This window comes from Rissa tridactyla, chromosome 2 (genome assembly GCF_028500815.1).
Source record: "Rissa tridactyla isolate bRisTri1 chromosome 2, bRisTri1.patW.cur.20221130, whole genome shotgun sequence".
NCBI lineage: Eukaryota > Metazoa > Chordata > Aves > Charadriiformes > Laridae > Rissa > Rissa tridactyla.
The window spans coordinates 1976407-2046122 of record NC_071467.1 but is presented as its reverse complement, the minus strand read 5'-3'; the positions used below and the strand labels follow the sequence as shown (position 1 = coordinate 2046122).

General features: G+C 50.5%; 2 protein-coding genes across 3 annotated transcripts in view; one reads left to right on the top strand and one right to left on the bottom strand.

Annotated features, from left to right (window-relative positions):
- Positions 1-10774, bottom strand: part of TOP1MT (DNA topoisomerase I mitochondrial) — a 16386-nt gene extending 5612 nt beyond the window's left edge. Inside the window, exons 1-10 of the mRNA XM_054193050.1 lie at positions 10528-10774; positions 9263-9378; positions 6597-6718; positions 5699-5821; positions 5003-5190; positions 4103-4247; positions 3091-3234; positions 2385-2570; positions 1698-1766; positions 504-618 (exon numbers count right to left, since the gene is read on the bottom strand). Of these exons, the coding sequence (XP_054049025.1) occupies positions 504-618; positions 1698-1766; positions 2385-2570; positions 3091-3234; positions 4103-4247; positions 5003-5190; positions 5699-5821; positions 6597-6718; positions 9263-9378; positions 10528-10625 (1306 nt within the window). The 5' untranslated portion in view covers positions 10626-10774. The remainder of the gene's footprint in view (positions 1-503; positions 619-1697; positions 1767-2384; positions 2571-3090; positions 3235-4102; positions 4248-5002; positions 5191-5698; positions 5822-6596; positions 6719-9262; positions 9379-10527) is intronic.
- A 10799-nt stretch (positions 10775-21573) lies between these two features.
- RHPN1 (rhophilin Rho GTPase binding protein 1) lies at positions 21574-54248 on the top strand. Of its 2 annotated transcripts, none has more exons than XM_054193274.1 (15): positions 21574-22644; positions 33113-33228; positions 37392-37520; positions 41095-41170; positions 41540-41617; positions 42617-42741; positions 43067-43233; positions 43785-43972; positions 44133-44289; positions 46385-46504; positions 48724-48918; positions 49209-49285; positions 50519-50665; positions 51910-52068; positions 52225-54248. In XM_054193274.1, the coding sequence occupies exons 1-15, from the start codon at positions 22549-22551 to the stop codon at positions 52417-52419; spliced, it is 2025 nt and encodes a 674-aa protein (XP_054049249.1). In that variant the 5' UTR covers positions 21574-22548; the 3' UTR covers positions 52420-54248. The 2 variants fall into 2 exon arrangements, with proteins under 2 accessions (XP_054049249.1, XP_054049248.1); XM_054193273.1 differs by having other exon boundaries at positions 33110-33228.
- The last annotated feature ends 15468 nt before the right edge of the window (positions 54249-69716 follow it).

Genomic DNA, 69716 nt, shown 5'->3' with positions numbered 1-69716 from the left:
CCCAGGTTGCCCGGAGAGATGGTAGATGGCCCATCCCTGGAACCATTCCACGTCAGGTTGGACGAGGCTCTGAGCAACCTGATCTAGTTGAACATCATAGAATGGTTTGGGTTAGAAGGGACCTTAAAGATCCTCTTGTTTCAATCACCCTGCCATGGGCAGGGACATCTCCCACTAGACCAGGTTGTTCAAAACCCCATCCAGCCTGGTCTTGAACACTTCCAGGGATGGGGCATCCACAGCTTCCCTGATGTCCCAGCTCATGGCAGGGGGTTGGACTAGATGACTGTCAAAGGTCCCTTGCAACCCAAATTATTCTATGATTGCATGGTTCCCAACCCACTGCATTCTCCCTTAAGTTACATACCGCCCTACAACATGATGCATGACCTGCCAAGGAGAGGCAAGCAGTTCTAGGGACCCCAAGGCAATGAATGGACACTGCTGAGCCCACTGGCCTCACAATGCAGCCGGTGATACCACAAACACTGTTAGTAACTCACAGTTAGTGAGTGCCTTGAGCTGCTCCTGCAGGGTGATGGAAGCATTGTAGGTCCTGAAGACTTTGGCAGTCAAACCATCCATCAGACTCTGGAGGTGTCTGTTCAAGATGGATGTCTGGAGGAAGGAAGACAGGACAAATATGGTGGGGGGAAAGGGGGAAGGAAAAAAGAACAAGCAAAAGCAGGATGATGAAGCCCTTGCTTCTCAATCATCTTCTGCCTAAGCAATGAAATTAGGCATTAATTCTTTCATAGCTCGCAGATCTCCTCATTTGGTCAGGCTCTTGTCTACCAAAAACTGGCACAAATTCCACCTAAACCCACAAAGAATTTCTCTGGAAGTCAACAATGTCTGCCCATCTACATTCAAGAGGACACACCTTGCATCCCATATCACATCTGATATCTCTGTTCTATGGAGCACATGGGGCTGCAGTTAGACTGGAAACAGATGATGTTAAGAGTCATCTGGGGTTTGGAGGAAGTCTTACTTGCACCAAGAAAGTCTATCATCGATAAATCCTAAATAACCAGAGAGGAGCAGCTTCTCCAGAGTAAAGATGGGCAAGTGGCTTTATAGGGGATGCATGCAGAGGGGGAGCATGGGTGGCAGCACCCCATGTCCTATACTGACGAAGAGGAGCGAGGAGGTTTTTGCAGGGGAGTAGCTCGAGAAGAAAGGCTGCAGCACATTTCTCCAGTGTCCCTCTGCTCTGCCAGCCTCTCACACTTCTGCCGAGCCCCGGTGAGGTGAGAAAGCGTCAAACAGCTGAGGTTTGACACCTCCAGCAATGCCCCGAGCAACACATGCGTGGGCAGGCCTTCCCAGGCTAAAAAAAGCCCAAGCAGATGCGTTAGAGGAGGAAAGGAGCAGAAAGCCACTTCCTTAGCAGGGACATGGGTTAGTCATGGGTGCAGGCAGGCAGGCGAGCCTGCAGTCAGAGAAGCAAGGATGCTACCAGTGCAGAAAAAGGATGGGGAAAAAAAAAAATAATAATCACAGCTTCCCAACAGGGTCTTCAAACAATTACAGTGGTGTCTCTGGAGGGGAGATAGTTAAAACCAGAGTAAAGGATCACACTGATGCAGCACCACAGCCTGGGAGCCTGCAGGTTGGACAGGAGTGTCATGGGTTAGCTTCTACTCCCTCTGGCCTACCAGTGCTGTTTCAAAAGCTTAGAAGTGACAACTCACATTGAGCCTGTCAAAGAGGTCATCTGCTGGGTCCTTGTTCTTCATAAACAGCCGCAGGTTCTTGAACACCTAAAGAAGAGGAAAGGATGGCCCTGGTCAGGGGCCTCCCTCATCTCCATCTGCTTCCTCATCCAAATAGACTCTGATCCAAACTCATGGCAGGATGTGTACTACACACCATCAACCTTCTCAACTTCATGGACTGCCACTAGGACCTGAAAACCACTGGTGCCACAGGTTGGTTTTCCCTCATCTCTCCTATTTCTGGCACTCCAGTTTCCCCACAATCATTAAAGTCATCTATCTCATGGGCAAAGCAAAAAAAAAAAAAAAAAAAATATCAATGAGGACAGTTCAAGTCCTAATGCCCACCAGTCAACCGGGGGTGCTCCAGCAGAAGGCAGGACTTCTCTCTCAAAGCTCATGGGCTAGAACAACCTTGAAAGCCCTATCCCAAAGTTTCTCCCGCTTCTCCAGGACAGGGTCAGCATGTGCATATCCTCATCACCCAGCACTATTGTACCTCATGTGCATGCTGCCATCATGGTGTTATAGCACAGGAGGCATCCTTGCAAGAGGTTTCAGGTGCAGATTTGGGACTGATAAGCACTGAGTGAACTGAGCCATCCAGCTAACCCAGCACAAAATTGCCATGTCGGACGCTACCTGCATCTCTGCCCCACTTACCAGCTTCTCCACTGACACTTTGTTGTAGTAACGGATGGAGTCTTTCCCAAGGAAGTCAAACTCTACCACATGCTCCTGCCCATCCAGCTTGGGGTGCAGTTTGATGTGCTCCACGCGTAGGGAGCAGCAGCCAACTGTGTCCGCAGTCTCCCCTTCCTCCTTCTCATTGCCAGCTCGCAGGGCCAGCTGGAAGGAGACAGCAAGCCATCCGTCCCAGCCCACATCAATTCCCTTTTCCAAGGTTATTAAAATGGACGTGGACACCAGAAGGGGGGGAAAAGAAAGCTTCCTCAGGACAGTACCTCACTGAATGGCTACTGGGACCCTGGCGGAAACCAAGCAGTGACTGCCTCCAGCAGGAGATTATTTCATTGCCTAAGAAACCCTAAAATATCCCCCCAGAATAAAGTTATCCAGCTCTCCAGTGGGGGCTTTGACATCATGCAGAGACACAAATGCAGGTAAAGTCCAGGAAGGACTGTACAGCTCCTGCACTGCCACAAAACTGCATCCTCAAACAAGCATCAGCAATTACTAGCAGTCACCACCCTCCATGGTCATTGCTAGATGCCCCATGAGGAACAGCCCTGGCTACTACAACCAGCAGACACAAAAAAAATGCTATGGGTTGGGGTGAATCAGGTAAGCTAAGCCCAAACCTCACCAGGGATGGGGGACCCGGGGGCTAGGGTAAGGCTACAGATACCTTATCAATGAAATAGAGGGCCACTGCTCTTTGCCGCTTCTTCATCTCCTTGGACTTCCAGTCGGCTCGGTACTGAGCACGGATTTTGTGGACAACATCCTTTAGGCGCCGGGCTACCTCATACTTCTGCCAGTCTTTCTCACCCTGAAAAGACAGGCTAAAACCCAGTGCCCCATCTTCCTTCCATCCCTACCAGTTAGATCCTGTTCTGGGAACACCCCTCCAGCATCTAAATACTGCTCAAACCCCATTGTTTTCTTGACGAAAAAAAAAAAAATCCATGAAGTGGAAAAGTCAGAGCAGAAACAGCTCATCCAGGGTTTCTGTGCCCTCTGCTGGCTGTGCTCGACTTGGCCAGGATCCCAGGTCTGAGCTGCTCACAGTCTGGTGGTGTCTTCCACCAGCTAGCAGCCAGGACACAGCAAGTGAGAAGCCAAGTGCTCAAGCGCTGCATGGCCATGGCCACTGCTACTCAGACACCACCAGCGTGGACTGACACAATGCACTTGCTCAATTGTGCCCAACTTCTATCCAGCGTCCTTATTTGTTTTGAGGACTAGAAATAGCTTTAAATCACCTTTTCCTCTCCAGAGGGTTCACTCCCTCCCTCCCATAGTACTACAGATGGTGATCCTACCTCCCCCTAACCCTATATTTACTGGCATAAATGAATTCAACCCCATAAACTCTGGTCCCTGTGGACCCTCTCAGCCCCTGCCAGGCTTTAAACACCCTTCCCTGGAAAGAACATGAGCAGCACAGCACAGGGATGGCTCTGACAGTAACATTCCATCCCCCTGGAATAGGCTTGATACTTAACAATCACATCTTCTTGTCCCCTCACCACTCAATTGCGCACCAATTAATTTAGTTTACCCCCTTTTTTGGGGGGAGAAAACACAATTACATTTTTGTCGATGTGCCACATGTCTGCTTTCCCCTGATCTTTCCACCTGACAGAAAGCCCATGGCCCAACAGGCAACAGCTCTGCCTGAACAGCATCACTCCAACCTTCAGCTTGGAGCTGGGGTTCAGCATGATGTACTTCAAAGTGTTCTGGATGTTTTCTGTCCACGAGGCCAGCCAGGTAACCGTGTTGTCAAAGCGCACCTCCTTCCACTTGTGCCCTGCTGGAGGCTCAGGGATCTTAGAGTCCCTGTGGGCAGAGCACAGTTACAGCCCTCAGGCCATAGAGAAGAAAGAGGTCGTTGAACTCAACTGCTTCTTCAGAGTGAGACAAGGATGGTCACCACACTGCAGCATTACTTACAGAAAACATACAGCCCACCCAAAATTGCTCCACAACATGGCCAGGTCCTTATCATTTGGATGCTGGGGACAACAGCAGAACTTGCTGGGCTGGTGGGGAGTGCTTTGAATCAAGGCCACAAGGTCTTCACATGGGTGGTTTAAGACCAATGCAACTCATGTAACTTAGAGGGCAAATGCTCTTAACCCAATCGCTACTTTTCCTCCCTCCAGTGAGTATCCTGATGTTTCCAGCCAGCACGAGGGAGCCATAAAATGAGGAGGAATGGCTTGTTTGGAAGAGGAGCACAGGAGAAGGAGTAGAGAGTTGTCCCTTCTTCAAGTAGGCCATAGGAGTACTGCAGTATTTGCAGTGGATGTCAGGTGAACAGTGTGGGCACCAGTGAGAGATGGAAGCTGCTGACCAGCTTCCTGACCACTGTACCTCCACAGAGAAACTAAAAGCCAGATCTAACTGCAAAACAGACATTTGAAGGCAACTAGAAGGTGACAGAAGGGCTCCAGTGAAGTCGAGCCTCAGGGTGTGCAGATCAGTGATTGTAGGAGATAAAAGCCCACAGCAGCTCCAGGTAGAGGAGGTGTGCCATTCACCCCAGTCCCAAAAGCAGCCCCACGAACTCAGCTCTTCTCAAGGCAACTCACTTGCTGCAGTTGATGATAACATCTTCCGGCATGATCCGCTTCTTCAGCATGCCCATCTTGGGGTGGTCACCACGGCCACGGAAAAGCCCCGGTGGCTCGGTTTTGAAGTTGCCTATCTTTTCACGGTGCCCATCAAGGATGCAGTACCCATACTCTTCCTGGATCTTATCCGCCTCCTCCTTCAGTTTCTGAAACAAGCACCATTCCACAGGATAAAACCAAAACCCCATGACTCACACCTGCCTATCACTACCCTCCTTTCCCTGGAGAAAGAAAGGCTGGAAAGGCAGAGCTCAAAGGATTGGAGGAATAGGTGAACATGGGTCCAAGCCCCCTCCCAACAAATGGCGCATCTCCACCCCCTTTGCAAACCCTCACAGTAACGCTGTCCCAGCATGATATGCTAATCGAACAAGCCTGTGTGCCACCAGCCCCTTAGCAAGGTCCACTATCCTGTGGACAGGATGCCAAACCATGGTTCAAGGATGACTGGTACCCTGCAAAGTCATGAAACCTGCAGCATCTGCAGATAAACTTAATGAAGAGAGGTGTGATGGTCATGGAGACAGAGTTGGTCCAAAGAAGTCCTAGGTTAGGGCATAACACCAGGAAAGCAGACAAGTGGTAGCCAAAATACCCCAAGCTGGTTCCAAAACATATCAGCCAGTCCCAGATATCATTGGAAACAGTCTTCACCTGCTTCTCCTCTTTGGAGAGTGCCTTCCGTGCCTCACTTTTGTCCACAAAGTACTTGTGGATCTCCCTGAAGTCACACTTGTCCAGGTCCTTGATTATCTTCTGCTCCTGTGAAGTCATCTCCTGAGCAAGAGATAAGAGGGGCTGGGTAAAGCCAGGAGGCAAAACCAACTCCACACAGAGCTGCTGCCTATCCCCCACTTCCACAGAAAGGAAATGGAGACCCATATGCCAGTTCTTCAAAAAAAAAAAATCAGAAAGAAACTGCCACTCTCAGCTCTCCCAGCCACATCCACCCAAGGGCAGACAAAGTTGCCATGGCAGGAGGCCAGGTTGCCTCTGGACACCTGAGCCTGCACCCACAGAGAAGCAAAACGCAGCAAGTTCTCGGGTGGAGCAACTTCTAACCTCTGCTGTGGAAACAAGCAGTCTGCAAGCACGACTACAAGCAGCCCGCAGAAGCAGCACTGAAGGTACCTGGGAGCACATAAACTTGCCCTAGTAGGGGTCTTGCTTTTATTTGGGGCCTGAGCTGTGGCGCTATGGGACTGTGAGGTTAATCCTTCAGAGGGACACATGCCCCAAAGTGTTTGTGAAGCTGTTTGCAAGACCCAGCACCTGCTTTTTAGTAGCATCACTAAACCTCAGAGGGAGCACAAGTGCCAATGAGAAGCCCTCAAGGATGCTGCAGACAGCAAGCCCCAGCCCAAACCCACAAGAAGCAAGGAAATAAATCATATCATTTAGAATCTCATAATCATAGGATTAAAAATAAAGAACTTAGCCGCAAAGAAACCCCATCCCTTCCATCCCACACCACAGCCTGGGGATGACAGGTTTAATGCTGAGCATTTAATGCAGAGGATGGACAGCAAGGAATCCCTCACAGGGAAGGTACCTTCCTCCAGTCATTGAAGAAGTTGTTCTGGAAGATCTCCTTGGTCGTGTATTCATGATCGAGCATTTTAGCGTAGAAGGTGGCAACTTCTTCTGTGGCCAGGCTCAGCTTCAGGGGTTTGCCTAGGAAGAAAGAGGACCTTTAGCATTGGTTATGGGGGCAGCCCACCCCACAGCCACAGACAGTTGTTCGGCGAGTACCCATGCTCACCACAGTACCAAAATAAGGACAAGGGGTGAGAACAGACACTGGCAAGATTTCAGCACCCCTCTGCACCAGGCACAACCTCATCTGCAGATCAATGCTCAGAGCACTTGACACAGCAGGATGCTACTGTGGCCCATTCGCAATCACACACTTCATTTTCTTTTCCAGGAGAGTGGAAATCCTGATTTACGTTAAGGTCACTGAGACACAGGGCTTTCAGCAGCCACCATGCCGTGACAAATCCCAAATAAATGGTTCCACAGGACAACACAGAAAGGTTTGCTTTCTGACCATGATCACTTCAGGACCACGCTGAATAGCCAGGACCCCACTCAGAGAGGTTTCATCTCAAATGCTTTCCCATGCAGATGGAGCAATCGCGGGAAGCTCAAAGCTGAGATTTGTGCAACAGAGATGCGAGAGCCTCTCATGGTTGTCCAGTGGGTCTTGGATCATTCCTTGGAGGTAGCAAAGCCATCATCCTCTCCTGAGCTTTTTGGCTAGAGCAATGAAGTTCAGTAAAGCCAAGGAACAACTTGACTCTTCCTAGGAAACCGAGACTTTGAAATAGCTTTTCTAGGCACCCTGCAGGAAAAGCTCCCTGCAGAGCTCCAGGGGATGGTTCAATCCTGCCTGCACCAGGCACTCTGTTTTTTGGGATTCCTGACTTCCACCTGAACTCCAGGGCATGGTGGGTCACAGCCTTATAGAATCATAGAATCTTCATGGTTGGAAAGGACCTTTGAGATCGAGTCCAACCATACACACACACAAAAAAAAAACCCCTATGATCTCTGTCACTAGAGCATGGCCTGAAGTGCCACATCTAGATGTTTCTTAAATACCTCTAGGGATGGTGACTCAACCACCTCCCTGGGCAGGCTGTGCCAGTGCCTGACCACTCTTTCAGTAAAGTCATTCTTCCTAATATCTAATCTAAACCTCCCCTGATGCAACTTCAGACCATTTCCTCTGGTCCTGGAAGAAGGACCTGGGAGAATAGGCCAACACCCACCTTTCTCCAACCTCCTTTCAGGTAGTTGTAGAGGGCAATGAGGTCTCCCCTCAGCCTCCTCTGAGGGGGAGCCCCATGACAGCCCCATGACAATCTGCATAGCAGTAGACATGTCTACATGACAATCTACATGCCCCATAGCAGCCCCATGACAATCTACATACACCAGCTCAGCTGTGGGCCCTTCCTACTCAGTCTTGTTGCCTGTCCACAACCACTTTTTTATCCAGGAATGGTGCCACCTTTTAGCAAACAAGCCAACATCACCCAAGATCCCAGGCCAAAGCCATCACCCCAAATGCACAGAACACATAGATGGGTCTCCAACATCTCAGAGGGCAGACAGCAGGTCCAAATCCTCCTCATAGATGCAAAAAGTCTCTGACAACCCATCTATGTCCCAGCAGTGCCCTCTGGTGACAGCGTTGCCAGACACCTAATTTCTCAAATTGGCCTTTTTTTTTTTTTTACCTCCTGTAAAAACCCCACAAGGAATAGCAAGCCCCAGTGAGATGGCTGAGGAAGTCCAAGACCCCATGGGACTGAAGTCCCCTTTGATCTCTAGCATCCCTTGATCAAGTCCCAAGGTCCTTTTTGCCTCCTCCCCTTGTTCTGTCAGAGAACAGTTCAGGGAGCGGGAAGAAAACAGCCCAGCAGACACAGTGGGAAACCAAGGAGGACAACAGAGACCTGGATCTGTCCTGCCGATCTCTCAGCCCCTTCACTGATGCACTGAGTTGCTGTAAGGCAATGCATGGTGGCCCTGGGGACAACATGGGAAGCTGTGACTGAGAGCTTGGAGTAATCCAGCAATGTCTTGGAGGGCAACTGATGTGTCAGTCACAGAGGCCATGGGACAAGCAAACTGCAGCTCTCAAAAGCAAAAATCGCATTTTTTCCAGTTTGCAGGGAAACCATGACCTAAAGCTCAAACCCAAAAAGGTATCTTAATGAGAAAATATTGGGGTTTTTTGTGTCCAGTCCATCTTTACAAGAGGTACACAAGGATTTTAGGCAACAACATCATGATGCATTGCTTCCCCTCAAGAAACTCAGGGTCCAGCCCCACCACTGCATGTCCTGCAGCCAGGACAGGCTGCGAGAAGACGTGCAAGTCTCAGAACCACACATGGCTGCATTACAGCATCCCAAAACCAGCTGCAGGAACCCTCACCCTGTCTCAGGGTGCTCTGAGCGGAGGGGATGCATGAAGCACCCTGCAACTGTCAGGGGCTCATTAGCTCCCCAATAACCCCATAATTCCTACCACTTGCAAAACCCTCCAGCTTTAACCCATGGTTCAGGCTTTTATACAGTGGGATATTTAGGCCCTTTAATAATTTGTGTTCTGCAACACTTCCCCCTGCCCCATACAAGAGAAGATACTGTCTCTTTAGTTAGGCAGAGGACTCACACCCCAGGTCCCACCAAAAGGCAGACGTACCATCATAATAAAACTGCACATCATCAGGCAGCGGTTCGTAGAGGGGGGCAAAGTAGGGTCCTCTGTGCTCCAGTTGCATCCACTTCACCCCATCTTCTTTCTTCTCCTCTTCCCACCTGGGACAGATGCACAGGGACCAGTGAGAGCAACCCCACCCAGGGGTCTGGGAGCTTCTCCCAGAGTCACACCAGGGAGATGCTCTGTGAGCAGCAAGGGTTGCCACAAAACCTGGGTGAAACCCTGTCGCCTCTGCTACTGCCTCAGTTTCCCCATGCTTTCAAAAAAGGAAGGCTGCAATGCAACCCAGGGAAAGGTATCTTGAGGAAGGGGACAGGCTCAGTGCAGTGACATGGGGAAACGCAGGGGGAGAGCCAAAGGATGGAGGGGTCAGCCAAATCCACAGGGACAGAGACCCCACCGCTGAGCCACAAAGGTTGCTCAGTTCACACCAAAGAGGCTGCAAGGGCTAAAACACTCATCCCTTCCCTCCCCAGACCTCACTGCATATTTATTTTTAAAAAAAAAAAAAAAACACACAAAAAAGCTCCAGAGGAGAAGCTCACACCAACATTTGTAGCTAGGAGACCACCACGCCACACTATTTATACCTATGATCTTAATGCAAATAAAATCTTAAAGCACCTCTCCTCCCTGCAGAGGAATTAGGATTTTAAAGTCACCACAAGCCTTAGCTGAGAAATGATGGTTTAAAAAAAAATAATAAAGAGGGGGAAAAGAGAATGAAACCACACACCCTTAAGAGCAGAGGAATAACATTTAAGAAAGATAACCCAAACCAGGGGTTGGAGAAGCGTTTGCTGACGGCAGTGCATGGGACCGGCAAGGGATCTGCACCCTGCGGCTCAGCACCAGCCAGGCAGACACTTGCTCTTTAACCCCAACATCACCGGGAAAGCAAGGATTGCTGGGAAAACACAGCAAGATTTCACGCCAGGGAAGGAAAAAACGCCGTGTTTCTCGCTCAGCGGCGCCCCGGAAGTATTTCGTACCTCTCTCCGCTGCATGGGAAGCGGGGTGGAATAAATCAATTGCATCAAAAGGTGCATTGTGCCAAGAAAACACGGCAGGGGGCGGGGAAAAGATATTAAAGAAAAAAAAATAATCAGAAAGCTACAGAAAACTTGGCTGAAAGCATCTCAGAGACAGGCAGCTGGGAGGGTGATTTGTGGGATGCTGTAAGAGCTCCGATTCTCCTCCCAAACCCACGCGATCCCCCATCCCAGCAGAGCATCACCCACACTCACCTACTGCAGACCCCTGAACCTGGACGGAGGCAAAGTGGGGTGAGACGGGGTGGACGGACCCCACGGCCGAGAAATGAGGAGGCAAGATGCCGGTACATGCCACCGACCACCCAAAGAGACTGCAAGGCTGGTGGTGGATGCCCAGGTCACCCCCAGCATCCTGCCCTGGCACCTCACTACCCACTGAGGCATGGTGGTGGCGGTGCCCAAGGCATCGCCATGACGAGCCACCACTTTTGTCCAAGGAGTCCAGGTTGTGGCACTTCCCCACGTGCCAAGGCAGCACAGCCTTATGGGAAATGTAGTCCTGCACATGTTTCGGGGCAAAATTGATACAAATCGAGCTGATGCTACCTACCAGCCTCTTGCCTCCAAGCCAGGCTCCAGCCCCCCAAACAAGGCATTACTTAGCAAAAAAGCCACAGAGTCCCACTTTTCCTGCCGCCCTGTGCCCCACAAAATCTGTCCTAAAGGCCCAGGCACCCATGGGCATCCCTGTCTGGGATAACACTGTAGCAGCTCCCCACCGCCCAGGTTTGCCATGCACTCCAAAGCATCCAGCCCCCTAAATGCTCCTTCTCTGCCCCATATATTGGGGTGCTCTGGGAGACAGTGACACCAAGTGGCTAAAGCCAGCACTGTCTGCCACCTTAAAATTTAAAAATACAGCATCCATCAGACTCGCTCATACACTCTTTCCCAATGCTCTGCTACCAAAAAGCTTGCCTGGATCATCCAAAAACTGCCACAAAGGGAAAAAAATAAAATAAATTGCAGCTCCTTTATACCCTTTACAAGTCCCCGATATGGCTCCTGCTGTCTTGGAAGCTGTTTTATCACAGGGGGTTGTGGAGATCATCTCCTTCCACCAGCCACAAGCATCTCCCGTCCCTGGGCACCAGCAGAGCCATTTCAGGAGGAATATATATTGTATATTCTGTTATAAGAATTAAAAAAAATATGTACTAATATTATTTTGTATTCAGGACCTCCCCTTATCTCTCACCCACTTTCTCCTGCCAAGAGTGCCGAGTTCAAGGCCTAAGAAAAATACAGCAGAGCAGTTAGAACTAGTAATAAAAAGGGAATTTTCACAGTTTCACCCTAAGAAATAAAACTAAAATCCCAATTGCATCAGTGTTAGACCTGCCCACAGGCCAATGCAACACAGGACACTTACCATTTCCACTTGTTTTCTGCCTCTTTCTTTTCTTCCTCTTTCTCCTCCTTTTTAGCTCTTTTGTTGTTCTTTTCTTCTCCTTCTTCCTTAGATTTCCTTTTACGGGTTTTCCCTGGGGCCTTCTCTTCACTCTTTTCCCCCTGCTCTTTATTTTCCTCCTTTGTTTTTTTCTCCTTGATTTTCTGTTTTTTCGCTTTCCCTGGCACATCTCCCTTCCCTGCCTCATACTCCTCCATCTCCTGTCCAACCTCTGTGCTCTGGCTCTCTGCCCATCCTTCACCCCCTTTCTCATCCACCTCCTCTTCCTCCTCCTTTACTCTTTTTCCATCTTTACTTCCCTTTCTCGGCCCATGTCCCTCCTCCAGTCCCTCTCCCACTCCTTTCTCTCTTTCTTTATCGGTCTTCTCCAGCGCTTGCTCCTCTTCAAACATTTTTTCCTTCTTTGTTTTCTTCCCCACTTTCTCCACCCCCTCTGTTTTCACCTTCTTTTGTGTCTCTGCTTTCCCCTTCTCCTGCTTTTGCTTCCTATCACCCCGTCCCTGGGTGCTGCTGCTCCCTTGCTTGGCTCTGCCCTGTCCCCTTGCCCGACTCCTGCTCCCATTAGCACCCTCCTCCTCCTCGATGCCCTCCATCACATCCCTGGGGCTTCCGTCAAACTCATCCTTCTTGCTCACTCTTTTTCTCAGAGATCCCTTTTCCTGCTGCTTCCCCTGCTCTTGCTTCTTCTCTCTTTCTTTTTTCCCTTTTGAGTTTCGGGCATCCCCTTCCTGCTGCGGGACAGTGGGGTCCAGCTCCTTCTCCTCATCCTCCCTCATAGCAGTGACCCCCACACCCATCTCCAAAGCCCCAGGCTCTTCAGAGAAGGATGGAGCCCCACCAGTAACACCATCATTTGGCTTTGGGACCTGTGGGAAAAAGCCAGAAGGGAAGAAAGGTTGAAGCTGGGAAAGAAGAGTGATTATCCCAAAGCCCAGGTGCATGGAAGAGGTGCTCAGGGATGTTCCCCATACAGGACTGTGTCTGGGGGGGTGATGGTCCCCCTGTCTTTCCTACCCTAACTCCAGCCTTGGTTGCTGAGAGCTGCCATCCTCCTGTGGGTCTCGCTCTCCGAGGTTTGCGCTGTGACCTACAGAAAAAGCACAGCCATTTCTCACCACATTGGTGAGCAGCAGCCTTAATCTCTTACAGCCAAAATTAGGGGATTGCTCTCAAACAAGCCCTCATTTCCCTTTGAGCACAGGAGCACCTTGGGTTCTGCGGCAAATGGAGATATCCCAAAGCAGCAGTGACTGGCCCCCATAGGAACAGGATGGTCCCAGGTTGCAGCTTACAGGATGAGGAAGCTCAAATGAGCAGGACTGCAAGGTCCTCCCAAGGAAATGTCCCCAGAGACACCTCTGATCAGAGAAGGGGACAGGTTTGGAACGTTTGGCAGCACCAACAGAAAGCAGGACAGAGATGGTATCAGGCTGAGCATTGTGGACACACTGGAGGAGAAGACCTTGTGACAGAACACCTCTCCTTGGACTACAGGGACAGTCTCCCCCAGTTCCTTCCCAAGAAGGCAGCCTGAGCATCGGTACAACAGGGAAGGACACAGCCTCAACAATGCAACGAGCTGCAGGACCACGAGCGTCTGTATCCATGACCTCCACCATCAGAAATATGGGTGGGGAATGCAGGAATGTTTCCCTGGTCAGCAAAGCGGTCAGGTGAATTTGGGGGATTTCTGTGGGACTTGCAAACATTACAAAGCACTGACCTGCCCCTATAAAATACTTTCTCCCAAACCTTCTCCAAGCCAAACAGAGAGTTGAGAACCTCCTCTTTGAGTTGCTTATGTTCCAGAAAAGCAAAGCAAGAGATTAACAAGGGATTAGCAAGCACAGCCTAAAACCAAGCCAGATCAAGCCTACATCTACACAGGGTTGAGGTGAAACTTGTGGCTGTCCCTGTTGGGTCATGGCCATCTCTCAACCAAGTGAAATGCCCGCCAGGCTGCAGAGCATCACACCCCCAGCTTGTGATCAGCACCACCACAGAAAAACCCAACTTATCCAGGCCAGCAGGTCAGGGCAACCACAGCCACATTCCTCCAGCCCATGCCAGGCAAGCTTGGAGCTGAGCTCAAGGCCCTTGGCACCAGCCCATGGGTCAGACCCATTGCATGCCTTTCCCCAGCTCCTGGCACCCCTCAGCAGGACCACTTTGGAAGCATGGCCAGCTGCCCGATGCCACCCAGGGAGGTGTTGGTAAGCCAGGTTTCTCCATCCGAGGAGGGTGGTGACAGCTCTCCTGCACATCCAGGTGAGCACAAAGAGAGAAGAGCCACAATTTCTGCTTTTAGCCAAAACATCCTGTAGACATAGTTTCTGCAAGGGAAAGGGAGATTTTTGGCCCTTTTCTAACAGATCATTTAGGGCTGATACTAAATTACCAGGCTGTGGGACATCAGAGTGACACAGGGCTCAAGAAAGCCTTCAAGCCTGCTTGGGATGGGGACAACAAGTTCTCATAAAAAATAGGGGCTGGATGGTTTTTCCGCACAGCCGGAACACACATTACACAATCTCCGCTAAACTCATTAGGGCAAGCAACTCGGCAAAATATGCTCAGCCCTTCCAATCTCATTAACAGCCAAGCAGATTCATGACTCAGAAGGCAAAGTCCTACCACCTCTTTGGGATCGGCTCCTTCCCCAAAAGGTCTTATTAGAGGCCTCTCACCGGACATGAAAGCCCCTGCCTCTAAGAGGATTAGCCTGCTATGGGACAAATTTACAAATTCAGCTTCATATCTCTGCCCAGATCTAGCATGGGGCGAGAGAAAGAAACACCCTTTTCCCAGGCTTTGCGAGGCTGGTTGTCCCCACTAGCATTTCCCCACCGCCTACCTCTGTATTTATGTAGGTATGTGCATCTGAGCAATCGCACCCTGCTGACTCGAGCATCCTTGGGGAGGTTGGATGGGGCCAGGAGCCTCCCTCTCCACCCTCAAATCCCAGGATGGAGCCTCAAATTCCATTTGTGATGTTTTTGGCAAGCTTTAAGATCACTGAAGGTACCAGGACATGGCAAGCTCCCCAGTGAAGGCATCAGCAGCAGGGTGGTCTCAGTGATACAGGAGGGAAAACCAAGGCCGTGCAACTCCATGGCAAGAAGAAAAAGGGCAAATTTCCACTTCTCTGGGCAAAAAGCATTCAAAAAGTAGCCCAACTTACCTTGAAGAGTCTTTCAGCCCCACTGATGGCCCTTGGTGGAGGGTTGATTCAGTCTGAAAGATATTAGCAGTGTTGATCTGGGAGAAGTTAGCTGGCATGGGTACCCCAACAGCAGCATCGTCCCCAAGCAGCCATCCAGCCCCTGTGATTGCAGCCACCCGGGCCACAGTACCCATGTCCTATTGACATTACCTTGCCCATCCTCAGCCACCTTGGCTAGAAACCAGGGGCCCAAAATGGCAGGCTTTTCCAAGCACGAGGAGAGCTTTGAGGTTTTATGGGGTTGGGAAATCCCTGTCTTACTTCCAACAACACCGAATAGGTATTTTATAAAGCAAATACATGAAAACTATCATCCCTCCTCATCCACCTGCTCACTATATGTGTCGCTGCTATCAGGGACAGCAGCCCAGAACAGCAGACGGGACAGGAGGACTCCAAAACAAAGATGCATCAAATGACAGCTTATGTACATCCACGCCAGCTTGGTCCTTAGAAGATTAAATGACCCTTGTAGCAGATGGCAAGGGGGAGAGAGAGGTGGGGGGCAAAGCCACAGGGTGGGAAATACAACAGGGGTGAACAGAGGGCAAGGAGAAAGAAAAGCAGAGCATAGGGAAAACAGGGACAGAACGTAGAAGAAAACGAGCTTAGAGGGCACTCAGAGTCCTAAGAGCTGACCCGTGGTGGCCACCAAAAATATTATCACGCTGCATGCTTGTTTTCAAAGCTGAAGCCAGGTTCTTCTGCTCCTGGCTGAGCAAGGCTATGTCTAACCACACAGGGCACTGAAACCTCATCCCAGCTTCACCTGATGCTTGCCAAGCATTGAGGCTCTCGTTATAAATTCTGACTTCCCCAAGTTTCTCTTTCAAAGGCTTTCAAGGGAGGCCAAAACCACACAGGGCTTTTTCTTGAAAGCTGCTGCTGAGAAGCTGCTGGGTTAACTCATTAAAGGCGGGGGGGAGGCAAAAAACAAAACCTTGAGTTAATTATAGGTTGGTAATGGCAATATACACTTTCGTTCCCTGGGAATACGCCTGCTCTCATATTCACAATCCTTCAGCCACTGTCAGAAATCAGGTTGGTAAATTCAAGAGCAGCCAGCCACGACCTTCCAAAAAAAAAAATAAATTCCTGCATGCAAATGCCTGGCACTCGCACCAGGAACACCGACAACACCAGGACACCAACCACAGGCAGCCTTGGGGGGGTTTCAAGGCTGCAGCTCTGATCGCATCCATCCAGGAGAGTTTGCTGCCATTTCAGACACTGCAGGAGGAGGGGTAGAGACTCATCGTGGGGAAGGGAAAAAGCATCTCTGCTGGTTTTACACACCAAGACGACAAGTGCAATTAAATTAATGTGGGCAAAGCAAAATGTAGGGGGAATCAGCCAGGATTCTCAGCATCATCACAAGATCAGGGAATGATCTTCTTGGGATGAGCAGGGAAGACCAAATGCCTCAGAACGGGACACCATCAGGATGAGATCAATCCCAACATCGTGCTTGAGAAGTGACGGAGTCACCCACGTCCTGGTGCTCCCCATTTGTGCCAGTTCATGCTCTTGGTCCAACACCAAAATGTGACAGATTCAACCCTGATGCCACATGCATCTGAGCTTCTGGCAATTTATTCCTTAATTTAATTCAAGGTGCTCAAAGGATCCCTTTTAGGGGCTTGCACACAACCACAAGTTACAGGACACCATCCTCACAGCTCCCTTGAGAGGAAACCACACGAGTGCTCCTTAGTCTTTCGTTGCAGAGACCACCACGTACCAACCCAGATGCATCTCCTTCCTCTGCTTGGATCCCATCCTGCAGGCTTAAGCTGGGACCTTTCCCTTCTGCAGCCTCTTGCTTTAGAGAGCTTCTTGGCCAAAAAGGAAGGAGAGAAAGAACACAAGTTTTTCCCAATTAAAATACTTTTTTTTTTTAATAATCAAAGCAGCCCAAGGATAGCAGAGTTGGACACAACACTCCCATGCACAACTGGGGAAACCAGCATAGGGGGGCACAAAGCCCCAGTGATGCTATCTCCTCCCTGGTTGCCACCATCAACCCTCCCATCCAGCCAAGAGTTACCTGCTGATGATGTTTTCCTGCAGTGGCTTCTCCTTGACCTTTGGCGATTTCTTCTTCTTCCCTTTTACTGCAGGGGGCTGCATGACAGGACAGAACAGTGTAACAAAAAAGGAAGATCATTCACTGGGTTTGAAGTCCACAAAACACTGGGGACAGTCACACGGGTGACCCCAATTCCTGGGCATGGCAAGGGCTTGTCTGGTACCTGCACGAAGCATGTCATTTCCTCCAGATCCTTCTTCATAGCCTTTCTCCTGGGTGCCTTTGATATCTCCTGTCCCTTCCCCAACTCGATCTTTCGCTTCCTGGGGACAAGAGAGAATTCAGCCCACTGAGGCCAAGCAGGCAGCAAACCCCTTGGTGGTGGAAAAAGCCATGGTATGATGCCACACTACCTAACCCTGGGGTCCATCAGGACTGAAAAAAGGCTCCCAAAAGGAAATTTGGATGGATTTCCCTTCTGGCCACTTTAGGGCTGAGCTGCCCAACAGAGCCAGCTACAGCAAGCATGATAACATAATGCTGGAGGCCTCCCCAAAGTCCCCTGTCATGCTTCACGGTACCCACCTGCTACTAGTCTTTGCCCCACTGGCTCTTGAGACCCCCATGGCTCTGTCATCCACCAGCTCTTCGAGACGTGACACGGGGTTAATGCAGCGTCCCCAGGGATAGTCACTGTGACGAGATGGGGACAGTGTGTGGTTGGTAACACCCCACTTTTGCTCTCAGAGGGAACCCCAACAGATGCTCACCCCACGGCTCAACCCTAAAATTTGCAGCTACTCACAGTGTCAAGTAGAACATCAAATGGAAAAGCCTGAGCTGCTGTTGGAGATGGTAAAAATTAAATTGCTGCTAAAATAAAAGCAAAGCCCTTCCCAATAACATAGGGATTCACAGCTCCATGTAAGTAGATGGGGGTTGGATTTACACCCTCAGAACAGCCCAGGATATGCAGCAAATATTATCTAGGCCCTAATCACACCACGGCAATGGAAAATAATAATTAAAAAAAATACCACAACAAAGGAACAAGAGCAAAATCAAGATATTGACTCTCCCCAGCAAAGCAGGCAGCTGGGCCACCATCACCCAGCTATTATCTCTCTTCTCCTTCTCATAGCTGGAGCAGCCAGAACCACCCCCACCCCCAAAAATAAATTAAAAAAAAAAAATCAATCACAATTACCCCCAGAAACTCAAGGCCTCAGAGAGTGCAAGAAACAAAGTACATATTCAAACAATGCCAAGGTGCTCCCCACCCATGAAGAGCCTTTACCATTGAGGAAAAAAGGAGAATTCTCAAGGAGAGAAGGTGAAGCTACAGAACACCATGAGACACCCTCCAAACTTTTCAAGGTATAGAAAACACGTTGAAAACCTCCATATTTTACCAGCCTTTGCTGAGCCACAAGCACTCACTGCTACTGGTGGGACCACGCTCACTCAGCGCAGCAAGACATGCTTCCTCAAAGCCACCCAGGCTGCAGAAGACCCCACCCCTCACCCAACTAACTCCCTAATGACAATGCCCCCCTACAGGAAGCTTATTTAAAGACTCCCTCAGCCCTGATTGGAAACTCCCAGCTCAAGATGCACACTGGGAAATGAAGTTTTAGCCCAAAAGGTGAATTTGAGGAGGACCCCTAACCAGCACCTCCTTGGCAAGGAGACCTCCTAGGGGCAGAACGCTTTGCACGGCTCAGATGGAGCTAAACACATTGGTATAAAAACAGTGTAGAAAAATCTCCCTTGCCAGGAGACAGCCCCCCTGCAATTAAATAATTAAATTAGTCCCAAACCCCAGCCTTTCTTAGCTGCCTCTCACCCATCGGAGACCCACGGTTGGATTTGCAGAGGTCTCTGAGCCTAGACACTGGGTATAGAGCCCAGCTCCTGCAAAGTACAGCATGCTGTGACCCACAACCCTCATCCTGAAGCCTTCACCCATCCCATTCCTCTCCAGGCCTCTTCATGCAGGTGGGTCTATTGCTTTCACCTGCCCACGTTGCCATCAACCACCTCATCACAGCTGAGCCTCAAAACCATCTCAACCATCCTCAAGCTGCTGCAAGCTACTGGGAATGGGCTGGTGCAAAGGGGTTTCACGAAGCATGGAGAAACATGAGCTTTCCTCAAAAACGCTGGGTTTTGAGGCAAAAAAAGGTGTTGAGATCCATGGTGAGTAGCGGGGTCATGCGTTCCCCTGGGAAGATGCCACCCGGTTCGCGGCTCGGAGCGGAAACCCCTGGAGACAGGGCTGGCTCCGGGAAAGCCTCTTTGATCCCTGTTGCGCCACCCGGGGAAAAAACATCCAAGCCACCTTTCTTGCTGGATGAGTAAAAGTCGTCAAGGGATGGGAGCCAGCCCCAGGGCAGGGAGCAGGAAAGGACGACTTCATGCCGGGGCTTGTTCGCCCTCGGCCACCTTCCACCAACTGGCATATATTTAATTTTCTTCCATTTTCACCTTGGGTCCCGTATAGATTTATTCAGCCCTGATGCATGCTGAAGGTTTCTCCCAAGCTCTCCATGCCAGTTGGGATGCCCAACGATGGGGTTTGCAGGATGGGTGAGCTGGGAGAAACCTGTCCCAACTTATACCAGCACCAGTTTGCCGATACATCCTGCCCAAGAACAACCTGGGTTAAATACCTTAATAATTAAGATGAGTTTTGTATATTTTAATGTATTTTTTCCCTTTGCAGATACTCTTCTCTATGGAGGAGATGGGAGCAGGATGGGTCCAACCAGGGCTCTGAGGTGGGGAAACTTGGACCACAAAGTGGGTCTGGCTCATCCTTGGGGAAAACCAGGCTGCAAATGGGGTCCCTGCACGGTTCGGTGACACCGTGGCGAGACGTTGAGGGCCGTGTCAGTGACAATATCCCACGAGCTGTTGATGGCAATCAGGTCCCTCACCAGCAGAGGAATAACTACCTTGTCCTACGTGCTCCCCGATGCGCAGATGTTTGCGGCCACATGATTAAAAGCATTTTTCTTTGCAAACCACTGCGATATTCACCCAAAAAAGCATTGCCGCCATTCCAGATAAAACAGTAACTCCACCTTTCTAGTCCAGTATCTCCTTTCGGATCGGGAAAACCAAAAGGAAGAGAAAAATCCATACCAACATACTACCTTCCCTGGAATCGCGCAATCCTTGAAGCCCCCAACAAGGGAAAACAGGCTGGGAAAGGTGGAAATGGTTTAATATATTCAGTTATAAAATAAATTCAGGCACTATAAAAGGTTTAATTTATGCCGGGCTAATTTTGTTTTTCCCCTTGTTAAACAGCTGAATCTGCATGGTGTTCCCCGTGCCCCATTGACGTGAACAGGATTCATCATGCATAAGCGCGGTCTCATTAACTTCATTAGAAAAAAGAAGCCAGGTCCTGCTAAAGACTAAAGGAAGTTTTTCCTGGTGACACGCGCCGGTGACAACCCAGCTCAGCATCCCCACGTAGGGTCCCATGTGCATCTCGGGAACCGGATTTTTCCAGCCCCCAGAATAAAATTTTGCCAGCTTTAATGTCGTTGCCCCATCCAACTGTTATTTTACGAGTGTGATTGAATGTAAAACCCTGCCGTGGCTCAAAACTGTGGCTCAGGAAGGGGAAAATGGGGTAGGATTTGCCTTTATCTGGCTGGAAAAAGTAGGAAAATAGGATTTATTTTATTTATTTCTTTATTTTTCTATTATATTTTGTGTTTTGTAGAGGGCTTTACAGAAGCAACATCTAATGGTTATAGCAGGGCAAGCAGGTTCCAGAAGTTGCAGAATCGCTCCAGCAGCTGTGTGAGCTGCAGTGGCACCATCCAGGTGTTGAGGGATATTTTTTTTTTTGGGGGGGGGGGAGGGAAGTGAGGGCGGTGATCCGGGGGCCACACAGAGGGGAGCAGCCGGGGCACAGCATTGGGGTGGAAAACAGCTGGACCTGACTGAAGGGTGGGCGCAGGGTGGGTGCTGCCTTATTGCAACCCCCCCCACCTGCCACAGCAGCCCAGATGTTGCGGGGGGGGAGTTATAAGGGGCTGAAGTGGGGGTGCGAGAGCCCAGATGTGGCCGGGGGGCGCCTGGTTAGAGGTGGGGTCGCCCAGCTGTGGCTGTGGGCGGAGTGGACGCGCATCCAGATGTGGTTGCGGGGGGGGGGGGGAGCGCGCGCCCAGCTGTGGCCGTGGGAGGGGCCCCCCCCGCGAGGCCCCTCCCCATCCCGTGACGTCCTCGGCGTTCTAATTCCCACCGTTGCCACGGGCGACGGCCCCTCCGCCCCGCCCCTCCCCAAGCCGCTCCCGCCCTCTCCACTCCCTCTCCCGCACTTCCATTGGGCAGCGCCGCCGCCGATCTTCGCCATCCCCTTCTCCCATTGGTCGCAACCTCTCTCCGCCCCGCCCCGCCGCCCTGCTTATGCCGGGACCAGCGCCGTGATCGCTCCTGCTCGGCGGCGCCCAGCGGCGGGGCCGTGCGGGGGCGCTGAGGGGTGAGTGGGGGGCTGTCGGCTCCCTCGGGAGGGAAGGAAACGGGGCTTGAGTCACCCGTAGCGAGGGGGGGAGAGAGAGATTTGCGGAGCTGTGGGGTTTTCCCCCGGGCATCTCTGGAAGTGAGTTTGGGGGGGTTGGGCCCCCCCCCAGCTGAGGTAACTCTGTGAGGGGCGGGGGGGGGACTGTGAGAATTTGTGTCGTTTACCCTCGCCCCCGGCTGAGGTAACTCTGTGGGGTTTGTGTCCCTTCTCCCCATTTGGGGTAGCTCTGTAAAGGTGGGGGTCTGTGGGACTTTGTGTGTGTGTGTGTGTCCCAGCTGGGGTAGCTCTGTGAGGGGGTACTGTGGGGGTTTGTGTCCTCCCCCCTCCTATCTGGGATAGCTCTGTAGAAGGGGTCTGTGGGTGTTTGCCCCCCCCCCCCCCCCCCATTTAGGGTAGCTTTGCAAGGGAAGGGGGGGTCTGAGGTGGGTCTTGCAAGGGGGGCTGTGGGAGTTTGTGTGTTCCTCCCCATTTGAGGTAGCTCTGCAAAGTGGGGGGGTTGTGTGTGGGGTTTGCCCCCTCCTCCCCTGCCCATCTGGGACATCTCTGCAAGGGGGTCTTTAGGGTTTGCCCCCAGCTCGGTTGGGGCATCACTTCAAGGGTGTCTGTGGGGTCCCCCCCTTCCCCTGGGGTAGCTCTGTAAAGGGGGTTTGGGGATTTGTCCCCCCCCCCCCCCCCCAACCCAGCTGGGGCAGCTCTGCGAGGCAGGTGTCTGTGTCCCCTGCCCCAGCTGGGGTAGCTCTGGAAGGGGAGAAGCAGCCTGTGGCCAGATGTTAGGTGCTGGGGGGTTCGCAGTATCAGAGGGCAGGGGCTAGTGGGGGTTTAAACCCCCACCCAGGACTCTGAACCTCTTCCCCCCCCCCGGGGCTAGCAGGGCATAGGGTTAGGCCAGGACAACCAGAGAAGCCCACGGAGGGGACACTGAGCCCCAAAGCCACCCTGTGGGGTCAGGTGGGAGCCCCCACCTGTGGGCTGACCCCCCTCAACCTGTGGATGCTGCGCCCCTGGAGATGATGCCCCCCGAGGAGGAGAGCCTGGCTGGTGGTGGGGAAGGGGACAGTGGCCTCGTCCTCCTGCAAGCCTTGAAGAGCGGCAGCACCCGGAAGGTGAGGCACGGCGGTGGGGTGCCGTGGGTGGGGGCAGGATGGCAAAACGCCCAATGGATGCTCCATGGGGCTGGGTATCCCTGGTCCATGGGGATGGTGCAGGTCCATCCTGGCCATCAAACCGTGCTGGGGGTGTGAGGGCATAGCAGGGGAAAGGCTTAATATGTGATAGAAAAGTGTCCAGTAGCTCATCTGTAAGCAACCCTACAGTACTGTCTGATAGCTCATCATAGACTGGTTTGAGTTGGAAGGGACCTTAAAGTTCATCTAGTTCCAACCCCCCTGCCATTGGCAGGGACATCTCCCACTAGACCAGGTTGCTCAGAGCCCCGTCCAACCTGGCCTTGAACCCCTCCAGGGATGGGGCAGCCACAGCTTCTCTCGGTAACCTGGGCCAGTGTCTCACCACCCTCATAGTGAAAAATATCTTCCCAATATCTCATCTAAATATCCCCTCTTCCAGTTTAAAACTGTTGCCCCTCATCCTATGGCTCCCCTCCCTGATCCAGGTCCCCTCCCCAGCTTTCCTAGAGCCCCTTTAGGGATTGGGAGGCTGCTATAAGGTCTCCCTGGAGCCTTCTCTTCTCCAGCCTGAACCCCCCCAACTCTCTCAGCCTGTCCTCCCAGCAGAGGGGCTCCAGCCCTCACAGCATCTCCGTGGCTTCCTCTGGACTTGCTCCAACAGGTCCATGTCCTTCTTGTGCTGAGGACTCCAGAGCTGCACGCAGTACCCCAGGTGGGGTCTCAAGAGAGTAGAGTGTCAGAATCCCTTCCCTCGTCTTGCTGGCCATGCTTCTTTTGATCATCATCTCTTTAAACTCCACTCCTCTATCCCATCTTTTTCCGCTGGCTCTATCTGCAAGCTTCCCAGTGACTCTTTTTAACCAAATTCTCCTATATTTTGGCTTTTTCTCCTTCCTGCCCATAGGAAGATGGTCCAGCCAGGCACTGCCTGTCCCCGCTCCGTTGCCATCAGAGGTACCGGGCAGGGTTTTTCTTGCTGACAAACAACTCCTGGGAGCTGCCTGCAAGGAAAGCCGGTGCAATGGCAGCCTGGCTGTGCGTGTGAGATGTGGCTGATAGCTCCACTGGCGTCAACTTGTTTAATTAGTAACAATGGGGTGAAAACAACGGGGATTGTCCTCCGGCTGCCACAACCTGGCTCCTCGACTTTCCCTGCTGTCCCTTGGGTGTCAAGCCACACTCCTAGAGTCGAGGAGGCTTTAAAGAGCACCAATTGTTGCCAGAAAAGATGGGTAAACATGAGGTTTTTGGGGCTGTTAAAGTGCGTTTCCCGCTAGGTCTGTCCCCTGGGAACCAACTCTATTAGCCTGTCGTGAATTTGCCCTGTAATCTGATCTCTCCTTGCAAGTATATAATTTTCAAAACTTGTTCTTCAGCAGAGCGCTGCATTTCTGTAGCCCTTTGGGGGAAGAAAAACAAAAGAAAAAAAAAAACTAAAAAAAAAAAAAAATCACCTAAAAAAAAAACCCCAAACCCAAGACTCAGCCGGGCTCTAGGGGTGTTTGGTTTTTTTTTTCCCCTGAATGAGTTTTAGGATCACAACCTCAGCTGAATAAGGATCAATCTGATCTTGAGTCACTTGAGCCTGGCCTCCCTGACTGCAGCTAAAGAGGTTGCAACCTTAAACCAGGTTGGAGTTTACCCAGAGCCTTGTCTAAATAGCAGGTGCTGCTTCTAAGGGAAGATTATCAGGAGGGTTGGGTTGGTTTTTTTTTTTCCAATTTATTCTGCATACAGACACACCATTTCCCGTGTATGATCCCTGTTTGGAGCTGTCGGATGGTAGTACAGAGGAGAATAACATAGGAAAATATTGCAAAGCAAGGGAGCAGGGGGGGAGGAAAACTGGCAGGGGATATGCAGCATTTGTCATAACATGATTACTTTTTTTTTTAATTAAAAAGACCAAAGCACCTGATTAAATTTCCTATTTATGATATAAGTTTTTTTTTTTATTTAAAAGGATCTATCAATACAGCCTCTTCTACTTTGTTGTGTTTTTTCTTTTTTCTTTTTTTCCACCCTGACGGCATCCGGGGCTGTGGATCTTTGCTCCCTTGCAAGGGGATCCTGAACACTGCTGCGATGGTCACTTTTTTCTTTTTTTTGCCAGGGTTCAAGTACTGGGGCTGAAGATTTAATACATCTGTTTCCTGCTGGCGTCCTGCCCTGACTCTCATGATGCCCTGTGCCTCCCCCAGCTCCCCTGAGCGCTTCCAACTCCTAAAACTCAAACTCTGGATGCAGATTTTGCTGTTTTAAAAACCCAGTTCCCCAGATCTTTATTTTTCCCCCCACGTTTTATTTTTTTTTTCTTCTTCTTGCTGAGCGCATTAGCCAACAGTGGAGGCACTTCGTTGTGAAATTTAAAACCTTAATCCTCCACTCATTTGTTAAAAGGCTGTGTGATGTAACCATATTCTCAATAAAAGGTTTTAGAGGTTTTAGCTGGTAATGTCTCCCACAGAAAAACAGCTTGCAGCCGGAGTGCTTCATGAGATTAGTTTCATGATAGGGACTTTTATATATAAATAGATGTTTGGGGAAGAAAAACAGTTGTTATGACCTACTGGTTGTTTTGTAGTAACAACCCATATTACTTTCTGAAATGCCTTTGGCTGTCAGGAGAAGGAAATTATCGATGATCTTTTAAAAAGGAGAATTTTAAAGCCTGCCTTTGTGTGTGGATTGGTTCTCTGGCTTTTGTTTTGCACTCTATCCCATGGGCTAACACGGCTAAACCGGGGTCACTTGGCCACTTGTCCTGTGCTGGCCTGACTCAAAAAACTCGTGGGTTGCAAAGTTGCAATAATGCCACTTGACAGCTCTGACTCCATCAAAATAGCTTTTAGACCAGTGTGGTTCTGGAAATAAAACTGGTGCTCAGAGCTTGATGCTCCAGTTACCTTATTTCTACAGGAAGTTTTCCGGCTGCTGGATCATCTGTGTGCTTGGAAATATCCCTTTTTTGGGGACAAAACTCTGTTAGGATGTATTTTTGCTCTGGGCAGTGGATGAAAATAAGTACCTGCATATTTTATTTTCTGTTGGAGTGGGAGATATTATAAGCATTTACTGGGTAAAACCTGCAGGGTTGAGGTTGTACCTGGAGACCACGTGCTCAATGCAGAGGGTTGGGGACACAGATCAAGGGTACCTCTGTTAATGACCGTGGTAGCTTGTGTGTCAGGGCTTCCTAGAGCTGCAGAAACTGTTGTCGTCTTTGGCTGTTCCTTGTCTCTGCACAGGTATTCTGCTGCAGGTTTTACTACAGAGCAAATGTTGATGTTCTGGAGAGTGCCTTGACTGGTACAAGCTGGGTGAATTAGTGGAGAGCAAACCCAGCTTGGACTTGACCAGCTCTCATGGAGTTGCCCACCTCTGCCTGAGTTACACTTGGCGGTTGGTGCTTGACCTTCCCAAGCACTGATCTTGGGCTCTTCATTCACCGGCTGGAGCTGAAGGCTTCCTGGGTGCAAGCCGTACGATTTCCTTGTACTTTAGCACGTCATGCTCGTTCATGTACCGTTTTCTTTAATTGCGTTGTGAGCACAGACTGGTGATGCTGGAAAGGTTGGTTGGCCACTCAGTGGTGTTGAATGCTCTAGGAGCTCACTCAGTCTGAAGACTGGGGACCTTTAGGGTTAACAGAAGACCATATCGAGCATTGGCATGGATTTGGCATTGCCTGTGAATCCTACGTAAAGGAATTACCTACGTAAGAGAACAGTTTGCAGATGGGATGACTCATGATGTCCAAAGGCTACTGTGGCTCTATCTGGAGGATGGTCCTTGTGGCTATCGAGTGTCAAACTGAGATATCTCAGGCTTGTTTTGTAGCATTGCTTGGCTTTGCCTTTGTCTGTGAAGTGATTTTTATTTATTTATTTATTTTATTCTGACTGCCAGTTCTCTCCCTCTTTGTAGAAGGAGCATCTGGAGTGGCTCTTATGGGAACTGCTGGGGTTGGAGGAGATGAAGTGGAGGAGACACAGGGGAGCCAGGCTCCAGCGGAGCTCCTGACATTTCATCTGAGGGGTATATTTATGCCCTGAGCAACCAACATCAGCAACTGGTTGGTGGGAGGAGGGAACAACGCAGCGCTGGAGAGGCCAAATGAAATCCCAGTGGATTGTCCAGCAAAAGAATTGAACCATGTCTTCTTCCTTCCCTGGGGAAGAGTTGAATAGTAACACTTTTGTTGCCTTTTGACTCCCTCCCTTAAAAAACCCAAACAATTAAATTGTCTATTTCCTGGGAACAGGTTTTTAATTATAAAATTGAAGCAAAATGATCCTTAAGGCTTTAAGGAACATATGCAGCAGTTTGGGTTAATGGGAATGCTGGAGGCAGTTGAGGCTTTGGGGCATGTAGCAGATGAGCATCACGGGTACCTTTGCCAAAAGCAGCTGGGTTATGCTTAACATATTCTGGTATCCACCGTCTCCTGATGGTTGGTCTGAGCAGTGGAAGGTGAGATGGGCCTAATCCTGCCATTAGTCCACAGCTGTGTCCTTGAGATTTGCTTGTCTGATCTCAAGCACGTTGTTCTGGGTTTTGAGACTGGGTCTGAGCCTGTGTTGTCTGACATGGGGTACCAGGCCTGTGGTGCAGATGTGCCGCTGCCCATGTGCAGCGTGTGACCTCAATGACAAATCTTAGGGCAGATAATTTGATTTCCATGAAACGGGGTCATTCCCTCATTGAAAAAAGGAGAGAGAATTGTGGGAAAAGATGCCTGACTTCTCTGAAGCAGGAGGTTATCCCTTATATATTGCGTTGCCAGACACCGAGGGGTGTTTGTATACCCACAAGGCAGTGATACACTGGCTGGCTGGTGCCCTGCTCCCCTTGCAGCTTTCTCCTTGAACTTCCCTGTCCTTGGGGATGTGAAGGTTATCTGCTTGGCAGTGGGTCTGGCTGTAGATCCTAGGTCAGCACCAGGTAACAACTCATCTCACCACTGCCATGTTATCAATGTCTCCATTCTACGTGCAAACTGACCTTCTTTAGTTTCTCCTGCTGTTCTGTGAGCACCCTCCAGCTGCTCTAATTGGCAATAATCCTGGTGGTGGCTGGTTTGTGGCTAAAGCCAGGCTTGGAGGTGGCACAGCTTGGTCCATGCTTCAGCAGGTTGGCTGTGGAGCACCTCCCATGATTCAGCCAAGCTCTGCAGGTAGCTAGGACCTTTTACTGCAGTACCCAGTAACTAAACTCCCTGCTACGTATGCTGACAGCTCACAGTCATCCGTTGATTGCTTCATATGCTTAAGTTTTGCTTTTGCTCAGTTCTTTCCAGTGACTGAGCTCCTGTTCTTCTAGCGGAAACAAAAGAGCAGAAATTAGTCCCTTTGTGCCTGGCTTTGCCCTTTGGACTTGCTGGCATCAGCCTCTTCCTAGAGGTGATTAGTTTTTTCTGTCATCAATGCTGGGAAAGCTGTGAGGCGGTGGCCTTGTTTGGCACTGGGGTCACAAATAATGCTCTAGGTGTGCCTTGTCACCCAAGACATATCCAGGTTTCATCTCCTTGAGTTTATTGGAGACATGAAGTGCAGAGTACACTTGGTGATCATCTCTAAACAAACATTCCCTAAGGACTTGCTTATACAAGCAAACCTAACTACGTAATTGCCCTATTTAACACCCCAGATGGGTGCACTTGAACTGGAAGAGGTGTTGGGGAGTTAACACCGCCATTACGTCATTGTGTATGTTCCCTTCAAAGATAGGGTTTGAGCTGGCAGAAACCTTGACATCCCTCAAAGGGGATGTGTTTGTCTTGGCCTCCTCTGGGAGGGGTCTTTCGGCCTCTTACCTTTTCTCCCTTACGTGGAGGCATTGTCTGAGTGCTTTCTGTAATGCTGTCATCTTTCCACGCCAAGGCTTGAACGCAATGTTATTTGGCAGATGTCTTCTGAGCATAAAATTGAGCCTTGCTACAATAATACTGGCTCTAATCCTGCTTTGTCAGAAGCAATAAACTTCAGAGCTGGACACAACTCGTGTAACCTAATGACCCATACCTCATTCATTTTCATGGCTTTCGTAACATACGCTGTACTCTCTGTACATACAAGCTGTGCTGTTTCATGGCTGCTACACGATTTATGGTCTCTCCCTGGAAGAGTTATGCGCTTGCTTCTCCTCTGTAAAAACTTTAAGATAGAAAGGCTGAGAAATCTCCCATTTAACCTGGCCACTTCTGAAGCACCAAACTTTTTTCTTCTGTTGATGTCTGTAGGTGCACCCAAGAGGCTGGTTGAAATAACAGATCTTTCTTCTGATCTTAAAGGAGGGTTGACCTCAAGAGCTTGTGCAAAGAATTCAGCAAGGAAAATCCCTTTTATAACCTAACAGTGGGTTTTGGTGTGGTTTTTTTTTTTCCCTTTTTTCCCTATGCCTCCCTTATGTAAGGAACACTTAAATCCGTCACAACTTTAGAAGCTCTGTGCTGTAGTTTTTAGCTTTTGGTTGCAACTTGGAGAGTAGATGCACGGGCAAAGCGTTGGTTTCCTTTGAATGCAAGCTGTTAGAGGATGGGCACGCTCTCCTCTTGACTCTCTATCTCCCTTTTGATTTAAATATGGCCTTTCTTGCTTGTGGTGGTGTTCCCTTTCATTTGTAAGTTAACCTGGGCTAAGCATCTTATTCTGGAGCTGAATTTACTTCTTGCTCCAATATTTGTGAAATAACGTCATTTCTGCAATGCTCCAGGAGCAGATGCAGACTAGGCTTGGTCATTCCCAATGGTGGCTTGGGCATGATGTTTATATTGTCCATGACAGCGAGGGATGATGCTCTGGGACCAACAGCAGATCCTCTGGAGGCAAGATGCGTTGCAATTCTGTGGGTTACTGCAGTTACCTAACTTCATAAAGGGTGACGTGGAAAGCGAGATGCGGGGAGATCCCATTAAGTCCTTAAGGACAGCAAGTCTTGAGATTCTGACTTGACATCCTGACAAGGCTTTGATATTACATCAGGTGCTCCAATACCTGACTTTCCAGTACTTTTTGCTGTTGGCTTAGGAGCCTGGATGGGAATTGATAACTATCTTGTTAAATCAGATTGAAAAGACACCCAGTGTTCAGATGGTGGGGGGTGGACCTTTCAGCTCTAGAAAGGGTTTAGTGTCTCCTGGTGGGAGAATAGAACAGAATGGACTACTTCAGTTGGAAGGGACCTACAGTGACCGTCTAGTCCAACTGTCTGACAGCTTCGGGGCTGAACAAAAGTTATTAAGGGCATTGTCCAAATACCTCTTAAACACTGACAGGCTTGGGGCATCAACCACCTCTCTAGGAAGCCTGTTGCAGTCTTTGACCACCTTCTTGGTAAAGAAGTGCTTCCTAATGTCCAGTCTAAGCCTCCTCTGGTGCAGCTTTGAACCATTCCCACAAGTCCTATCACTGGATCCCAGGGAGAAAAGCTCAGCAGCTCTCTCTCCAAGTCTAAGCAAATCCAAATGCCATGATGTCCTGGATGTTGTTGAACTGTGTTTGGTCCTCAGCTGCACAGGGGCTTGCAGGCGTTCCTGGAGGGCAGCTCCTTTGTGCCCTTGTGGAAAGACAAAGGGATTCATGATTATCAGTGCCGCTCTGTTTGCCTGCTTGAGAGGGTTCTCGATCATCAGGTTTGACACTGTAGCCACTCGAATTTTGCTACTTGGTATTGTCTCAAGCTGGGCATGGGAGAAGTGGAGAGCTGCCACGTCAATTAGCTAAACCCCGTAATTGCTTTTGCAGTGAAGAGGTTTTAACACTGTTTTTGAATCTTTTGTAGAGCCATCCTGATGTCTTCTCATGCCACTCTGCATCTTGCTTCTTTTCTTGCTTACTTTCTTCTTGCCTCACCTCCAGATAAGGAGGAGTTCATGGACCTTTTCTGTGATTTTTGTATAGTCTTTCCACTTGTGCGTCTTCTATCACTTCTCATCTGAAGGTACTCTGGCCTCTTGCCCGTGTATTCAGGTAGTCTTTGCTGTTCTTCCCCCCTGAAAACATCTTAAAATCTTCTGACCCCTTTCAAGCAAACCTTTGCAAGAAGTGCAGAGATCTCAAAGGTGACGAAAGCTCCTGTAGTAAGAGTTGGAAGCAGAGAAGAGGTTCTTTCCACCTCTAACAGTTGCTACTGGGGCTGTTGAGTTTTGGGTGGATTTTTATAGCACTGGATGCAAAGAGAGGAGACCTGGATCCTGCTCGCTTGCATGTGTTTGGATATATTTGCATACACATTTGGCTTGCACGTCTGTGGAGCTGACAAGCGCACACAGCTCTCATCTGTACACCTGAGGGGCTGTTGAAATTTTAATAAGCATCAACTTCTCTTTATGTCTCCTTTCCCACCTTCTTAAGCTTTAACTTCCATATATAGGTTAATGTCTTGCACTGTATGAAGAAACCTCATTGAAGGCACAATGTTTGCAATCAGCCTTTAACTAATAAAATAAAAACTTGTGCATTATCTTGGACTAATCTGCTGAGCAGATACTTTCTAGACAAGAGTTTGGTGCTGTCCTCTTTGCTTTGAGAGCCTCTGGGTGCTCAGATTTGAGTCTGCATGGTTGGGTTGGGTTTGTTTTTTTTTTCAAGAGCCAAGTTCAGCGACAACCCAGCTCCTTCTTGCTGGAGAAAACCTGGCATGATACCTTCTTGGTCTTCATTCTGTGGGATTCCTTCATCGTTTACCTTTTTCTTCCAATTTCTGGATTTTTCCCTGGGGAGCCAACAGTGTGTTCAGGATGGGTGGGTTCCCCAGGGAACTTCTGGATCAGCCTTTCATGTATTTTGCTCCTGACCCAAGATTTCTGCAGCTGTTGGGGTGTTTTCCTTAAGAACCCACTTAATTGCTTTTCCAGAGTAATTGGGGCCTCCTGCTTCCAGCTTATTCCTTCAGTAATTTCAACAAATTCATGGATTACTGTAAAAGCATTAAGCCTGTAGATTTATGGACCAGATGGAGAGACTCTGAGTGCTCGGTCTCCAGTGTTCCAATTAGGAGCTCAAGTCTTTCACTTAAATGAAAATGCTAATGTTAATCCCGGACCCTTTTCAAAGAGGACACCGCTTAGTGGACTTCAAATATGAGAAACTAATTTTCAGAAAGCTGAAGTCTATGAAAATACAAATTTTTCCATTCCCTACTGACTAATCAAAGCTGGTCTCAATTTTTTTTTGAACAAGGACTTCTTTTTTCCCTTTCCTACTTCCCCAGAAAAGTCAAGTAATTTGTTAGAAGTATGTTTTCCCAGAGTAACTCTGGGACCTACAGTGTTTTCTGGAGAGGTAACCAAGCGTTGCCCTGGCTTCTTGGATTTGAGACTGTTGTGACCCATCTTGGAGGATGAAGTGAGACCTGGTAAAGCCCACCAAGGTATCTACATGGAAGAAATTAGCTGAGAAGGTGTTTTGGACAGGACAAGAGTGGGCACTGTTGGAGGTCTGTAGAGTCTTTTGGGTGGCAAAACCCCTTCTCGATGTAGAGGCAAGAGGTCCACCAGCATTGATGGAGGTAAAGCAATGGGGAGCAGGGTAAAATCGATGTGCATAGCAAATGGAGGAGCTCTAAGGGAAACAAGAGGGTGAAATAATGGCTTTGAGGAGTTTCTTTTGGTGCTACAGTGGATCTTGAAACAGTCTTGGAGGGATCTGCCCGTGCTTTGCACCGGTGTGTGAAAAGCAGGCTCAGAGGTCTCCATCCTCTTAAACTGCCCAGCCTTGTGCCCTCCCAAATGTGTTGGTTTTTTGGTTTTTTTTGGTTTTTTTTTTTATCCGGGGTCTTTTAGAGGCTCATTTCATCCATCTGAACCTCTCCTTGCACAATGGAAATCATCTCTGCTTGGGTAGAGCTTTTGTGGCCCTGCATTCGGAGACCCTCTTCATGGCAACCTCTCTGCCTGGGGCATCCCATAATAACCTCTTGCCCCCACGAGACGGGGGGATATTGCCGACTGTTATTTCCTGAAGTCGGAGATTAAACGTGTTTTCCCTGTCTGCAGAAAGTCCGAGCTGAAGCCAAGGGAAGGAGGCAGGGATGGAATTAATTTACTGCTTTGTGCAACTTGTTTCTCCACCCCCGTGAACTCTTGACTTGCTGCCTTGCATTTGATCCTGCCCTATAGCCGGCAGGAGATGGGAGAACTTATAGGCACGGGGGTCACATCTGTTCCTGAGCTCGAGGGTTATGTTGAGCTCATCTGCAGCCCCCCGGGTCTTGTCTTGTGTCTGGATGGCGAGACCCTGGAGAGGAGGTGCTTAGTTCCTGTTTACAGTTGCATTTGGGAAGCCTTTTCTCAACAGCTTAGAAAATACATTACTGTAAGCAGCATGTGGTGTTAGATAATAAAACTTTTATTTCAAGTGTAATGCCGGGCTCTGAAAGAGCCCTTTTTAATCCCAAAATGGTGTTTTTTTCTGGTGAGAACCCTGCCCCTCTCTCTCAGCAGGGTTGTGACCCCTTCGCCCAGACCCAACGCAGCAAACTGCAGCATCGCCGGGCGCGGATTAACCAGCAGATCAACAAGGAGATGAGGATGCGAGCAGGGGCAGAAAACCTCTTCAGGTGAGTCCTGGCTCTGGAGCATCCCTCTGGCCCAGGGATTTGGCTGGGGGTGGAAATATGGTCTTGATGCTGGCGCTTCCATGGCTATGGTTGGGGTTTGCTCAGTCTGCCCATGACTTTGCAGCATTCATCCTAGAAATGCCCGCCCTCCATTCACTGCAATGCTGATGCCATGCATTTTAGTGAAAAACTAGAATTTTAACATCCTGGAAGCCTGGTACAAAGCAGGGTGTGAGCAGATGGAATAATGGGAACAAGCGTTTAACTGGGATTGAGCTTGGACTGCAGAGCTCTTGCCTGATAACCCCAGCAAATAGGTCAAATCCAGCTTTAGTTCCGAAAAATCCCCATTCCACTGCTTCCACCAGAGCAGAAGCTGAAAATTTAGGTCTGTCTTTGCAGATGGGTGCAGTCCGGTGGCTCTTCATCCTGTTGGGAGGATGCATTTATGGAGTCGTGCAAAAGTTGGCACCTTTGCATGGCTTTCAGATTGTCCAGCACAAGTGGAGCTGGCACAGAACTGGCTTCCCCTGTAGATTGTTCATGATGCGTGACTTTTTGCAGCTATTTTATCTTTTTTTTTTTTAACCTAAGAATGACTTTTTTTTTTAGCTCTTATATGTGTCTCACGTCCCTGTAGGACGTTGGAGCAGATGTGCAGGGTGGGCAGGTCTGTTAGTGCAAGAAAATATCATAAGGCTGCCCTAAACTAGCTTCTTTTGGCCTATATTTCCAGTGTATTGATTTATTTCTTTTTCCCCCCAATAAAATAAAATCAACTTTTCACTTCTGAACTTGAATGATTTAACATCAGTGCCATATGCACCTGGAAGAAGGGAGTAATAATTGCTCCACCAAACTATAAGAAAAAATGGTATTTTACTGGTAGTCGAGGCCAGCGGGTCTTCCCCGGGGGAGGAGAGGTTACAGCCTCCATACCCCTCTGCTTCAACCAGGCTGCCGTGCCTCATCTAATTTAAAAAAAAAAAAAAAGGCCATGAAATCCCAACATGTGCTGCTCCATGTGACTCCCCTTTATGATAAAAAAAAATAAGGGGAAATGTGCTGGCTCAGCAGAAACATGCCTCGCCCCGGTTTTGGTGCAAACAGCGGGACTTGGAGCTGGATGCAGGGGAGTGAGCAAAAATGTGATGCAAAACACATCTTAATTACTCGGCCAGGGAAATGCACTGATGGAGCTCTTTTTTTTTTTTTTTTTTCCTTTTTTTTTTTTTTTCTTTTCTTTTTGTTGGATTAGCAGTTTGAATGTCCTTTGGTAGCAGCCACTTTTCCTCCCTCCCACAAATCCACTTTGCAACTGAGTGATAAATGCGGGTTTCTGGATGCTTCGATGGTCAGAACTTATGAAACATGGGAAATCTTGGGGCAGGGGGGCAGACAATAAATCAAGCTTGCGTCTGAAACTAAAGGCTGAAGTTGTGGGGGGTGGGGATTATGTTGTAAGTCTAAAGGTTATTGCTTAAAAATTATAGACTTGAAACTTCTTTTGCATCTCTCTATGCCAGTGCTAAATGCAAGCAGAAAAAATCTGTGGGTTGCCCAGCCTGGAGCGGAATTTGCAGCTGAACTTGCTGGTTTCTTTGCCTCTGCAAAAATAAAAATACCCCAACTCTCAATGCTTTTAAAAAAAAAAAAAATATCTCCTAGACTGTTCTGTTCAGTATATCGGTCTCCTTTCCTGAAGAGTTTGCCATGAATGGTGTGTTGGAAAAAAAAATAAAAATGCACGTGGTGTTTGCCCAGCGGTGTTAAGAGGGTTTGTTTGCTGGATAAATAGATGGGCAGAGGCAGCGGAAACCTTTTCCTTTCTTGTTCAAATACTGGGGCTGAGTGAAGCAATCAGGGAGATAAAGGTGTCGCCAATAAACCAGTTTCTTAAAAAGAAATTAAAAAAAAAAAGGCAGAAAGCTTTGGTGTTAGCTAAGCAAACAGCTGATAACTTCAACGAGGAGGCTGATGGAAACACGTAGGCTCTGCTTGCTCATATGGAGATCGGTGCTTGCCCAGGACGGGGAGCACAAAGTACCTCAGTGCAGGTTTGCTCACAGAAGTGATTGAGTTCTTTCCCTAAATTACTTCTCTGAGAGGTGCTGTGCTCTTAACTGCTGCATGTGGCACTTGCAGAGTGCAAACTGCAGTGCCGTGGAGTGACATTGGGCTTTAAAACCTTAAGCTGGTGACAACTCCTGGAAAAACTTGCACGTGCGTGCAAAACCCTGCCGAGCAAACTTGGTCTTTGGAAGCTGACGTGTCCTTTCTGCTGCAGAGCAGGGCTGAAAGCACAGGTCAGAAATATATCATGTGTAGGTAAAAATGTTACCCTGGCATTGCTGGGTTGCAAATCAGCTATTGGTAACATAAGACATCAAAAACTATATAAATATTGTTGCCAGCTGGAAGCAAGAAGGCGAAACTCTTTAATTCATAGTGGAAGAAAATTGTAGCGACAACAGTAATGTACCTCTGTGTCCTGGAGGTGTTGTGATGCATGGAGGACTAAATTAGCAATTAAATACTGGTTTATAGGGGAAAAAGGGTGGTTACTGTGCTGATACTCTATGGGGAATAGCAAAAATGCCAAAGGATGTTTAAATGGAAGCAGCCATGGAGATCTTTGGACCTGCTGTGTCTTTGCTTTGTTTGTTTAAAATAAAAAAAAAATTCATTGGTCTTGGGAAATCCCAGCAAAGGGGAGTCAGGGGAGGAGACACTAAAGGACCAGCGTCTTAAAAGAAAAACAGCATAGTTCCTTCTCGCCAGGTCAGGGCGGGGCCCCTGAATGATCCTGTCCACAAAAAACCACAAGTCAAAGACACTGTGCTTTGCAAAAGCTGGGGGAAAGCGTTGCCCTGGCCGAGCAGAGCTCGTACACATGTTGTTTTTCCAGGACCCCGGTGTGATTTAGCACGAGCAGCCAGAGCCCCTTTCAGCTGACAACTGTGCGCTGTCAGCTCTGGGTTATCTCTCCCTGCTTTCCTTCGGAGCAGATAAGAAGGGTGTAATCAGCCTGGGAGCTTGTCTTGCAGGGAGCGGGCAGCTGAAATCAATCCTTGGTGTTTACATCTCCTTGACGTGCTGGAGTGGGGAACGGAGGGCCTGGTCTGGCTCTACTAATGGGTGAGCACGGCAAGCCTCTTCTCTTGCAGAAGGGTTATTTGGACCCAAAAAGAAGTTTTTCTTCCTGTCATGGACCAGCAACTAGGACCACACAGCCACCCACACACTCCCCCCGGTTGGAATGGGGAAGACAATCAAAAGAGTAAAAGTGAGAAAAATCTCATGAGTTGAGATAAAGACAGTTTAATAGATAGAGCAAAAGGTGTGCGTGCAAGGCAAGGAATTCATTCACTGCTTCCCATGGGCAGGCAGGTGTTCAACCATCTCCAGGAAAGCAGGGCTTCATCACATGTAATGGTTACTTGGGAAGACAAACGCCATAACTCCAAACATCCCTTCCTTCTTTCTTCTTCACCCAACTTTATATACTGAGCATGACGTCATATGGCATGGAATGTCACTTTGGTCAGCTGGAGTCAGCTGTATGGGCTGTGTTGCCTCCAACGTTTTGTTCACTCCCAAATTTTGTGTGCTCGCTGGTGGGGCAGTATGAGGAGCAGAAAAGGCATTGAGAGCTTAGCAACAACCAGAAGTGTTAGTGGGCTATCAACAATATTCCTGTCCCAAACCCAAACTAGCACTCTACCAGCTACTACTAAGAAAGTCAACTCTGTCCCAGCTGAAAGCACAACAGTTCCTCAAACCCAACTATCAAGCACTTTTATTTGGTGTGGGTGAGCACCTTGAGTGCTCATAGCCAAACCTGAAGCTGCACTGGAAGTGGGAGCATGGATGGGCAAGGGGAAGGTTGCTTTGGGGGAGAAATAAGCAGGTTCATCTGAGCAGGGTGCAACACTGTAGTGAGTTTTGCCTGGCCTCAACCTCCATGGCACAACAAGCTGGGTGCTCTGGCTTCCTTGGTCCAACATCATGTTCAGAGCAAGAGGTATGGAAGGTTTGGATGGATGCACGTGTTATCGCACCACTGGATAACTTAACCTCTGTTTATCACTGCAGTCAAGTGTTGATAAATAAAGGAACTGATGAAATGGGGGAGGTTTGATCCACACGGTGTTGTCTTGCAGGGCCACCAGTAACCACAAGGTCAAAGAGACGGTTGCCCTGGAGCTGAGCTACGTGAACTCCAACCTGCAGCTGCTGAAGGAGGAGCTGGAGGAGCTGAACAGCAGCATGGACGTCTACCAGAACGACAGGTACACTGGGCAGGCAGCTACCTACAGCATGGGAAGAGCAACTTAATCAGTTGGGGGTTTATTTTTATTATTATTTCATTTTTGCTTTTTCTGGGAGCAAGGCAGCCTCTTGCCTTGTACCCATTGCTCTGCTTCCCTGTTCTGTGCAGGGTTTTGCCTCTGGCAGGGACCACGGGGTGGTGGCAGGGGGGGTTGGAACTGGATGATCTTTAAGGTCCCTTCCAATCTGAACAATTCCATGGTTCTGTGTGATTTCATGACTTAGGCATGGGCCAGATTTCCTGGAAACAGTTTTTCACCTTGGGAACATCCATGTTCCATCTATAGAGCTGCAAGAGGAGCAAACTCAGCAGCATTCCTAGCAGATACTCAGGAGGCATTTGGGGATGGATGGTGTGTCCTCTTAACACCAATGTCCCAAAGTAGGATGGATAAGTCAGAAACAACCATCTTGACTTGCATCATCCCCCTTTTCCTGAGCATCCCACTAGAGCATGAATTTTTTCCAGCAGGTGAAAAGGGTATTTAGCAGAAGAAATTAAAAGTGTGGCTGTTCAGGTGTCTCACCTCCTGTTCTGCTTGTTCCCAGAGCGGATTACTCACAGGTTTCTTTTCCCGTCGAGGGTATTAGGTTATTTTTCTCTCTTTCTGAGGTTAGACGTTTTTTGTTAATTGTAAATGCTCTGTCACTTTGAAATGCTTACCCAGCCGCCTCAGGCTTGACTCACCAGAGCGGTAATCCTAGCACGCTCGCCAACAGCAAGCCAACGTGCCAGGGCGGCTCGTCAGCGCTGTTTCACTGGGTGAGAAAAGCAGAAATCCCCGAGGCAGAACAGACTGGGGACGCTGCAGCAACGTGGGAGCCACTGCTGCTCCTTCCCTTCCCGAGATGGATGGGTGAATGGTGTTTGATGACACCAAGCTGAGTGGTGCGGTTGACAGGCCTGAGGGGCAGGATGCCATCCAGAGGGACCTGGACAAGCTTGAGAAGTAGGCCCACGTGAACCTCATGAGGTTCAACAAGGCCAAGGGCAGGGTCCTGCATGTGGGTGGGGGCAACCCCTGGTCTCAGCACAGGCTGGAGATGGAGGGATGGAGAGCAGCCCCGCTGAGAAGGGCTTGGGGGGTGAAAAGCTGGACATGAGCTGGCAACGTGCGCTGGCCTACATCCACAAGCCCCCCGCATACTGGGCTGCATCCCCAGCAGTGTGGGCAGCAGGGCAAGGGGGGGGATTCTACCCCTCTGCTCCACTCGGGGGAGACCCCCCTGCAGTGCTGCCTCCAGCTCTGGGGCCTCAGCACAGGGGAGGCATGGAGCTGTTGGAGCGGGGCCAGAGGAGGCCCCGGAGATGCTGCGAGGGCTGTAGCCCCTCTGCTGTGAGAACAGGCTGAGAGGGTTGGGGGGTTCAGCCTGGAGAAGGCTCCGGGGAGACCTCTAGACCCCCTTCCAGTACTAAAAGGGAGCCCACAGGAAAGATGAGGACAGACTTTTCAGCAGGGCCTGCTGCGGTAGGACAAGGGGTAATGTTTTTTAAACTAAAAGAGAGGAGATTCAGACTAGATCTAAGGAAGAAATTGTTTATTGTGAGGGTGGTAAAACACTGGCCCAGGTGGCCCAGAGAGGTGGTAGAAGCCCCATCCCTGGAAACATTCCAGGCCAGGTTGGACAGGGCTCTGAGCAACCTGGTCTAGTTGAAGATGTCCCTGCTCATGGCAGGGGGTTGGACTTGATGGGCTTTAAAGGTCCCTTCCAACCCACACTATTCTATGATTCTGTGTCCATCCACGCACTTTTCCCAGCACATGGTCCTCCTTGGAGAAGGATTGCTGTGCTGCTGGGGACAGAGAGAGGTGCAAAGACCAGGAGAACATCAGTGACTCCATCCTGCAGGTTCTTGCAAGGATATTAAATGTAGGATCAGGATGATCCAGGTGCAGGATTGCATTAGAGTCATGAGGTCTCCTATGTGTAGAAAGCCAAGGGAGCCCATATCTCTACCACCCTTGGGTATTTGCTGCACTTAGAGGGTCTGTTGCAGTCTCTGAATATAATCCTGGATGTTGGTCCTTCTTCTTCTGTGCTAGAAGTAGGGATGCATGCAACATTTCCCGTGTTGCATGCATCCTCCCCAAATTCTTCCCTATCAGGGATGCTCAGCTTTTCCAAGGCGCCGCTTGTTTGCTCTGGTTTAAAAAGAAAACAGCATCAGCAGCAACCCCAAAACCCTGCCCAGGCCAAACAAAAGCCTCTTTGTTTGCTCTAGGCATTGGATTCAAGCGGAAATCTTGTTAAGGAAGGAGCGATAATGGCTTTTCTGCAGTAATTATAGCTCTTGATGCTGTTTATTCAGTATGAACAGATGAAAATGTGGGTGCAACCTCCCTGCCCCGCTCCCCATGTTTTTGCAACTTTCTTTGCCTCTTTTCTTCCCTGGACTAATGAGTGATGTGCTAACAAGTTATCAGCAGTCTCTGGAGGTAACGAGAGGGGGCTCTTGTGCAAACTTGGGCTGGTGAGGGCTTCATCCTGCCCAACCCGCTTCCCATTTCTCACTCTGCCAAACCCTTCTCATCTCTTTAAACCCTATAAACCAGACCCTTGGGAGGCCAAGGTCTGGGGATGCCATAACGTGGCTTGGTGCCAGGGTTGGGGACATCCCTGAGGGATAGGTGGGTATTGGGGAAGACTTTTGTGGAGCTGATGTGAGGTGCGTGTACCACCACAGGTTCCCATTCCCCATCTCTGGATACAGGAGTTGAACAACGGGTCCAGCTCTGGGGCTCTTTGCAGAGCAGCAACACTGTAATTTTCTGTGTGCTCCAGGCTCTGCTGCTTAGACAGGCCATTACTTCTTGGCAGCAGAAAACTGAAAAAGCCATTAAATCCCCCAAAAGATGGTCCTTCCTGGCTCTCATCCTGCAGCGTTTCTTCCTCGGTGCTGCACAACTGCCCTGTTTCAATGTTGAAACACAAACCACTCCCCAACTGGGTGTTCCCAGAGTCGTCGTCACCTTCAGCATTTTACAATATCAAATGGGCTCTGCGATAAGAGCTATTATTAGACAACTGCTTTTAATAGAGGTAGAAAATTTCAATATCAGGTGCAGGGGTACAGCCCAAGCAAGTCCTTATCAGCGCCGAAGCCCAGATTAGCATGTAGAAGTGGGTGAATCCATGACCTGTGCTCCCATCACGCCCGGTTCCCGAGGGCTGGTAATTAAAGCAGCTTCGTTGTTGAAGTTGATTTGGGCACTATTGTACTTGTTACAGAGAGAAAAGCAGAAGCTGGATGAATAAGGCTGATGGTTTCACATTCTTTTCATATCATATATGAAATATATGATATGAAAAATATATTCTGTTTTCTGCATGCCTCTGCTCTCACACTGCCGTTCCAAATATAACATTGGGAATTTTTGTTGACATAATACGAACGTTGCTATGCAGAGTCGGGTCCTCTTCTACGTTTACCCTTTAATAGGAGCAGCAGAAGCCCAGGGTAAAGAGCTGCTTCATTTTAATCCCTCCAAGGCTTTTAAACCAACCACCAAATAGGTTGCTGTCTTCTTCTAGTGAGTCCATCAGCGTCCCCATGATCCCTTTGGGCCTGAAGGAGACGAAGGAGCTGGATTTGCTGGTACCGCTAAAGGTGAGCATCGAGGTTTCATTCGCTTGATGCAACGTATGACGATGGAGGGAAGTGACCGTTTACTTTGGGTACGATTGGGTGCTGTAGAGGAGATGCTGCAGCAGCTGCAGAAAGTTTTCTATTTTAGAACAGTTGCAAAAAAACTAGATTTATGGGGAGGAGCTGAACTTAAAACACAGCAAAGTGGGAGATGAGGGTCTGGAGAGCAAGAGCCAGGCAGGGGAGGAGATGGCTTTCCCTGGCACAGGTTTTCTTGCAGAGAGAGCTTGCAAACTCTCTATACAGAATTGCTGAAAGTCATCCTTTAAATCTTGAATATCTATTCCCAAGGGTGACTCAGGGCATTTTTTCTCTTGTTTCCCCATCCAGGATCTCATCAGTGAGCACTATGGAGAGGAGGGTGTCTTGTTTGAAAAGGAAATCAAAGAGTTCATGGAGCTACGGCAGGTCGGTGTCCCTTGAGTTGCAAAGTCTTTCTTTGGCTTGTTCAGAAACGCTCTCTGGAGGTGTCCCATTTTGCTCCAGGGTCCCCCCAGCCTTTCTCCAAACTGCACCCTTACCCTTGTGTCTTGGGGTGAAGGATTCCCGCACTAGAGCTCCTCAGTGCTTAGTTCATAGGTTACAAAATATTACAGACCATTCAGTAATTGTTTTCTTTCCCCATCCTTTAACGCTGCACTAACCTAGAACTGAATAGCAATAAAAGTTATAATGCAATCCATTACTTGTTTATGAATATTAGTTCACCCCCAGCGAGGCTAAATGACCGCTAGCGCTTGGAGAAGAGGAAATATAAAACAAAGGTGGCACAAAACAAATTCACCTGGCAAAGGTGAATTTTCATAAGTAACTTCAGGTTTTGCCTTGCTGTGAAGCTTTGATCTGGGAGAGCGGAAAGAAAGAGGCTTGCTCAAGCCCTTGTGAAGGGCCTGATCCTGCTCTTCAGGCTGTGGGAGGGGGAGCCCTGCAAAGCCAGAAGCTGGGAAAAGCCCTGTGGTTACAACTAGGCGTTAGGAGAGCTCTGACCCTCCTCCCTGTGTCAGGTCAAAAGCTCAAGGGCTCTTTTATTAAGAGCAAAAAATCCTATTTCTTCCCTAGTATTTATTGCAACAGACTTTGCCTGAATTTCCCTCTTAAAAAAATAATAATCCCATCTTGGCTTAGGCAAGTGTTACCATCAGGTTGGTTCCCAGGCTGCTGGCTCTGGATTTGGGTACCCCAGCACTGAACTTGTGCCGGGGGACCGCCTCCTGCTGCTGCGCAGCCTCTCATGCACTATTGATCTAATCCTATTGATCATATCGATCTGATCCTATTGATCTAATAACTGAGGTGGAGTTTCTCTCCCCTGGGCTGGCCAGCATGTGCAGCTCTGTAAATCTGACATTTTCTTCCTGTTTCCTCCCCTCTCTTCCCACCCACACGTCTCCTCTCCCATCCCTGCAGGCGATGCGCACCCCAAGCCGCAACGAAGCTGGGCTTGAGCTCTTGATGGAATATTACAACCAGCTCTACTTCCTTGACAGCCGTTTCTTCCCTCCCACCAAAAGCCTGGGTGTCTTCTTCCACTGGTTGGTGCAGCTTTCCCCATCCCACCCGGGGCATCATGAGTGGGGAGGGAGCCAGAGCCAAGCCTCCACAATGGGATCACTGCCTCGGCAGCAAAGCTGGTGTTGGTGGATGCAGAGAGCTGGGTTTTCCCTTTGTTCTGGGCTTGCTGTTGCCCTAGGCAAGTTGGTTAGGGGAGGCAGGGGAAAGTGTGTGCCCCGTGGGGATGAGCCATTGTCGCAATGGTGGCTGCGAGCCCACACAGAGTGCTGAGAACCCTCCAGGTTCCTCCTGCATCTGTGGGCAAGTACTCGGGGATGGGCAGCTGTTGACTCTTTCCTTCGCCAGGTACGACTCCCTGACGGGGGTCCCGTCCCACCAGCGAGCACTGGCCTTCGAGAAGGGCAGTGTGCTCTTCAACATCGGAGCCCTGCACACCCAGATCGGAGCGCGGCAGGACCGCGCATCCCTGCCGGGCCTCAACCAGGCCATCGATGCCTTTCAGAAGGCGGCCGGTATGTGGGTTTCTCCGTTCCCCAGCTCCCCATGGGCATGCAGGCAGCATTTCCACAGGGTGGGAATAATCCTCATGAGTGCAAGGAGGGGAGGGAGCAGTTGTGCAAAGAGGGATGGTGCCAGGACATCTCCAAGAGACCATGAAACAAGCACAAGTTGGCCCCACACTGCTTCTGTCAGTTATGAAGACCAGCTGGGATGACCCAACAGCCACCCAAAGGGCTCTCTCCTGCCACATGGCTGTAGGGGTGTCCCAGCTGGGGAGAGGAGAGATGCTGATCCGTCTGCGAGCAGCTGGAAAAAAAGGGACCTTGGGACTGTGATGACCCAGGGCTTTGGAGAAGAAAGCTGTGGGCACAAGGATGGTTTAGGTAACAAGGAAGGGACCCGCAACATTTTTACCCACTGGTTATGGTGGGATGTTTGATGTGTGAGCTGCATTGGTGGCTCTTCTCCTCCTGTGCCGCCAGTGGGGAAACCTCCATGGTCAGAAAGCCTGATCCTCCTGCTTACAAGCCCAGCTGCTACCAAGAGCTTCTGCCTCACACAGGTGCCTTTAACTACTTGAAGGAAAACTTCTCCAATGCTCCCAGCCTGGATATGAGCGCTGCTTCCTTGAACATGCTGGTGCGATTGATGGTTGCCCAGGTCCAGGAGTGCGTCTTTGAGAAGATGACCTTGCTGTGCACTCAGCATGACTTCCTCTCCCGGCTGCAGCTTGCCCAGGAGGCAGCAAGGGTGAGCACCTCAGGGAGGAGAGGACTCAGTGGGACTGCCACTACTGGAGAGGCTCCTTCTGTGGTCAGCAGAACCCCCCAGGAGAGGACAGCCTGCTGTCACTGTCTCCTGATGGATGTCCAACATCCCAACCCGTGACTTGTCTCTTGACACCCCACAGGTAGAAGACGTCTACTCGCTGGTGCACCAGACGATGACCCAGGCCCACGTGAAGGATTACGTTCCCTTCTCTTGGACCACCATGGTCCACGTCAAGTCGGAGCATTTCAAAGCCCTCTCCCACTACTTCGCTGCCATTGCTCTCTGCGACTGCCCCGGTGAGTGTTAGAACTTGGAAACAGCTCCCTGCTCAGCCAAGTGCTGGCTCTGCGTAGTAGCCTGGTATTTGGGAGGGAATGCAAAAAAGAGGTGAAGGGACACATGCACAGGGTAAAGGGATACAAAACCTAAAGTTTTTGGGATGCTCTGAGCTGTTGATCTCACGTATTGACTCAGCGATTCATGCACAGGGCAGATTTCTCCTATATTTCTGGTTTGCAAAGTCCTTCCAAGAAGGTGAGCAAAAAGGTGCTGTAGGGATATCACCTGCTGTCCCTTTTGGGACTGGGTGGGTAAATGGGGGGATCAGCTGCCTGCTGACCACACGTGTGCTGGTGTCTTTGGCCGGGCATCCTCCCGAGGCACCCCGGTCCATGTGGCTGGCCAGCGAGGAGTTAAAAAAATAAAAATAAAATGAGAAAAATTCTGTTCTGGGCTACTCAAATTTAATTGCCAGCCTCGTGGCCAGCTGCTCTGGGCATCCCAGGGTGGTGGGGTGCTGGCAGCAGAGTACACGTGGCTGTGCCGGATCCAGGCTTACATGGTTCCGGGAAGCCAGCTGGAGCGTGGACGTGGGATGCAACCCATGATCTCCATCTGTGCCATCACCGACAAGTGATTTCGGGTCAGGCTGAGGATCTGCAGGCGGGCAGGCGATGCATGCTGTGACCTGTGGTGCTGACCCATCACTTGGTGGGGTGGCTGAGGACAGGCTGAGGGACTTCTTGGGGGATGGCTGCCGAAAGCAGTGTCGTGCCAGTGATGGCAATGTCTGCCAGACTGTCCCAGCATCCTCCCCCGCTCCGGAATCTGCCTAAAATCTTGCTGCCGGGCTTGTGCTATGTGGGTGTTGCAGAAGCAGGATTGAGCAAGGAGAGTTGCTGGGGCAGAGACGGGAAAGAGTGGGGTGCTGTGGGGCTGGAGCAGACAGAAAAGGGAGAGGATGATGATGGGGCTGGGTTTGCATGAGGTTGCAAAGGACAGGGCAAACCTCTCCCCTAAAATTTTTAGGCTGTTTGCCTGTCCTGGTAACCTTAGGTGCTGGGGGAAACACAAATCTGCAGGAGATCCCTAATTTGGGGGTTTAGGTTGTTTTTTTTCCATTCCACCTAGAGCACGCTGTTGAGATCTTACGTGCTCACTCACTGCCTCTCCAAGCATACCCTGACCCCGTTGTTCCAAGTAACAACTATTTTGCTTCCGTAACCAGCTGGAGGTAAACTCCTTACGCTGCAGTTTAATCCTCCCAGGGATGCAGGCATGGAGAGGGTTGGCGTGGGGAAAGCCAGCCCTGTAGCTGCTGGTTTCCAGACCACTGTGTGCCTTTGCTGGGTGTGCTCACCAGGCTTTGGAATTTACTTCCGTCTGGACCAGCAGGTGTACAAGGTTCCCTAGAGCCCTTTGGGTTGCTTCCTATTGCACCCTGTGCCCAGGAGAGGAGGTTCCATGCATCCCTGAGTTCCCTGTGAGCCAAAGGGGATTAGGATCAGCTTTGGTTGGAAATAGGGGCATAAAAATCACACGTACCAACAAATCACCCCAGCACCGTGCTTGGAGCGCCTGTGCAAGCTGTATCCATCTCAGTTTCTCAATTGAAGGACCCCCACGGTTGCACCACCAGTTCTCTGCCCATGCAGGGGTCCCAGGCACAGCAAGGAGGGCTCAGCTCCCAAATTACACTTTAATCTGCCCATCTCTTGTGCTTTAGTTGTCTGACTTGGATCCATGTCACTAACCTCCAGAGGGGAAAACCCAGGGATCTTGATTTCCAATCCTACTTCCAGTCCAGATCAAAGGAGGGAAGGAGGCAAAAGAGTCAGGTACTTGTGCTGTGCACTGGACAAATTCTGCACTTGGTTTCAAAGCCTAGTAGAGCCTTGAATGTGATAACTCATCCCTCTCTATCAGTGATGGCTTGGTCGCCATTGCAGGCTGTGGTTGGGTGAGAGGAAGCCGCTGCTGAAGTTATAAGGGCCACCTGAGCATGGATGTGGCTTCCTGGTCCCCTTGTCCCCACCACTATTGGGGGTCCATGTGGCTAAGCAGCACCCTGACTTCTCTCTAAGCCCATCCCCACCCAAATTTTTCACACAGCGGCATCCGATGCTGAACTGCCAGAGCAGGAGAAGGCTTTTATCCAGTTCCATGTCACCATGCCAGAGGGACCATCTCTCCGCATCCTCCTGCAGGACCCCGAGGAGAGGAGGAAGCTGGGTAAGTGCATCCATGGGGCAAAGCCCCCAGTTCTTGTGATGAAAGCTCGATGCACAGACAGTGAGCCCCACCATAACCCTACCCATGTAGGCATGGTCTCCACGAAGGAATGTGATGAGCTGTTGGGGGATCTCTCCATGCAAAGACACCTTTTTTGGGACTTTCTTTGGAAAGAACCTCTCCTGGGAAGGCAGAAAAGTGTCACAGTTCCCTATTAGGGTGTTGAGGACCAACTCATGGTGCTTGCACTTACCTGTCCAGCTGAGTTTGACAGTAAAACCTCAGATGCCAAGGTGTCCTGTGCCAGGTGATGTCATCTAACGCAGCATGGAGAAATCTGTAGGGGCACCGAGATCCTGGAAGCTCCTTGGCTCGGGCTTGCTGCTGACTTGGCTCGATGACAAGAAGACGCAGCAGATGCCAGGGGGTGGCTTTTTTAGCTGCATCAAAAGTCTTGGGAGACGAGAGCTTCCTCCCATGCGGATTTTCAGCTTCAGGGGAAAAACAGAGCGTTGCTTATTCAGCTGAAGTCGTGTTTTGGCAGCCCCTCCCCAACAAGGCTGCAACAAGAGCAAGCTCAGCGCCCTCATTTTGGGGTGTTGTCTCCTGTTTGCCTCCCCCATAAGCTGTCTCCTGGTGTTCTTTCCCCTCATTGCACACATGTGAAAGGAGACAGGTCCCACCAGGAATGAGTTTGTCATGTCACCGACCCCAGCAAAGTCCTCCTGACTGCTCAGCCAGATTTTACTGCTGGGGATGGAGGATGTGCATGAGAAGACTCCTTACATGAACCCCCAAACCAAAGCGTTATGGTAACACCACCCCAACAACCCTCAGCTGCTGTCTGGTTTCCCGGTTTGCGTCAACCCAGCTCTCAGCTCTGCCTGCTCTTTTTTTGGGGGGACGGGCTCCGTTCAACGTCCACTGGTGAAAAATGAACGCGCAGATGCCAGCCTCAGGTCTGGTTTTGGTTACAGGAAAGGAAGAAACTTGCATCATTAAAATCATCTTCCCAAAAGGATATTTTTTTCCCCCTTCCCTTGTCTCCTAGTCTTATTACGTTTTATCATACACAGTATATTCCACCACCTTCAACAGAGTGGAGCCAAAATCTTGCACAACTTCCATGCTCAACTTCTATTCCCAGTGATCTCTCTAAAATAGCAGGAGTTGATAATATTCAATAAAACATAGTTTCTTTCTTGTCCGTGGATGGAGCTGGCTGTGAATGCTTTGATAAAATATGATTGATTGCATTTGATACAATTATTTTGGAGAGTCACTTCCTCTCTGGTTTCCATCCAGCCTCGATATTTCTGCGACTTGTCATGGGGAAAAGCAAAGGTCTTCAGGCCACTGGCTGTGGTTCTCATAAGCCTGAAGCAAATTCCGACCATCTCCCTGGGTTATGTTGCCACCGTGTGTCCTAAAACTGGAAATGCTACAGGCACACGTGTTTCTATGATACGTGTGTGCGTGTATATACATGTATATATATAGCTTTTTCGGTAGTTTAGCATTGGATACGGGTATCTTGGTTGCAGTCTCTCGCAAAGGAGATGTTTGCATTGATATCCGTGGGTTATCGTGATTTCGTCTCTTCTGGCCATTTTTCGGCCGCTCCGTTTTCGCAAGGATGGAAACACGTTGAAGGCAAGTTGAGAGGAGCAAAGCAAGAGCAGGTGCTGAAGAGGGTGGACAGCAGGACCTGGAGGGCAAGGAGAAGGCTTTGCTTAACCTAGAAAAGAGGGAGATGTGTTGCATCTTCCTGAAGCTAAAAGGCTGTCACCAGGAGGACCGGGCTCAATTGTCCTCTGTGTCCCCCACTGTGGGGCCACAATGCGATGGAGAGAAGTTAATTTGTGGAGGAGATTGAGGTTAAGCGTTAGGAGGTGTAACGTGGTGGCGGCTCCTTTGCCGGCAGTTTTTGGGAACATCTGCCAGCTCTGCTGCCAGCGCCGGGGGAGTGAAGTAGGTCACCCTTCAAGGTCCCTTCCCAGCCCTACATCGGGGGCTCGAGCTGACGGCTGGGACCTACTCCATTTAGCGCACGTTGAACGCCTGGCAGGCTGCGAACGTGACTGGGCTGTCCCTGAGTCACGTCGGGTGACACAGCCGCAGAGGCTGCTGTCATCCGTGGGCAGCCGAGTGAACGGAGAGGGAACAGCGGCGGGGCTGCTCCACTCTGCTCGGGCTGCGATCTCTCTGCTCGCTTGCAGGCAAAGCTCATCTGAAGAAAGCCATCATGAAGCACGAGGAAGCCATGAGGATCCACGGCTTGTGCAAGATCCTGCGGAAGATGGATATCCTCCAGGAGGTCCTCTCCTTTGCCCACAAACGCTCGCTGAGCAAATATTCAGAAATCGACCATGAGGAGGACTTCTTTGAAACAGGAGATGCCCCGGACATTCACCGTAAGTGTTTCTTTGGGTGTGCAGCTGGAGAGGGGGTTTGTGGCAGGTTGCATGGGGTGGGCAAACTCCACGGTGAGTTTGTGGCATGTCACTGTGGACCAGAGCTCCCTGCACAGTGGTGGAGCATCACGGGTGGGAGTGGGGGCTCCAGGCTGCGTGTCTGGCAACTGCCTGAGCAGGTCCCAGCTCTTATGGGTCACACCATCCCTTCTCGGGGGGCGTGATGTAGAGGCAGCACCTGCTGCAACTACCTGACCCTGGCATATGTGCTTTTCTCTCCGTACCACTAGCCAAAACACTCCAGAAACCAGAGATAAAATCCCCCAACTTCTCCCAGGTGAAGGTGACCGACCTCTTCCACAGGCTGGTACGTACAGCTATGGGATGGAGGTTGCCCCAAGGGAGCAGACGCCTCTTCCTCCTCCCCTGCATGCTCTGCTTGCCTGGTTTCCTTCCTCCCCACAGCCTCTTCTCCCTCTCCCGGTGCAGCTGCTGTGCTCACAGGCGGTTTTCCAGGGAGGATGAGTTGCCTCCTTGCAGGCAGGGACCCGTGCAGGAGGAGGGATGGGAGGGCGCAGATCTGTCTCTGCAAGACCTAAATGGGTCGTGAAGCTCCTCTGGTGCATGGGAGAGTGGGCACAGGTGTTTTGGGTGGGCTTTACCTGGGAAGGACTGAAGGGACCCTTTAGAGGAAGCTTTTTAGGGGAGCAGAGCAGGATGGTGCCAGCTGAGAGGCACCAGGAAAATCTCAGCGAACCTTTATCTCTATCCTCTTCAGGTTTACAGGGTCCCAGGGAGCAGGACTGAGCTTTGGGGCTGCTGTGGGACCTGGCTGTGCTGTCCCTGTCCCCCAGACACCCCAAGGGTTGCATAGCACCCCAGGGAGAGGTTGGGCATCTCTGCTTTTAAACAGCCTCAGGGCAGGCAGGTATATCCTGCTCCTGAGGGAAAAGAAAAGTAGGAAAAAGACATGGAAATAGGAAATATCTGGAGGGGATCTGACCCCGAAGTCCCTGTCCCACCACCTCGCACCCTGCTGCTGGACCACCCCAGCCAGGCTGCATCGCCTAGAGCCAGGCAACGGTGACAAACCCTCCTTGGGTGATGGGTTGTTTTTTATTCCTGAAAGGGGGAATTAAGGAGCCAGCTCTTTCCACCAGAGCTTTCTGTTCTGTTTGCTCCAGGATTATAGTGTCTAAACTCATGCCAGCTCACTGACTGTACCGAGACCTCCTCCTCCTGCCTTGCAGGAGCGGGGCAGTGCCAGGAGGATGTCCAGAGCTAAGCGCTGGGCAGAGGGTTGGAGCAGAGACCTCCTGAAGTCATTCCCAACCTGCACAAGACTGCTGCTGCTGCTCATAAAGCTAGCGGCTGACATGGACTTTTAAGCACCTCTAGCTTTGTACTGCATCAATCGGTGGTTTTGGGCATGCAGGCAGGGTAAAACGCTGGTCAGGCTCAAAATCACATCCTTAAAGAAATGCAAAAGCCTTTCTTGCCCTGCCTCCTCCCCATCAGTGGGTGTTTTGCAAGGTTGCACATCGCCAGAGAGTTGTTCTTGCACCGAAAGGTGCTTTCCATGTTTCTGCCTTCCCCCTAGGGGCCCCTTTCGGTTTTCTCAGCCAAAAACAAGTGGTACCCAGTGCGAAGAGTCCACCTGATGAGAGGAGAGAATGGTTTTGGGTTCACGCTGCGAGGAGACTCCCCCGTCCTCATTGCTGGTGTCATCCCGGGGGGCTGCGCTGCTGTGAGTACCCCCGGCTCTTGCTGTTCCCATGGGGATGCTGGAAGTGAGGTGTGAGGGGTTGCCTCGAGGGGTACCAGGTGGGTTTAGGTCTTAACACTCAGTTGGTAACTACATCAGTGTGCTCAGGTGGAGACTCATCCCTGCCAGATCTCAGCCCAGGGCTTGCAGATGGGTGTCATGAAAGAATTGAGATTTTTTTTTTTTGGTAGGAGGCAGCTAAGGCAAAAAATATGGATGTTAGCTCAGTTTTCAGCTGCTGGCAGCCTCTCGTTGGCAAGCAGCCAGCTCCTTTCTCCCCCGTTTTGGGACGTGACGGTGGATGGAACAAGGTGGCAAGTCGGAAACGTGAGTTATCTTAGTGAAAACTCACTGTGTAGGCTTTCTGATGGATTAGGGGCAATTTTGTTTTCCAGCAGAAGCTTTCTGGAGCATCCTGGTGGGACACCCAAAAGGTCTCCCCCCTCCCTCAGCATCAACCCTGCCATTCAGAGCTCAGCATCTCTGTAATAACACGCTCCTTAGCAGCAGGATCACATCCCTTTTTGGGAGACTAAAATCTTCTTAAAGGCCACATATCTGGACCACAGTTGTGTCCCTTGGGCTACTAATATTCATTGCTCTCATCTGGGGTGGGATTGGTCTCCAGATAGACACCAAAATGTGGGTGTCCATGTGTGGATGAGTTTCTAAACCTCCATTGCAGTGGGTCCAGCATGTCCTGGCTGGGTTGTTCCTAGCTCTGATGCTGTCCCCACAGCCCTGAGCTGGCATGTTCTGTCCTTCAAGCATGTCAAAAGCCTTGTTGGTGCCTTGATGGATGAAAGGTGTGCAAAGAACCTTGCTGAGCCTGCTCTGCTTTCTCAGGGATCAAGGCTTGCAGGCAATATTTTTTATATGTTTTTCTGGAGACCTGCAATGTTTAACCTTTATTGAATGGTCAGAGCTGGATGCAAAAGCCAATGGGCTGGGAGTTTAGAGCATGCTGGATGTCATGTGTGGCCATCTCCAGCAGCTGCAGAGGAAATCCTCAGTCTGTAGAGCATCCCACTTTTCTGTGCGTGCTGCAAAGCAGATGTAAAATCTTTAGGATGATGAAGGCATTGGCTGTGCCGTGCTGTAGGTAGAGGGTGGACTCCCTGTGGCCCGGATCTCTGCAGGTCCTTGGGGTAGGTTGGACACTGAGCAGACCTCATGCAGCAGCATCCCTGAGCTCAAATACGGGTATCTTCTGTCTTCCTCCGCAGGAAGCCGGCCTGAAGGAGGGAGACTACATCATCTCAGTGAACGGCAAGGACTGCAAGTGGTCTAAGCACGCCGAGGTGGTGCAGCTGCTGAAGAGCACTGGGGAGGAGGGAGTGGAGATTGGTGTGATAACCCTGCAGGGCTCAGAGGGACCGAAAGCCGTAAGTCATGTCCCAGCCATTAGGTGGGAAATCACAGAAGAGGTTCCCCAGTGTCTTGCTCCCAGGCTGGAGGTGCAGGGGTGAAGCCGGGCATCACATCTGCAGCCCGGGTGCTGCCCTGGCTTCATCCCTCTCACCGCTCCCCTTCCCAAACAGGCAGACAAGAAGGCAGCGGCGATGTCCTCGGGCAGCGGGCTGCAGAAAAGCAACAAGGAGAACAGCCGAAAGAGCCTGATGAACAGCAAGAGCGCCAGCACGCTGCTGGTCTGGAGCAAGAAAAGCAAGAGGAGCAAGAAGAGCACCTACAGCGTCCCCTTCACCACGGTGGGAGACAACGAGGCCATGTACTGAAGCAGCCACCGGTCTAGGTCGTGTCCTGCGAGCCCCGGGGCTGGCTGCCCGTGAACCCTCGCAAGCACCGGTGGCCTGTCCAGGTTGTACTGGTGTCGGTGCTGCCAGGAACCCCCCGCCCTGGGGATGCGCCGCTGGTCGGATCCTCTCCAAAGAGGCGAGCGATGCACAGGACCGGACTCCTCCATCTCCCAACTCCTGAGTTAAACGATCCTCAGCTAAACAACATGGGGAAATACTGATTTAGTCTTAATTTTTAAATATTTTTTTTGTTTTTTGTTTTTGCTCTTAAGGGGTCGGGGGGGAGCTGTGCTTCGGTGTAACGCAGGGAGTGGTTTGTGTCTTCTGCTCAGTGCGAGTAGTGGCCAAACCAAGCCCCAGCCATTAAAGCAAAAGCTGTAACCTTCTTTAGCGTCTCCTAAGCTTTCTCTGCAAAGTAGAAGATGGCACTGCTGCCGCTGCTCGCTGAGAGCTGCTGGCAGAGCCAAATCGTTCAGCAGCTCCAGCTGGAGGTCACCCTTCAACTCCCCTTTTTCGGGAGAGGGGATAGCGTGGGCATCGATGACTCGTGGTGACCCCATTATGGGGTCCGGCGTAGACCTGCCCAGGCAGCACTGGGCTGTGCATCTCTGCCGTGATACCAGTTAGGATGTGTTTCACTGTTTTTTTTTAGTGCTTTTTGTTTCTTTTTTTTAATGGACACCCAGCAAATACAGCCCAGCTGCACAGCCTGCTTCTTTGGAAGAAAAGGGAAAGACTTAACGTGCATTTGTTGTCTCGCTTTTTTTAATCAGTAGAGGTGGATTGCCCTAAATATGTGAGTAGATTAATAGCTAAGAGCCTTGGGCTTTTTTTCTTAGTATGAGATTAAAATTCCAGGAAGATAGCTCCTCCAGATTATTAAACTACTAAATTTGTGCTAGTATTGGATCTTGCACACGTTGCTAATACCCTAACACTGTGCTGTCAGCATTCGTACCAGAGCTGGGCTGATGGATACATACATCTTGGTAATTGTACTGGAAATGCTGGGAGACTCCAAATATGTGCTTAGATATATTGGCAAAATTTTCTCAACCCCATTTCTGCCTTGTGCATTATTTTTCTGAAGGCTAAAGAGCTGTCTGGTCTTCAGTGCTTGGATGATCTTGGTAGGTATAAAATACCCTTTCAGAGATGCAATTGTATTTTTGTACTTTTGAAGTCGTGACAAATTTGTAGCGGTAGTTTGATGAAGTGAACGTGCACCGGCAGCGGGATATCGTGGTGTGAGCATCCCCCCCCGGGGCTTTACAGTGACTTCTTCTAGGTGGCTCTGCCCATGTGCCAAGTTTTCACTCCCCGTTTTATTTAAGGAGAACTAAAGGATGGCTTCTAACTCTGCGTTATTGACCAAGAAGCCTCTCCATAGACCGAGAGATCATCAGACCGGATTATGGATCCGGCTGCCACCACCAGACCATCTGGTGCAGTTAGGTTTTCGACGTAATCTTGCCAGCTGCTTGGCGCAGGAGTGGGAAGAAAGGGAGTAGGTTCATAGAAAAGGCCACCTTGCCATGAAAGTATCCTGGCAACATCTTCCCCCGATGCTAAACATGTTGCCGACACGGTCGTCTCCGAGCTGGAGATGTATTTATTTAGAAGAAGCGTGTACAAGCGGCGAGCCTGCGCGTCGCGTCGCCACTTGCATCACCCAACTCCTCCGTTGGCGCTGTCGGAGGGGTTGTGTTTTGTGTGAGTTTCCCTAACAACGGTGGGTTTGTTTTGGGTTTTTTTGTTGTTTTCTTTTTTTTTTGATTTGTACCTGGACTCTCACCTTTTATGGATTAAAAAACACTGATTCAAAAACATTTTGTAGCATGTCTCTCTGTTGCAAATCACAGGTGGACTGGGTGCACCAGCCCTGGAGAGGAGCAAGCCCTGCATTGGACTTCCAAATGGGTTGATTCTGGGTTATGTTTACCTAAATCTGGAGGTGTTGAGGTTGGGAGAGATCATTTGGCTCTTGTACAGCCTGATCCAAGGTAAACGGAGATTCTAAGCAGCCAGATCAGCCCAGCAGCCCTTGGAGAACCATCATCTCCATGTCCAGCGTGGTGTAATGGGAGGTGGTGGCTTTGTCACATAAGTTATTTCATGGAAGTAACATGGGAGGTGAGGAGCGGGGCTCAGGCTGGATCCCATGGGGACTTTTCTCCTGGAAAAAGAAAAGGAAACCATTCAAGAAAATAATTTTTGCTTCACACAGCATGTTTTGATCTGCTGGTTTTGGGTTTCTAAAGAGGGTTTCCAACAAGAGTTTTCAAACCCCATGTTTTTGAAGACCACATCAATAGGAACAAAAGTATCACTTGTGCTGGAGGAGCTCATTGGTAGCTGGTAAAGAGCAAAGCATTGGCATCGAACCACTCCCCACCCCATATTCTCCTGGGGGTTTGTGTTTCACTGGACTCTACCTCCCCGCCATCCTGGGAGGGTGACCAAGCCCATGGCTGCGGGGCTGGACCATGGGTCCTGGCAGCCAGACAAGTCCCTTGCTCAGGGATTGTGCACCCAAAAGGAAGTGAAAACACAGAGAAAGTCCTCTGCAGAGCCACAGAGATGGATTTAACCCCCCTTAGATGGGAATGAACCAAGGTCAGTGCTTTCAACATTGGGTTAGTATATAAAAGGGTGGTGGGGAGCCTCTTTTTCTCCCATCCACCAAAAACGCATCTGACCTTTATTTTTGGACGTATTTTTGTAATTTGTTTACCCTTTCGTCAGACCTCCTGTACCCAGCACCAACCTCAAAGCTGTACCAAGGTTTTTAAGCCACCCACAGGAACTTGTTCTGCTGCAGTAAATCCTTTTCCCGCCTACGTTCGGTGGATGTGGGAAACTCGTGACTCCAGAGCTGGGATCACCTCCCCCTCTGATGACATGTTTTCAGACGAGATGGTGTGCTCCATCAGCAAGAGCCTGCTGCTCCCTCCCTCTTTGCTTAGAGGCTATGGAGCTGGATCTTTCCATGCTTGTCTTCTCCATCTGGACCAGGAGGTGGAGGAGTCCTGTAGGATCCTGGTGGTGAGGGTCAACATGGGTAGAAAGCACAAGAACCATTGAAAAAATAGCTTTACAGTCACTCAGAACTTGAGGTCTCTCCAACCTCGGTCCCTGTGGAGAGGAGCTCCAGGTGGGCTCAGGAGCTGAAACCATGTGCAACATTCCTCAGTCTGGGCATCCTGGGTTGGGACCAGTTAGTGCAGCTCTTAGGGGCATCTTAGGACCAGAAAGAAGGTGCAAATAGGGTTTATTTTTATCCCTTGTTGTTATATAGGGCCCTTAAGACAGAAAACAGCAGTGCCTACCATCCAGGAAAACACCATCAGCAAACCCGCAAGGGTTCAGCCCAGTTTCCTGCCTTTGAGGTTGAATTTTCCTCCTCTCAGAGCTTCATGCTCGAAAATAAAAATCTTCCAGCCCATATATCAGCCCTTCCAGTGTGGTCGGAAGGTGTTTTGATTTTCCCCTCCATTAGGTACACAACGGCTCTTTTAATAGAAGAGGAGAAGGTACCTGCAGTGTCGGGAGCCACGGCCGTTCTCCTGCCTCCTCGCTTCATGGCTCGTTGGCGCTGTAACCCGTAATGGCTCCTCTGGAGCTGTCACCAGCTACAAATTAATGCTCCTACCTGTCCCTGGGGACAACAGAAGGAAAGCAGCTACGGGGCTGGTGGCTCTGGCGTGGTTTGGTGCTGGGACACTGCCTCTGTGCAAGGTGTTCTCACCGCTCGCTACACTCAATTTACAATTTATTAATGGAGTCAGGCCCTAAATCAGGTGCTGCTTTCAAAGGGTCCTGGGCCAGGAGCAGATCGATGGGGTCGTCTCAGGAGAAGGATGAGGCAGAGCAGGATTTCTCCTGCTCCCAGAAGGAGGAGCAATGCTGTGTCCACTTAGTCCCTTGTCCAGTGCTCACTCCATCTCATGGAAGCTGCCACAGAATCCCAGAATAGTTTGGGTTGGAAGGGACCTTAAAGGCCATCTAGTTCCAACCCCCTGCCATGGGCGGGGCCACCTCCCACTAGACCAGGTTGCTCAAAGCCCCGTCCAACCTGGCTTTGTCATCCTCAGGCCTATGACGCACCTTATCCCTCCGGAGCTCAGTGCAGAACAGGGTGCCCACTGCCACCCTCCCTTCCAGCCTGAGCCCACTGGAGGGCAGCAGCACCCTGTCCAACGCACCCACTCCTCGCAGCATCGGCAGCCCGCATCTGCCCAGCGAGGCAGGCACCCCTCGACTCACCCTGCTATCCAAGGGTGAGTAGAGGTGTCCCTGGGGTGCTTTGGAGACCAGTGCAGTGCAAAGCAGGGCATAAAAAGTAGCTTTAAACTATATATCCTGCAAAGTCCTTATGGGAAAAGTGTGCAAGTAATAAAGCCAAACGTTGTGGTTCAGCATCCTCCAGGATAGACCACCCTGAGCTCATTGCAAACTCCATCTATCCTGTAAAGGATAGGGCGAAATTATGTTGGGACCACTGGGAGCACCCATCCTGCTCCTACAAGCTGGCCCTCAGGCCCCACTGGGGCTTCGGTGGGGATCTTGTTCCCTTGGCCTGAGCCTAAGAGCTTTGACAAGGTGGTCTTCTGAGGTTTGGAAGGTCCTCTCTTGGCCCTGGCTTCCCAGGAGCTTGGAGGTGCTAAAGCCCTCCTGCATGGCCTTCATGGCAGCAAACAGTGCTGGGAGGCTCGTCAGACAGGGAAGCCACAAGGAAGGGGCTGTGCTGGAGGGTTGTGAAGCCACCAGGGCATCAAAGTGGGGTGGGTCAAGGCTGGGCTTCAGGTAAAGGCATTGAGAGCTGCAGAGGAGAGACCAGCAGGTCCAGGAGCTGGTGGAGCTGTAAGCTGGCAGCATTACACTAGAGGGCAGAGTCGGTACACGCTGAATCCTGCTCCCCATAGCCCGGCCAGTCCTTCATCAGCCCAAGCCACTCCAGCACAGGCTGGGATGGTGCTCAAGTCCCGAATTGTCACACACCCCCATGCACGTAGCTCCATACACATGACTCTGTGTCAACCGATCTACATGCTCGCGCCCAAGTCAGCTCTTGCTCTGGCAATTGCCTCGATGCTGCCCAACAGCAAGTCTTCTTGCCTCTGCCCAATGGGCAAAGTGCTGCTGGGAGAGAAGACAAGGCGAGCTGCCACAAGAAGGGACCTGCCAGGCACCTGCTTGTCTCCAGGGACCATCATCCTCAGCTGCTTCCTACCAGGAAAAGAAGTGTTGGCTGTGGATAATCCCCATCCCTCTGTGGTTCCTGGGAATGCTTGACAACCTTCCCATGCACAGGACCAAGGTGTTCCATGTGGTAGCAGGTCACACCTGCACCAGGGTGGACATGGTCTGGCAGCGGGGCAGGGGTGGAGAGGGGACTTCCTTTGATCCCTTGTACCCTATTTCCTGTAGGACATGAGTGTTTCTGAAGGGTCTGCACTCCAAGACAGAGTGCAGACCCTAGACAGAGCACAAAGCTGCCCCACTTCAGGATTTACATCCCCATACGAGGACCTGCCTCTGACTATCTCTTTGCAATAGCAGCAAGAAGAGATGAGCAAGTTTCCACCATGACACAAACTCCACGGGATTAGGAGACTAAGGCCAGACCAGGGATGTAGGACTTCTGCAGGATGCAGGATGCACTGGGAGGCCAGCCTGGATCTACACCAAACAATGAGGTCAGGATGGCCATCTATGCTACAGGTCAAGGAGATCATGCTGTGATGAAGGAGGGTAATGCTGTGGGGCAAGAGGATCATGCTAGGAGGCAAGAATGTCATGTTATGGAGCAAAGGGGCTATGCTATTAGCCAAGGACATCATGCTATAGCACAATGGGGTCATGCTATTGAACAAGAGAGTCATGCTGTGGGTCAAGGGTGTTGTGCTATGGAGCAAGAGGGTCGTGCTATAGAGCAAGGTAGACATGCTATAGGGCAAGAGGGTCATGCCATGGGGCAATGGGGGTCATGCTGTGGGGAAAGAGGCTTTCAGGGTCCTGGTCCTCATTGTGGATCCCTCATGGCTTGGAGCAAGCCCAGCAGGTGGGACCTCGCTCTACATGGCTGGAAGCAGTGGTTGGACCAGGCAGGGATTTGCCCTTGCATCGAGCCAAGCCAGCAGCCTGCATGACCCTCCAGGAGCTGTGGGCTCTGTTCAACTGCTGGAGATGAGGGGCAAGAAAACCCTGCAGTGTATGGAGAGGCCCTTCTCTGCAGGACCCAGGGGCAATGGGTGTTGTGGGATGCATCCCCCTGGTCTGCCTCTTCCCCCTTTCTCTCCTGCCATGGAGCAACTCCTGCCGTGCCCCAAGACTCTCCCAAGAAACTCAGCTTATTTTTTTCCCTATCTCGGGAGCAGTCCTGCTCTTTCTCTGCAGTCACGAAGACCCTCCTTCGCCAGGGCCTGGTCTTTAATGGGAAGTACAGAACTGAGCCGTTCGGAAATGGCTCCTGAATCTTTAATAAAGCAAACATTGCCTGGGCCATAAACATATGATGACAGCAACAGAGGCTCTCAAGCTTATTGCCTGGCCGTTAGTTCTTTACTTAACTCTGCCATAATGGCTTTAATAGCCCGGGAGGGAGCTGAGGTGAAAGTCCTATTAAAAAATGTATTTCCGAATTTAATTGAGGCTCCATCTGTGGGGAAAGACAGAGGAGAGGTCGCTCCACAAGAGAGCTATGAAAAAAAAAAAGAGCTCTCTCCACCTTCCGCTGCTCCTGCCTTGCCTGGTTAGTGCCCAGCAGCAAATCCCACACCTGCTGGTGGCCCTGGGGACATGGGACCTTCAGAGTGTTCCCTCCCTGGGGGAGACAACCAGCCCCCTGGGACTGTCCCTTTCATAAGAGGGGGCACCCCCATTTGTGGTGCATCCCTCTGGCTTTGCAAGGGTGTCCCCTTTACAATCGGCCGGGACAAAGCTCACCAGCATGTACAGGCAGCACCACCATCCATACTGGGCAGCATCGGCTGCTTTTGCTCTGCTGTGGCCTTTCCACAGGTATGGTCTAGGGAATTGATCTGACTGTTTCCCCACACATCTGACCTGCACATGGCCTTCCAGCAGTTCCTCAATCTGTTCAGTCATCCCCATAGATTCCTAGACACCAGGTCCCATATACATGTATATACATATACATACACATACACATCAGCATCATCAATCCGTTTGCCCCGGCCCCATCAATATCAATTCATCCATCACCCATTTATTCATTCACCTCTATCAGGCTATCTATCCACCTACCTACCTACCTATTTATCCGTCTATCTCTCCATCCATCTACCTATCCATCATTCAGCCTAACCATCTATCTATCTATCTACCTCTCCATCCATCTATCCATTCATCTATCTACCAGTCCATCTATCCACCTATCTACCCATCCATCTACCCATCTATCTACCTAGCAGTCTGTCTAAATATCTCTCCACCTCTCTATCCTTCCATTGATCCATCTGTCCATCCATCTATCTCTCCGTCTATCCTGTCACGCAGCACTGAGCTTTTCTCCATCCAGGGAAGCTTTGTGCATTGAGACCTTTGCAGCCTTTTTAAAGAAGTCACCATGGATCACAGAATCACAGAATGGTAGGGGTTGGAAGGGACCTCTGGAGATCATCTGGTCCACCCCCCCTGCCAGAGAAGGGTCAGCTAGAGCAGGATGAACACAATGCTCCAGACTGGGAGACATCGCCATGTCCTGGATCACCACTCTTTGGGGCTAAACACCCTGAGATAGGGTTATTTCACCCCAAAGAAGGGTCTGTTGGAAGATGGATGAATGAGAGGACAAACAGACAAGAAAGCAGATGGATGGCAGATAGGGAAAGGAGGAATGAAAGAGGAAACAGCTGGGATCAGGATGGGAGACATGAGTCTGCTTGAACCATGCGGGCTCGCGAACAGCCACTCTAATTAGTGATGAATAAGAGAGGTCAGGAAAGGAGGAATTCACTCCTTTCTCCACCCTCTTCCTGCGTCCCCTCCTGGCAAGCATCACCCTGAGTCAGCAGATCTGCCGAGGTCACGCCACCCGCTCTATTAATTGGATTAATAAAGATGTACGTCATTGAGGTAATTACCCGCTAATTGGGGATGACAAGGTTGTCAGGGTTTGTCCCTCAAAGGGACAATTTCCCGTCCCCGGCCCTCCCCTTTCCCAACACGCACCGAGTCAATCACATTAATTAAAAATCAGAGAGTCCATAACCTTGCACTGCCAAGCCCCAGGGAAATCGCTGCCTCCGGAGCCATGAGGCCAGGCAGGGTGGTGGCATCTGCCACCTCCAGCCACCAGCTCAGCTGGGGAGCCAGGTCCAGGCTGTTGGCACCCAGGCAACATGTTGGAGGGGTCTCAAAGGTCCCTTCTGCCTCCCTTGCATCCTTCATCAACCCCTTGTGAAGAGTGCCAACAGGAGGCACATGCATGCTGCAACCAGGGTCAATGAATATATTGATGTATATCACCTCACATGCCATAGTATCCAGGAATATAAGACACCTGACTTTTTGAAAGAAAACCAAACTGCAACCCCCTCCATAACATGCAGGTAACTCTTTCAGGCAAAGAAACGCTTATTGGAAATGTTTTGTTAAAAACATAAAAAAATAAAAATTCCCCCAGGAAAGATCTCAGCTTGACGATATCTCTGTGATGAAACACTTCCATTCTGCCAAAACTTTCCCTGTCCTTTCTCTGGAGTGAATCCCTGCTGTCAACCGCTGGCTGGAAATCCTCTCTGTCTCTCCCTGAGCTCCTGCCTCGGTGGCCATGGCCAACACACGTCCAAGCCCGTTCCCCTGCATGGCCAGGCTGCCCCAGGGCAGCCTGGTGCTGAGTCCTGCACAGCTGGATGCTGGATCTTGCAAGCTGCATGCTGTGCCCTGATGCTCTGCACAGCTGGATGCTGCACAGCTGGATACTGAGCTGTGCCAGGCTGGTGATGTCTCCTACACAGGGATGAGGAGCCTTGCACAGCTGGATATGGTTCTGGCACGGCTGGATGCTGAGCTCTGCGCATCTGGATGTCATGAGGCCTGATTCTGAGCTGGGCATGAGCTGGTGCTGAGTCTCATACAAGTATGAAGAGCCTGGCACAGCTGGATACAGAATCCTGCACAGCTGGATACAGAGTTCTGCATGTATGGATGCTGCCAGCCTGGTGCTGAGCTCGGGGAGGGGGGGGGGAGCTGAGTCCTAAGCAGGGATCAGGAGGCTTGCACAGCTGGATAGTGAAACCAGCACATCTGGATACTGAGTTCTGCACATATGGATGCTGCCCAGCCTGGTGCTGAGCTTTGCGTGGGCGAGTGCTGAGTCCTAAACAGGGATCGTGAGGCTTGCACAGCTGGATACTGAATCCTGCACAGCTGGATGCCGAGCTCTACATAGGGATCTGGAGCCTGACACAGCTGGGTACCAAATCCAGCAGAGCTGAATGCTGAGCCCTGCATGTCTGGATGCCACACAGCCTGGGAGGGAGACAGGTGTCGTGAGATTGTGCGGCCTCAACGCCGTTGCAGTCCTGGAGGTCTGAGCTTCGAGGAGAACAAACTCAGGCTTAACATCGAGGCCGGAGGGGCACTGCTCCCACAGCGGGAGCACAGCAATAAAAAAGGCTGAGGGGCTTTGCGGGGAATAAGTCCAAAACCAAGACGATTGCCTCAACTTTATTTTTACTGTTAACAAGGCAACTAAATTAGCAGCAGAGGGAAAGCAGCAGGTTACAGAGGTATGTGATTGAAACCAGTGAGTCACTGCCTGGCAAAGCTTAAAAATTAATAGCAGGTGGTGGGACTGGGAGGGTTGGGGGGTTCAGTGCCTGTTCCCCCCTGTGGGAACCACTGGTTGGGCTGGGAGGATGCTTCTGGGCTCTGCGAAAGAACAAGGAGGAGGGTTGCGTGGCTTGCAAGGACCCTGGAGGGGTGATTTGCTTGGACTCAGTTTAGCCCAGCGTGAAAATTTGGCTTTTTCCATGTCTGGCTGTCTTGGCCCTTTGGATGAGGCCCCCAAATCTCTCATGCTGTTGCTTCCTTGGAGGAATCTGGTTGACAGAGAAGGGGAAACTGAGGCACGTGGGGTCAGGTGGCGTGGCTGGGTCTGCTCCTGCCCCTTATCTTCCCTAATCGCCAGGTTGAGGGATGGGAGGTGGCATTTCCTCAGCTGCTTATGTGCTATAACCGAATCATTTAATCCTTGCTGAGCCGAAATCAGCCTCCCTGCCCATGCCCCGTAGTGTGGAGTACGCAGATATATTTAAGTGTATCTTAAGTTGCTTGAACAGCCGTTAAAAATCGCCATACATGTGTAATGCTACTAAGCCAATATTTCTACAGAGACTTGAAATTCTTAATTACTCAATTTGGGGCGTGTTTACTTTCTCCTGCCTTTTTTTTTTGGTGGCCTTTTATTTAAATCAGGCCGAGGTCAACATGATTATTTCTGTGATTTAAGAGAAAACTGTAGCTGGAGGTTGGCATCTTCACCGTGGCCTTTTCCCTTCCATATTCACAGCGAAAGGCTGCAGGCGTCGTGCCGTGCTGATGTTATCTCCACCCAAAACCCAACAGAAAGGAATGGGAAAAGGAGCCTGGAAAAGTCAACAAGCTGAATTTCTGCCCCGGTTCCAGGACGGATATAACAGATGATGAATCAGAAGATTTGAAAGAAGGTTTTTGATTCCCCCCGCTGAGATCTGGCCATTCAAAGGGGTCTGGGCTCTCCTCGCCATGTTTCCCTCCGTAGCAAGAAAGGCAAATGATGAAAACATAATTAGAGGGCAGAGATTAACACAGCCTCAAGAAGCCTTCGAGCAAATGCTCATCCCCAAAGGATGCACCAGCATGCCCCGGCGAAAAGGCAAATAAGTGAAGAACCAGCAGCATTATTTTCCCTGCATCCCTCTGGGGACACCTCCAGAGGACAAGGAGGCCAAAGGGATGTCACAGGGCTCATAATGGCCCCACTTTCTGCTTTTTAGCCACAGAGCTGCTTTTTGAGAGCTCTGGTGTAAGTGAGGCAGGAGACGCCGAGCCGAGGCCAGTGGGCGCGGAAGGAGAGTGATTACCCAAGCGATAAATCAGCAGCGCGAGGCTGATGATATAATAATGGCGATATGATGTCATCTCAATCCTGCCCATTGATTTTTTTTTTTCTTTTCTTTCCTCTCGGTGAACTGGCTTTTCCCATCCATTACCCTGCCCAAGCCCACGCCGATGCTGCTGCTGCGGCTCTTTATATCCACAGTTATTGATTGAGCCCCAACACCGTGCAACGGTGGCAAAGAGCAATGTTTGTGTGGGTGCAGCACCCTGGGGGTCCCCTCACCAGGGACACCCTTGCTGAGGCACCAAGATGCTCCTTGTGAGCTGTCAGAGCAGCCCAGTTAGTCTCTTAAACCTCACCCACAGGGAACAGGAGCGTCTTTGCTCACGGCTGGGCTGGGACTTTGTGCAATCCTTGGTCCACAAGCTGTGATCTTCCTTTTGTTTTGTCCTTGCTCTTCCTTCCCTTCCGCTGCTGCAGGTGAGAAAGAAACGGCTCCCAGCCCTGGCAGGCAGCATCGGAATTCACATCTAAGGTAAGAGGAGATGGGAAAAGGTTTCAGCTCAGCTGAAACCAATTGAAGTAAATCAGCACGTCCCCTTGGTGGAGGCATTTATAATATCCTCAAGCCCTGGCTGGGGGGTTTGGGCATCCACAATTAAGCAGGACCTGACTTATTTCATGTTTCTGCTGGCTGTGGCTGCAGGTTTCAACCCTGCTGTCAACACTCCCCATCCCTTTGAATGAACGTCCCCATCCAAATCCAGGTCAATGTCCACGCCGCACTCACAGTCATAGCTGCTGGGGACAACCCAAGATCAGGCTTGATTGAAGCCCCACCACCTTCCCCATTGTCTTGCAGCATCCTCCCAGGGAGGATTTTCTGTGCCCCAGCATCCAGGCTTCAGCAGGAAAAATACCAGGCAAGCCAGCTCCTCCGGAGCAGACGAGTTTCCATCGGAAATGCAAGGACAAGCATTAATCCTCGGGCTCCGCAGAGTCGGGCTCTGCCAAGCAGGGACAGGGGCTCAAGGCAGGGAGCCACTTTCTCAGCATGATCCCCGACCCATCCCCTTCCCCTGGCCCTACCATCCCTCTCCATCACCCTACAGTCTGTCTCCCCACCTCTCTGCCAGCCTCAGGGATGAAGGGCAGAGCTGACCCCACCTTGGATCAAGCTCTCCAAGGGGACAAGACCCACCCCACAACTGGGGTGGTACCCAGTAGAGTCTCAACTTAAAAATCTGGAATTAAAAATAGGAATGTGAAGATGCTTTCCAGCTGGTTTGCAAGCACTGAAGCCACATGCCAAATCCTGGGGAGCACTTGGGGTGAGCACCACCAGGATGTCCCTGCTCCCCTGGATCCCAGCTCCTCTCATTCCTGTCCCTGTTCCCATCCCCAGGCTTTCCAAGTCTCTGGGAAGGGCTGTGGATACCAAGCTCACCTGGAGAACTGAAAAGTGGTGAGCAAGGAGCAGCTGATGGATCGGCCAAGCTGCTGCCAGCAATTTCATGCAGGGTAAATCCATTTATCACCCCGGCATGAGGAGGAGAGCCACCGGCAGCACAAGCCGCCAGCAGATGAGCACATCTGTCACTGGTGGGCAGGGGGGGACTACAGGGCCTCCCCTGTACCAGAAAACCCCCGACAATATCCCAGTTCCCAGGGAGAGGCACTCGTCTGGGGACGGGGCTGCAGTGAGGCCTTACTTTGTGATGTCCCCTGAAGGCCTCCATTGTCCTCCCTACTTTGGGACATGACTGATGCTGACAGTGAAGATGGAGGCGGGATTTCACATGAGCCTGTACCACGGCCGATGCAGTCAAGAGTGGTGTAAATCAGTAGGCTGGGGAGGGACAGGGGTGTCACATCACTGACGGGACCCACTGGTGGCTCAAGGGCTCCTGGGCTGTCTGTGGGCTCTGGGGCTGGTATAACCAAGGGAGCAGCCAAGGCTGAGCAAGGTCTTTCAAGACTTGTCTCTCCCTCGTGGGTCACAGGTACACTGCTGGTGGCAAGGTGCTGCACAGGACCCTCCACCCTGTAGCATCTTCTCATCCTGGTAGTGGTTTCTCAGCCCCTTTTCTCCTGGAGCTCACCCAGACCCCACGGAAAGAAAAAAATAATAGCAATACATGAAGCTCTGGGACGCATCTTCTTGCCCCTTCATGCGTTGTCCTCTCCTTTTCCCTCGCTCTCCGTTGCTGCAGTGGGCTCCTATTTCCATATCTCCCTGGATAGCCTCCAAGGGACAGGTTCGGAGCCAGATGGGCACAGGACAAGTGCACTGGAGCCCCCCTTCAGCAGCATCTGAGCAAATTCCAGGCAGCATCTGAGCAAAGCCCCCTCCAGCTCTCTCTGTGTGTGTGTGTGTGCGTGTGTGCACACGGTGTATGCGCGTAACATGCCATGAACAGAGCTTTGCTGGGGGTGTGCACGTGGGATGCCATCCATCTCCGAGCATGCAAAATGCTTTCTGTTTGTGTGCACACGGGAAGACGCTGCATGTGCAAATCCATATGCAGATGCTCTTGTGCAGCCTGTGGGGCCCCTCATGGGGCATTTTTGGGGGTGTGCAGGTGCCCCATGCACCGGTGGGGTGCAGGGTGTTACAGCATGTGCTCCTTTAAGAGGAAGCCGTGTTTCGCCGAGTTAGCACTTTGTAGCGTGTAATGTTAAGGCTGCAGTGGGAATTGCTCTCTGATATTGAACAGGTAAATAAAGTACAGCTTGGAAAAAGCCTTTAGAAATGGTCTGCGTGCGAGGCAGCCTTCCCTGGGGTGTCCTTAACCTGCAGCCCTCCTCTCCACCCTGAGACCACGGTGGGGGGCTGCCAGCCCCACAGCAGGGAGGCCTGAGCAGCCCTCAATGCTCTTAACCCTTTCCTCATCCCTCTGCATCCTGAGAGCATAAAGTGCCCATGCAAGAGTCAAGACCAGGGAGTGCAAGACCAGGGAGGTCCAGCTCAACAGGGTGGTGATGACCAGGAATGGTCCTAGAGACCTGCACACCCCCAGACCTCCCCGTGTGCCCCGTCATGGGGCTGCCTTGCTTTGGGAGCAGCTTCAGAGGGGGTAAATTTAGGATTTGAGAGACCAGAGGCATCTGCAGAGCACAATGAGGCACCACCACCAAGGGCCACTGGTGAGAACCCCTTCCTGCAACCAAAACACAGGGTAGGGATGAACCCCATTTCCCAGAGCATCCAGTAGCAGAAGGAGATCTTTGTGGGGGGATCCCGGCTGGGAAATGAACCCCAACATCCTTCTCTGTTCCTGTTAGCAACCCCACTCCTGTTATCCTCCATCTGAGCCCTCTCCTGAGCGGGGTCTTTACCTTGTGCCCATCCCTGCCTAACGCAGGGCTCGTTAGCGAAAACCAGGAAGGATTTTTGTGGCATGACCAGATTTGCATGGATCTAAGCCAGAAGAGACTGGACGGTGTCCCCCCAATGTCCCCCTACACCAGTGCCAATACTCCATATTCCTCCCCCCAAAAACCCACAGGCATCTGCCCCAATTATGGAGTAGCAATGCGCTCATCCCCACATTCATCCCTTTCCAATTTGACCCCCTCCCCTTTCTCCACGATCCTACTTGGTTGTAAAATGGTTACGTCTCCACTGAAAGGAATTCGCAGATGATAATATATCAGTTTTTTCACCTCCCCTCAGGGATCCATTTGCGGCATTATTGCTGTAAGGTAGATGGCTGTTACCACACACCGGGCGGCCCTTACTTTGCGGCATTTGGACAGATTAACGGTAGGTTTCCTTCAGAAATATTAAATGAAAAGATTATTATTTTTTAAAAGAAAAAGAAAAAGAGAAAGGTAAAGGGAAAAAAAGATTAAAACCTTCCAGAGCCTGCATAAACCTCCACCTGAAGAAGGATTTGGGAAATAGAGTTTATTACTTAAGAAAAATTTCCCAAAAAAAGTGGTGTTTGGATGGTCTTTAAAAACCCAAATACCACTCACCCCTTCAAGGATTATTTAGGTATGTTTTTTAAAAACTAACCAACTTGTTTCCTCTGGTCCCTTTTTAAAAAGTGTTTTCATTTATCAAAAACTTGAAAGTCGAGGCTTTGCATTTTAATTTTTTCATTGAAAACACAGAGAATTTCAAGAAAAATGAATATGAAGGAGAGAAAACATCACTTGCAGAAAACCCATAGATTTTCACACCCTTACTATTGGATTTGCAAACTATTTCACTTGTATAAACGGGGTGCAAAAAGTGGCTGATCTGATCCACTTTGGGTTTTGAGGGGCTGAAAGCAGTGGGTTTCCCCTGTTTATGATTGCACCATGATTTTGCACGGAGGGTGGGAAACACATTGGATGGGTGCATGTGTGTGTGTATTCACCCCTGGGCAGCTGAGAGCTTATACAGGTCGGCGCAGAAGCAATGATTGCCTTGAGGCTGGGGAGTTTTGTGAATTCACTCTGGGTTTTTCCATCCTAAACCCACGGGAAATGATGCACCCGTATGTCCAGAGGGAAGTGAGCACCTTCTGCTCATGTGAGCTTGCAGCTCTCCCTGCCAACACATAGCTGCAAGTGCAACCAGGTCAGCAGCATGGGCAAAAACCCCACAGAGCTACTGGTGATGGGTGGAAGGTGGAGGCACGTAGGGGTGTGATGCCTCCATTTGCCCCAAAAGCATGGGTGCTGTCCCATACCCATCCTCATGCATGGGATCCCCATGTGTGTTTGCAGATGCCATATGGGAATGGGCAGCCCTCGGGAAGACTGGTGTTTCCTGAAGCCTTGGGACCAGAGCATTAGGCATCTTCTCCTCAGATGGAAAGCCCAGGTGCCCAGTGGTCCCAGCTTCTCCTCTTGGCACTCAATGCTGTTTACCAGCTGTCCTCCATCATCCCAGGTCCTGACCTGGTTCCAGCTGAGCAGCTTCACAGCAAGTGTCATCCCACACCCTCCTGTCCCAAAGAGATACAAGTTCAATCCCCTTGGGTCCCAGGGGAACCAAGCTGGTGATGGAAGAAAAACAATGCCACATCCTAAAGCAAACCTTTTTGAGAGCAAAAAGTCATTTCTATGATTCTATGATTTGCTGTCCCTAGGGTGACACACATCAAGGTGGGCTTACTGTAAGAGGCTGGAGCCATGAAGGAAGTTGGCTCTGGGCTTGGCCTCAGCGATACTTATCTTAGTGGAGTCAGATAAGGACTCCACAAGTACCAGGGCTGGTCAATACGCCTCGCTGCGATCAATGGGCAAGCGGCAGTAATTACATTTCCAAGATCAAATGGGCATATAAATGTTTCATCTGGGTAAACGTGTTGTTGGGTGTGTTGGTTTGCTGCTTTGGGGTTTTTTTTCTTCCTTTTGTTTCTCCTTTCTGCACATGCTATGGGCATCTGAGTGGATCCCATCGACTCGAACCGAGATGCTCCGCTATGGAACGGGAAAGCCTTGCCTTGACACCTAGGGACTGCCCCCCCAAAATCCCACTGTTTTTCACATACTGTGGGGGCAATCAGCTTCGTGCTCTCACCCGTCCTCTCTGCAGTCTTGGCTTCAATGCACAGCAGAGACATGGGCAAACATGCAAGAGGAGGTCATGCCTACGCCAATGTACCTTGCCAGGATCACAGCATCACTCCGGAGTGCCTGGGATGGCTCTAATCTTGCATGACTGACTGCTTTCCTACCATCTCCCAGCCTCTCTGAAGGCTCTGGGAAAGTGGCTGTGTCTATTTTTGCACCAGTCCAGGGGAGCTGGACACTGCCTACACTGGTACACATGGCTGTGACGTGGTCACATCCCAAAGGACCTGATGCCCCTCAACCACTGACCATGACACCCACTCCTCCAGCTTCACCATGACCCATGGGAGGCTCTTGACCTCCATCCTGCTCTGCAAACTCCCCTGCTGGCAGCTGGACCCCCTAATTTGTGGGCCAGGCAGTACACGCGCATTTGCATCCCCATATTGCTCAGCAACTGGACATGTGCCCTAGCAGCTCTGATGGGAAACATCCTCCCCAGCTACCACCTCTCCCTTCCCCTGCCATCCAACGCCAGGCTGTTTTGCACAGCAAAGCAGAAGAAACCTGAGCAGCCTCTGAGGACACAACATAACCACCTGGATTTGTTTCACCCTGCAGATGAGCCCCAAAAGCATTTCCTTTCTGGATGCTTCAACCCTTTTCTGACACCATTGACCTTAGGCTGTGA

Coding starts and splice junctions, on each gene's coding strand:
- RHPN1 (XM_054193273.1), top strand. CDS start 22,549: ATGATGCCCCCCGAGGAGGAGAGCCTGGCTGGTGGTGGGGAAGGGGAC. Junction 44,290..46,384: donor TGCTCTCTGCGACTGCCCCG/GTGAGTGTTAGA, acceptor TTTTTCACACAG/CGGCATCCGATGCTGAACTG. Junction 49,286..50,518: donor CCGACCTCTTCCACAGGCTG/GTACGTACAGCT, acceptor CCTTCCCCCTAG/GGGCCCCTTTCGGTTTTCTC.